Below are 71,741 nucleotides of genomic sequence, written 5' to 3'. Positions count from 1 at the left end.
TACAATTACAGTTACATTCAAGTCTAAACTTACCTCGTAGTATTTCAAACCCTCAACCAACTGATCATAGCAGCTCTGTCGTTGGATGAGGACATTGAAAAGTATTGCATTCTGCACAAATGCATATTTGTTGTCCATGCTGACTGGGTTCGGAAGACCTTCGATTTGGTATCTCCATGAGTCACAGCATTCCACTGCTTGCTCCAGCTCATCTGTGGTTAATGCTTGATCAACCTTAAGGTGCAATTGAAAAATAAGGATATGATAGATGCATTCAGAATTCAAATAAACGTCTCAGAAGCTGGGATTGAAGCGAATACAATTTGATCACACTCATATCATACCTTCTTCAGGGCTTCTCTCAGGTCCATGTCAGCTACATCATCTGGAGTGACCTTCAACTGAAAGATGCATTCTGTCAGTAGGTAGTCCATGACCAGAGGAGAAAGGAAGGCTGGAGGTTCACCACCCTGGACGATGATGGTAGATATCATCTGGCCAATAGTGCGGTACACTCCATTCTGCACATGAGAAATGTTCATTCTTGGAGTGAAGCCATTTAGAGACTCTAGGACAAAAGGACAAAAAAACAATTGTGTTTATACAGTAAATACAAATATAATCACTCAAGATATCATACAATAATCTGAATACCATTAACCTATAAACAGAAATACTGTATATGGAATAGAATTTTAGAATAGGCGAAAACACATTTATACTGCATGCAAAAACTGCAAGGTATTGGCATAAAGTTACATGTTACAATGTTTATTGAAGATGTGTTGGGTTTTAAGTTTTTGAGTACCCATAGAACCCATTTTCATTCAGATATCTTAAGGTGAGAAGTCGAACGCCAAAATGTAGCCTGAATTATTATTTGTTATTGCTATTTAGCCACTTTCCAACAAGCTAGCATGACATGGTTGATAGCAGTGGATACCTTATGTGGTCTAATTTCATATGATACCAGTCTTCCACTATAGCCTCTAAAAGACAGTAATGTCGACAGAGAAAGCCAGTACTGTATCCTTGTGGAGTTTAATCGGCTAATAAATTACTTAATTATGTATGTATGTTACCCAAACTTTTAGAGGGCAGTTTACCCAGTATTTAAGAAAATAATTTTAACCCCACAGCACAGAAATCCATTTGATATGAAGTTCATATCAAAGATTACCTTCAAATGCTCCACTCTCTTTGAAGATGGCTTTCACAAGCAGACGGAAGAATTCTCGCCTTGGCCCTCCGAGGTCTTCTCCATCTTCGTTGGTGCCTTCGTCACTGGCAAAGGTGACATACAGCAGATCGGTGCTCTCCGTGAATTTCCGTCTTCTAAACTGTCGGAGAGCAGTTGTCCACACGTTCCCTCTGCTGATGTAGATCGGTCTGTATGCTTCTGTGACAACCCTCTCACTGTGAGCTTTCACAATTCCTATAACTTCTTCTTTGCTCAAAATTTCTGCAAACCTTCCGAACAAAAAGGATAATGGTTATTACCAACAAACATGTCTTATTTTGACTGGTGCAACACTGAAAGTAAAAAATTAGCTAAGCAAGTATACCTTGAATCCTGTAAGGACTGCACAGACTCTTCTAAAAGACTGCATCTGATTGCCTCCTCAAAGGCTTCATCTTCCTCAATATCAATAGGACTGTTAATAAGACACAAGAGGATAAAAGAGGATACATTCCCTAACAAAATGGACCAACATAAAATGTAACAGATATTATATGAGAAAACCTTAAGTTAATACATATAACTGTACATGAAATCTGCAAAGTGATTCATAGCTTCATTTGGCCCTCGCTGTCCCTGTAGTTCCATCCCATCATCGGATGGAGCACTGGCTTCCACCCTCTCTTGCCTCTCACAGTGTTCCCTCTGGGCTCTGGACGGTGCATCTCTCTGACTCACTACATAAAGAGAATCTACTCAGTAACTCTTAATAATAAGCTAAACAATACTTGTTTCAATAAGTTCAATAATGCAATAAGTCACCAATTCATCACAAAAATCAAGTCAGATCAGCAATTAACCTCTTTTTACTCACCTCTCCGTTGTACAACCGGGATTTCAAAGTCACTGTCATCATCCATTGCCACACACCAGCTCTGCACAAAAGAAAAGGTGTGAACTCCTATGTAAAAACAGGCAAGTTTCAAGGTGAAATCTTTACAGTGTGACAGAGATAATTGTATCTGATTGAAAAATTACATATTTTCGAAGTGTGGGGAGTATATAACATCTAGCTAGTAGATGGAGATAGAGGTAGCTATGTGTTGGAATAGGATGTGGGGGATGATTCTGTCCTTGAGTACAGGTGTGCTGATCACTGGATCACCAGGTTATGGGTGTGTTCTGTCCCATGTGCAGTAACAGATCAAGGCCCAAGATCTGTGGAAATGTAGGGGCCAAAAATCTGTGGACTAGTGTGGGCTGAAAGCAAAGATGGGCATCCTTGGTTGCAAATGATTATGATTTTTTTCTGAGTTCAATAAATGGGCAGCAACCCATTTTGACTGAGCTTTTTGTTCTCCGAGTTACCACACAAATGTTTTCAATAACATGCTCACCTGCGCAGGAACTTCCATTTCTGGCATGATATACAGACAAGTGCCGGAACACACGGAGGCAACTTCTTTACCACCCCAGGGGAAATTGGAGGTGACCTTTGGTTTCATCAGTTTTTTACACCCCTTGATGGTGCTCAAAAACTGAAATGGAAGTGACTGGTGCTCTGATAACCCAAATGCTCCACTGAAGATGGCTGTTATTTCAGCTCTCACTTGGTCTTCAGACCATTCTGTGGAAAATGAAATTTTTCCAACAAGGCCAGCCGTAGCTAACCTGGTCCGAGTTTCTCCTCTGGGTATAACGAAGACCGATAACCCTGGTGAAAAAGGTAAACATACAACATCCTTTGTGTATGTTTTGACATGCCTTCGTCTCAAGTATCCCGATTGAGCCCCATTACGTCGAGGGAATGATGGAAGAGGAGCCTATTGAAAACAAGCAGACCAAGAGACTTTTCTTAATAGAGCTGATAGTGACCAAGTTCAACAGTAAAGTTGTAAAGAACTGCATACAGGCCTCCATGCTGACATTTAGTGTTGTGGAGCAATTAATGTCATTTTGCCATGCACAGGATGTAATCATTATATGCCAATCAAGTTAGTACATTTCACATTAAAGGTACGCTATGCACCGTTTGTTCACGTCGCTTCTCTTGACATTCGACTGTGTTGTCAAACTAAATGTAGAGCTCCCTCCAGTGCGTCTTGATATTTGTCATGGAAAATATTGGCTAAACTGCTTACGCTAACGAAGATGTCTACTTCTTTGTTGAAGTTTATATCCCAAAAAAATCAACTATAGTACTGTAGGTTAACAGTTACGCATTACAGATATCTACACCGTTGAATTGCGTCACCAATGTAAATATTTGCTAGGGAGAGCCCCCCTGCCACAATGTTATTGTACTGTATTGTTGCGGTTTTTGGAGCCTGGACTGACCACAGACATCAAATTTTTTTCACAGCATACTCAGTGGACAGGCAGCTAGAGGACTGTGAGGAGATGTTAACTAAATGTTTTTGCTTAGAAACGGCTCAAGATCGCATATACTGTAGCACCTTTAACACTTACATAAGCCTACTATGACCAGTGTTGAACTTAAATTCTAACCAAAATAGTTGGAGCTGTATTGTGACCCTTTACAATTGGCATAATATAAGTAGAACAAAGCTGGCAGTTCCATTTCTATAATAATTCGTTTCATAATTGGTAAAGATTAACTGATAAAATAGCACCAAAAAGAGTTTAAATATCCTCTTCAACTTTTTTGGTTCAGATTGTATTGCATGTGCTGTATGTAAGATAGAGCAGTTTGCCTTTTCACAGTCATAACCTTGCACCAGAAATAACTACAGTGAGTGACACCAATGGATATCACAAACAACATAATCAATGTACGTAGGACAAGCTGGGAATGACAAGGGGTTGGACTGATATGCAATTATGTTTTAGTAACACAACCAACTTTTGATGATGAAATGAAACTATCAAAACAGGCAACAGCAGAACAACAAGCATTTAAGTAAATTGCAGCTCATTCATTGCACTACAATCAGCGCAATGTATCAGCATAACGTTCAGGAACACTGCTTTGCTCGAAGATCTGCGTCATTTATTTTCATCGCAAAATGTGGATCACAGTAAACATGAACAGCTACATTCACACTGCTAACTGCTAACCCAGCTCTAGAACCTACAGCGATCGACACATATGTCCGACCCGCCACACCGCTGCACCCTCACTCCATCTCTTTATAAATCCCTGCAGTCCACTGTTAGCCAGTTAGCTGTCAGCTTGCACACCTCAAATGACCAATGTTGAACTTCAATATTAACCAAGCAACCTATTTTATATCAATAGTTTTATTCTTCTTATTTTTCTCAGGGTAACATAAACGTTATCCAGCTATATCACAACTTACTGATCTCCGTGATGAGAAGGTGGAGGCAAAGTTTGAAGTGCGTGTGGCACTGGGCACCGCTGGTGTTGAAACCTGAAACAAGAGCCCGCATTTTAGAAAGTACAATAATATTACACATGTTGACCACAGCACAGGCTTCATAGAGAAAGTTGTCAGTTTTGTCACTGGTAACCACTAAGTCAACTAGGTTATGGGTAACTTAAGTTACCTTTCTCAGTCACATTAACTAGGCTACAGAAAGTCCTTACAGTGGATAACAAAACTCTAGCTAGCATCCGTCACACAGCTAACTGTCTGGGTTAGCTAATAGTGGCTAGTTCTAACCCCCTCGTCCAGTATGCATAAAGAACTAAAATTAAAACAGCTTAACTTACCGTTGATGTTGTGGTCTGGACCGGGGGAGCAACACCATTGAGTGCAGCCAGCACACCCGCAGTAACCGCCCGTTCAATGTCTCCTAAGGCCATGCCTGCCATGCCTGCCATGCCTGCCTTTCAAAGTCCTCTTCTTTTTTCGATTTTTTTTGGCAGTTGGCTTCTCCTTGACCTTTCTCAGCATCTTCGTGTTGGGTGGGGGCGGTGCCGTGCGATCTGTGCCGCTGCAGTGGGCGTGGTTTCCTTTGGAATTTGAATATTTTCTAAATATTTAGTTTTACACTTGGCGACACATTTAGATATAACATTTAGATATAAATTTAACATTCATTTAGATTTAGATATAACATTTAGATTTAGATATAACATTTAGATATAAATTTAACATTTAGATATAACATTTAGATATAAATTCAACATTTAGATATAAATTCAACATTTAGATATAACATTTAACATTTAGATTTAGATATAACATTTAGATATAAATTCAACATTTAGATATACATTTAACATTTAGATATAAATATAACATTTAGATTTAGATATAACATTTAGATTTAGATATAACATTTAGATATAAAATGTAACGTGTATTTTTTACATTTGAACATATTGTTGACAATTACATAACCTGTTGTTTAACATGAATTTCTGTCTCAAATGTGAGGAAAATGCGCTAAATGCGAGGAAAAGGAGCTAAATGTTGAAAATGTATCAGCAAAAAAATTGTAACCAAGTTTTTACAATCGGCACCCCATACTACAGCGGTGATTTGGAGACGCTGTGCGCAGAGGTTCAGGAGCAGAAGTCCCATTAACCAGGTAAAATAAATATTTATGCAGACATTTAGAAAATATTTATTTTTATGTGAAATAGTTTAATAGTTCATGTTTAAATTCAAGTCAAGGCTCCGATACACGCCCCAAAAGCCCAATGGCGATATGATGACGGCTCACGACATTTTTTGTTTGTATTATAATATAATGCCATATATGCTGTATTATTTAAGTTCAACCTTTCATTTCATTTGAAAGAGACCCTTAACTTGTTGTGTTTTTTTATTAGTGTTTAAGAAATCAAAATGTGTTCATTACATGAATAAAATTCTTTTTTCTCTGCGGCACTTCAGCGATTTCATAAGCAACACACTATACTTGTTTATACAAAGCGGAAAGGTAAAATAATAATAGTAATAATAATTATAATAATAACAAACTATATACAGTCTTATCTTCATTTTAGATGTCAAAAAGTATTTGCGGCTCTCAGTGTTTTTTTTTCTGTGAAAACCGGGTCCAAGTGGCTCTTTGAGTGTTAAAGGTTGCCGACCCCTGATCTAGTGAAACACAAGCATCTGAAAATGAGTGAAAGGATTTAACGGGTAAAGATTGAATCCAAAGAAAAAGGTTGATAATAAAAAACAAAAAGCTGATCAAACTAAAGAACAGCTGAAATAAAGAAAACAATTAAAGAAGAAATGAGACAAAAACAAAGACATGTTTAGAATAAAGAGACGGCAGGAGGTCAGGAGCAGATTCAGAGGTCAGAGTGATGCCCTCTGAGAGATAAAGCTCATAGATATAATGATCCTGTTCATCTCTAGCTGCTCTGACCCACTGTCACACACACCTCCACTGGTGATACCTTCACTTCCTCCTCAGTGTTAATGTATGGAAACATCCTCTCAGTGAAAGTGTGTGTGAAGGTGTGTATGTGTGTGTTAGTGTCAGGATCAGAGAACGACAGCTTTCCTCTGTTCCAGTCCAGATTCACTCTGACCCTCTGGAGCTTCTTCTGCAGGAGGAGAGAGTGGGTGGATCTGATGGAGAACATGCTGAGTATTCACCTTCATAGAAACATATCCTCCATAATCCAGACCATATGACTCCCTTCCTCTGACCAGACTCTGCTAACACACCCAGTAACCCAGACTGTACAGTCTGTAACCTGGACATCCCAGCTGTGAGTCCCTGAGGTAAAGCCCTCAGAGCCCAGGAGACTGCGGGAATTATCTATCCTCTCTGGATTATCAGGAAGTTCCTGTCTCTCTCCTGCTCTCACTCTGGTCAGATCTTCAGACAGGATGAGTTTTGGATGAGCAGTGTTTGGGTCCAGGATGAGAGGAGAGTAGGACACCATGTCCTTCATCTTGCTCCAGATGTTGAAGCTGAGGTTGCCCAGGTGTTTGGCCTGGTCTATCAGAGTCCCTGAGGACAGCTGTGGATCCTCCAGCAGGGGGCGCTGCAGCCTCTCCACTGCAGCCTTGTAGTTGTGCAGGAAGGAGACGTCTTCAGCTCTCAGCTCCTCCTCTGTGGCTCTGACTGTGTGTGAAAGAGCTGCTATCTCTCTGCTCACAGCCTCTATCTTCTCCTCCATCATCTCCTCTTCTGCTCCTCTTCCTCCCTCAGTGCAGTCATCCTGGCCTCCTCTTCCTCTTCCAGAAACTGGTGAAGCTTCTTAAACTGCTCCTTAATCTGCAGCTCTGTGCGTCGGGCCTGGGCCTCCATGTGTCCTGCTGTCTGATCAAACTTCACTTTAACTTCTTCAAAGAGCTTCAGTTTCTCCTGTAAGGGCTGCAGAGACTTCTGGAGCTCCTCTTTGAGATCCTGAGCAGCTTCATCCACGGGTCTGAATCTGTGGTTGGTGTGTGTTCTTGAATCTCTGCAGACGAGACACACTGGCTGCTGATGGTCCAGACAGAAGAGTCTGAGTCTCTCAGAGTGCAGACTGCAGAGAGCCTCTGAAGACCTCTGACCTCTCTCCTGTAAGAAGGTCTCACACAGGTTCCTTAAAGCACAGGTTTGAGGGAGTTATTCCTTTGAATGTCTTCTCTTACAGACTGGACACTCTCGTGTTGGTTTCTCTCTCCACCAGTTCTGCAGACAGGCTCTACAGAAGCTGTGGCAGCAGGACAGGATGACAGGATCTCTGAAGACTTCCTGACAGACCGGACAGCAGAGGTCTTCCTCTAACCTGGAAGCCATGTTGTCTCTGAGTGGAGCTGAAACACAGCAGACAGGAAGTACAGTCAGTCATGGCTCCCCCCTCCTCTCCTGACTTCACTGAAATCACTTTGAGTGGTGTTTAGAGTCAGACTCACCTTCAGGGTGGGGGGGTCAGCAGGTTGAAGCAGCAGTGTTGTAGCTCCCTCTTTTCTCTCCTGTAGCTGAACTCAGAGGAAGGTGTTAGTTTGGTCTGAAGGTGAATCTGATCGTCTGTCTTTCAGTCCGTGTGTCTCTCTACAGGGAGGAACAACACCAAACCGGTTACTGGTTTCACTTTCACTTTGAGTCTGTTGGGGGAGGAGCCCTGTCAGCCCTCCTCTGCTGAACGCTGCTTCCTCTGATGTGACTCAGGGAGAGTCTCAGTCCAAAGTGCAGATTCATTGCTGGATAAAGGTTGTTGTGGAGGAGAATATTATCTGAGGGGTAAAGCTGTTTCAAACGAATAGCCTACCACACTGAATCATAAACTGAGGAGTTATTGGTCACGGTTTGACTTCTTTTCTTGTCCGGTTTTAATCTCAGATACCTGGAGTTCCCTAACTTTAGAACCATTCTGCCAACCTCAAACTCCACATGGAAATAATTTAAGAACCTGTAGTTTGTACTGGTATGTGTTTATTCCCCTTCAGAATATTCATTCAGCAGATATTTTAGGTTGTACTTCACTCAGTGTAACATTCAGTCACATTGCATTCTAGTCCCGTGTTCGACGCTTTAACCCCAAGCGACTTGAAGCGTCTCGCCCAGGGAAACAACGACATGCTGACAGCAGTGGGGATTGAACCAGCGCTCCCCTGATCCGAAGACCAGCACACTATCCCACTGAGCCACATCCTCCCTTTCACTTCATAAAACACATTTTATAAAATGAATAAAAGAGAGACAGGATAATCCAGTCTGAAGATGGAGGGGGGGGTTACATTTCATAACTAACTAACTATATTCCATTAGTGAATGAATGTGAAGCTTTGATGAACAACCATTACACCAACATTGGATATAAAGTGGACGGGTGTAACATGACTTCTGGTTCAAACCTTCTGTTGTCCTCAGTGAAGACAGGCACAGACCATTTGATCATGAATCAGATGCAGATAATGATCTCTCTGTACATCTTCCTGAACTTCAGCGATTGCTCAGTTTGTTTTTCCGTGGCTCGGTGGAAGTCCAATGCTTTCATTAAGCAGTTGCTCCCGGACCAGTTTAGTACCAGTTGGTGCACGAGATCATGAAACACATGTTGTCCACCTTCCTGTTTCCCATCTGGCACTGGGGCAGCTCTCCCGGGGAGTCTGTAGGATTAAAACACATTACTTTAAATGATCTCTTTTATAATGTGTACAGTGGTATTTCATTCTTAGAATCGGAGGATGAAAGATAGAAGATAGAATCGGAGGATGAAACCCTCTTTATTTGTCACATGCATGCACACAGCAGAGCACACACAGTGAAATTAGTCCTCTGCATTTAACCCATCCTAGTACTAGGAGCAGTGGGCAGCTATCGTGCAGCGCCCGGGGAGCAATGGGGAGGGGGGATTGGAGGTGTCCGGTGCCTTGCTCAAGGGCACCACAGCAGGGCCTAGGAGGTGAACTGGGACCTCTCCAAGTAGCAGTCCACTTTCCATATTTCAAGTCTGTTCGGGGACTTGAACCGGCGACCCTACGATTCCCAGTCCAAGCCCCTACTGACTGAGCCACTGCTGGACAATTCTTGCCATGTTCTCTAGGATCTTAAAGAGTTGTGGTAAATGGACTGTACTCATATAGCGCTATCCAGTCTTCATCCAGCTAGCTAATGTTAGCTGTCTATCTAATAACGTACCTAGCTAACATTATCTAGCTAGCTTGTTAGATAATAGCTAATGTTAGGGTAATGTTGGATAACCAGCACTGACAGGTTAACTGAGTGGGTGTCTGGTTAACGTCTATAAATACATATATATATATACAGTATATATGTATTACAATATAATGTTGGTTATGATAATATGGACCTTTAGTTTTGCCTGTGGGGAAATTGAGGAGTTAAAGCAGCAACAGTGAGGTAAAATAATAATACAAACATTTAAAATACAATTAAATAGTAGCTGTTAGGACATGTACATATTTCGGTTGGGATTTTTAGATATACATGTAAGTGTGCAGATGTGAGTGCAGGTCAGAGTATCTAAAAGTTTAAGTACTGTCTATTTGGCAAGTAAAGGTTATAGCAAGTAATAGCAAAATAAGGCAACGTGAAAAACACCTCGGGTGCCTCCAGCAGCAGCAGGTCCCGAGCTGTCAGTGTGGGCAGGTGGTTTCTGTTGGTCAGCCTCCTCTTGGCTCTCCTCTGCCTTCTCCTCATTGCTCTGCTCACCTCCCATCGTCACCGTCACACCTGAGCAATAATACACAGATATAGCTTTTAGCTTAGCTGTGGTGAGGTGAAGTCATGTGACCGTGCTGTAGTTCCTTTATAGCCCAACATTAGCCTCCTTTAGCTTAGCGGTGGAGACGTGAAGTCATGTGACCGTGCTGTAGTTCCTTTATAGCCCAACATTAGCCTCCTTTAGCTTAGCGGTGGAGACGTGAATTCATGTGACCGTGCTGTAGTTCCTTTATAGCCCAACATTAGCCTCCTTTAGCTTAGCGGTGGTGACGTGAAGTCATGTGACCGTGCTGTAGTTCCTTTATAGCCCAACATTAGCCTCCTTTAGCTTAGCGGTGGAGACGTGAAGTCATGTGACCGTGCTGTAGTTCCTTTATAGCCCAACATTAGCCTCCTTTAGCTTAGCGGTGGAGACGTGAAGTCATGTGACCGTGCTGTAGTTCCTTTATAGCCCAACATTAGCCTCCTTTAGCTTAGCGGTGGTGACCTGAAGTCATGTGACCGTGCTGTAGTTCCTTTATAGCCCAACATTAGCCTCCTTTAGCTTAGCGGTGGAGACGTGAATTCATGTGACCGTGCTGTAGTTCCTTTATAGCCCAACATTAGCCTCCTTTAGCTTAGCGGTGGTGACGTGAAGTCATGTGACCGTGCTGTAGTTCCTTTATAGCCCAACATTAGCCTCCTTTAGCTTAGCGGTGGAGACGTGAAGTCATGTGACCGTGCTGTAGTTCCTTTATAGCCCAACATTAGCCTCCTTTAGCTTAGCGGTGGAGACGTGAAGTCATGTGACCGTGCTGTAGTTCCTTTATAGCCCAACATTAGCCTCCTTTAGCTTAGCAGTGGAGACGTGAAGTCATGTGTTTGTAAGTTATAAATGAATTAATCATCCAAACCCTTTTTTGTGTAGAAGTCACATGAGCAACATGCTGGCCGGCAAACAGGAACAAAATGCTTCTGAATATTTTCACACTTCTAGAGCAGATTTGATTCAGAGCACGGAGACAAACGGAGATTGTAACCAGTGTGTCAACAGAGATTGGAGTAAATGTGGAAAGTGAAATGAGGTGCGTGTCTTTTATAAATGAGAGATTAACGGCCTCACAGGTGTGTTACAGCTCTGGGTTTCTGACCCAACAGCAGAGCAATAACTTGCGATCATTTTCACATAAACGTTGATCATGGATCTGAACTTTACTCGACCTAAATATAACTTGCGAGGGGGAGCGACTGCTGGATGGGTGTTCAAATTTAACCACAGCTGAGCGAGGCAGCGAGCCAATAAAGGACATAAACTGAGATTGACTGGAGACATGGAGCACAACTGATATTCCTGTTATATAATGTTCCTTTTTACTTTTGTATTTTATATTTGTATTGCACATATAAATTAGCTTCTGTGTGTAGATAAATATTTGTATTATATTTATTTTATTTCATCCTTTATTGCCAAATTTTATTTTCTATTTAACTGTATTTTTATGCCAAATCTTTGCTTTGACTTATTATGCTTATATAAATATAGATTTTTACATTTGTATTGCAATTTCTTTATTTAGACTTCTTACACACACACACACACACACACACACACACACACACACACACACACACACACACACACACACACACACACACACACACACACACACACACACACAGATAGCCCTTATTTTTATGTTCATGCAAATGTTTTATTCTTTTTATTAGATTTTATATTTTTAGTGCACATTTTTATTTTGACTTCTTGAATCTAGATAAATATTTGATGTTTTTTTGCACATCACAAAACACATTGCAAAACATGTATTTAAAGTAAATGGGTGTCATTTTCTGCATCTACAGGACTGTTTTGATGTAAATCGGAAGGTTGCTTTTATCCTGTTTTGCAGTTTAAGTAGTGTAAGGTTAATCTGAGCTACACATGCTTCATTCATGAATCTGGCTGCGTCTCCATCAGCCTGCAGTGCTGTGGCCTCACCTCCCCTCAGCTGTCTGCACACAGACGGGCTAAATATAGATCCCTCTCTATCTCTGAGATGTGGATTTCTGTTTCCACTTTTGCATCGTAACGCTGCCCTTCAGATGCAAAGAATATGAGTCTCAACAAAAAACCTAATGTGATATAGGTGGAGAGAAACTGGGTTCATGTAAGAATTGAGATTTTTATCTCCTGAAAATCTGAAATTATGTACAACTTTCCTAAATGTAAAGCTAAAGGAGGCTAATGTTGGGCTATAAAGGAACTACAGCACGGTCACATGACTTCACGTCTCCACCGCTAAGCTAAAGGAGGCTAATGTTGGGCTATAAAGGAACTACAGCACGGTCACATGACTTCACGTCTCCACCGCTAAGCTAAAGGAGGCTAATGTTGGGCTATAAAGGAACTACAGCACGGTCACATGACTTCACGTCTCCACCGCTAAGCTAAAGGAGGCTAATGTTGGGCTATAAAGGAACTACAGCACGGTCACATGACTTCACGTCTCCACCGCTAAGCTAAAGGAGGCTAATGTTGGGCTATAAAGGAACTACAGCACGGTCACATGACTTCACGTCTCCACCGCTAAGCTAAAGGAGGCTAATGTTGGGCTATAAAGGAACTACAGCACGGTCACATGACTTCACGTCTCCACCGCTAAGCTAAAGACGGCTAATGTTGGGCTATAAAGGAACTACAGCACGGTCACATGACTTCACGTCTCCACCGCTAAGCTAAAGGAGGCTAATGTTGGGCTATAAAGGAACTACAGCACGGTCACATGACCTCACATGTCCACCGCTAAGCTAAAGGTGGCTAATGTTGGGCTATATAATACCAGTTCTACAAGCTGTTTTGTGTAGAATTGATTCCAGTGTGTGGCAAAGAAACTCCCTCTGGAGGGAACACAGGGATTTTAGCCTCTGCAGAACATTTACATACACTAAAACCTATAGAACACTTCAGGAGAGGGAACACAAAGAAAAGCATGATAAGGCCTCTTCACGTACACACTGTTACGTTTTTATTGTTATATTAAAGAACATTTCCTGCATTATCACTTATTAACTCATACATACCGTCCTTTCTTTATTATTTAATTCTATCTTTGTATTTTTCTGTGTCACAAACCCGGAACAATGTGTATATTATGCCTTTACGTCTGTTTCTTTAAGTATATATCTTATTTTATCTTATTTAATTAAAACATATTTACTTTATCTTATCCTATCGTAGAATGGAGCAACTGTGAGGAACCCCTATTTCTGAGTGGGCTGCTTTCTTGTGCTACTGTGAAGGGGAGCGCTGAAGCTCCTCCTCCGGAGAGATCTATAAAACACTGCGAGGTGTGAGAAGACAAATGAATTTCATCCCACCTCTCGACCCCTCAGATCCGCAGAGACCCGTCCGTCTCCTCCAGTACCGATCACTGTTTCTAGGCAGAATCCCGAGCGACGTGGAGAGGAGCCTCCGAAGATCCTTCACATCCGAGAAGAGGCATCACTCTGAGCTGTAGAGCAAAACACCCAAACTGTGAGTGGACTTTTTAAAACGACAGCTAAAGACCACATCGATTCAGAGGAGCTTTAATTAGCAATAGAGGTGGGGAGTAACTAAGTACATTACAACTACTATTTCTCAAGTACAAGATCTGAATACTTCTACTATTACTCAAGATCTGAGTATTTCTACTTTTACTCAAGTACAAGACCTGAGTACTTCTACTTTTCCTCAAGATCTGAGTACTTCTTCTTTTACTCAAGTACAAGATCTGAATACTTCTACTATTACTCAAGATCTGAGTATTTCTACTTTTACTCAAGTACAAGATCTGAGTACTTCTACTTTTACTCAAGTACAAGATCTGAGTACTTCTACTTTTACTCAAGTACAAGATCTGAGTACTTCTACTTTACTCAAGTACAAGATCTGAGTACTTCTACTTTTACTCAAGTACAAGATCTGAGTATTTCTACTTTTACTCAAGTACAAGATCTGAGTACTTCTTCTTTTACTCAAGTACAAGATCTGAATACTTCTACTATTACTCAAGATCTGAGTACTTCTACTTTTCCTCAAGTACAAGACCTGAGTACTTCTACTTTTCCTCAAGTACAAGATCTGAGTACTTCTACTTTTACTCAAGTACAAGATCTGAATACTTCTACTATTACTCAAGATCTGAGTACTTCTACTTTTCCTCAAGTACAAGATCTGAGTACTTCTACTTTTACTCAAGTACAAGATCTGAGTACTTCTACTTTACTCAAGTACAATATCTGAGTACTTCTACTTTACTCAAGTACAAGACCTGAGTACTTCTACTTTTACTCAAGTACTCAGATCCTATAACAAACACACACTATAACCTAGGAAAATACGTGGTTTGAGTTGCAGGAATAATCATAATTATTGTAGATAGAGATACAACAATGTAAAACCTAGTAAGGCCAGATGTTGAGTGTGAGAAAAACTGGGAGGAGTGAGATCTCGGTTGGCTCAGACCATCTTGTCTCCCCCCAACCTGCTGCAGAGACGTCACACAGGTGGCGAGCTAATGGAAGTGTCAACAAACAAGACGTCACACTGAGCGGCCGACCGTGATTGGCTCACAGCCCCGGGCCCGCAGTTGCTATGCAGGTTTATATTCTTTAAGTCCTTTTGAATGGCACTCGCACGGGCATACACACACACACACACACACACACACACACACACACACACACACACACACACACACACACACACACACACACACACACACACACACACACACACACACACACACTGTTTGCATCTGGGTTGAAAAGTGAGCAGCAGGAGCATATGGAGTCAGAGGTTACATGATATATGTATATCTAGTATATATATTACAATAAATGAACATCAGATCAGATATCATATCAACATTAAACTGTTTACACCAGGGGTACATAAAGTGAAGCAAAAGAAAGGATAGCTAAATACTTTATATAGGGACTTGGGGAACCAGAAGGTCACCGGTTCAAGTCCCCGAAAAACCAAGTGCTACCGAGGTGTCCCTGAGCAAGGCACCGTTCCCTCCACTGCTCCTCGGGCGCCATCCATATGGCAGCCCACTGCTCCTAACACTAAGGATGGGTCAAATGCAGAACGTATGTTTCCCCTCTGTGGGACCAGTAAGGGATCCTTCTTCTAAGTAAAATGAACAGCAGTAGGAGTGGAGGCAGGGGGACTGTGAGTGGTTAGGGGTCAAAGGTCACGGTGAACAGGTGAGTGTTTGGAGCAAAATGTCTAATAAAACATTGACAAAAATTGAAAATATTTCTATAAACAAAGTTATACTCAAAATGTTACTACACTATATAAACTATATATTACAATACAAGCAAACTTCTTATGCGTGTAAGATTGTATTGAAATAAATAAAAAAGTCTTATTTGTATTTATTTTAATGTATATATAGTACACTATGTTCATATGTTCAACAGATCAGTATATTACAGAGTATTTTATTTTATTCTATATATTTTATAATGTTGAGATACTCCTCTGAATATAAGTATTATTTACAGAGAATATGTTTATGTATTCTTTATTTTATTTTACATTTTTAATGTTGACTGTATTTCATTCTATTTTTTTAAAAAGTTATTTACAATTCTTGTTGATTGTCTGTCTGTCTGTCTGTCTGTCTGTCTGTCTGTCTGTCTGTCTGTCTGTCTGTCTGTCTGTCTGTCTGTCTGTCTGTCTGTCTGTCTGTATCCTGAGGTTGTATTGTTTTTGTTGATATAACGCATGTCACGTCATACGTCATCACGTTGACCCGGAAACGGAATTGAAACACGTGTGTTTTCTGAAGGGAAGCACCACGCATGTTGAGAGAGCCGAACTCAGGTAACATTTATCTCTTTATTCCAGCAGATATGGTCAAACAAACCCCTCTGTGTAGTGATCTGAAGCTGTTAGTTCACGGAACTATGAGCTAACCTCTCACGTGTTCCTCTCCGACTGTTAAAAAACAAACTACATAAACGTGGCTAGCATTAGCCGGCTAGCTTTGTGCTAATCTGTCACTACTTTTATCACTTAATTTCAGTAGTTATTGAAAAGATAAATACCTTTCTGTAGCACGTAGAATCTGTTTGTTGACATGACTATGAGCTAACCTCACACCTGTTCCTTTCTGACTGTTTAAAACTAAAACTACTTAAACGAGGCTAGCTTTAGCCGGCTAGCTTTGGCACAAACTGTCTTTTAAGGTAAGATGGAAATTCAGGTGTGATGACAGCAACACAAAGGAGAATTGTACGCTGGGAACATGTCCCAATCACTTTTTGAAATGCCAATTTTGTCCCCACCACTTTTAAAAAGAATAACTTAGTATAAATGTTCTGAAAAACCGCGTGCACGAAGATATGTAATAAAGAAACGCAGTTTATTTTCCACGTGACAACATGTGAGAGAACCGTTTGGCTGTGTTTCTGGGGACCCAAGATATCAGTAAACTTTAAATGGAAAATGTAAAACCAGCCATTGCTCCCTCTCTCAGCAGCAGGGTGAGATCTGAACACAAGTCAACTCAAAATAATTCCTCCCTACTCTGCTGACTCTGCAAGGACCCAGAAACATGCAGAAATGTTGTTTTGGTTGAAGTAAATGTTGAACCCTTGCTTTATTTTGTTTCTCAGAGTATCAGAATGTGTAGTTTACATTTAAAATAAAATAAAATCTACAGGGGTCGGTTTAGCAGGTGTGTGTCTCCTGAAATCAGACAGAGATGATTGGCTTCCTCAATAATTTCCCACACGCCAAACGCATACCTGTGTTGCTGAAACAAAACAAAAAAAGGTGGCGTGCAATACAGTTGTGTTTAACGCCAGGTGTTCTTAACTCTGGTGTTTCAGGACATAAAGCGAACCCTTCTGTGCGTCACCATGGCTGTGAGAGCGTCTTTTGAGAAGAACAACGAGATCGGCTGCTTCGCTAAACTCACCAACACGTACTGTCTGGTGGCCGTCGGCGGCTCGGAGAACTTCTACAGGTAGGACGCTCCAATACACCTGACATGTTAGGGTGTGCCAGCTCGTACTTTTACTAAAGTACTAAATATCCGCTAATTTTAAAGTATTTTCCAATGATTTGCGTATAATCGATATGGCTACAGTTTGTCGTGTTTATTTGTTGCTTTAAAAATGAAAATCCGATCTGAAATCACTCTGTCATTGTCTGTGATGCAGTGTGTTCGAGGGGGAACTGTCGGAAACCATCCCAGTGTTTCACGCTTCCATCGCAGGCTGTCGCATCATCGGGAGGATGTGTGTGGGTGAGTAACAAACACACACACACACACACACACGGAACACTCTACAGTGTTAGAGAGGGCCCGTGTGGATGAATCGGTCTCTTCGGGGTTGTGGTCCTTCAGCCCCTCTGTGTTCCTGACGGTTTTCTGTCTGTGGTGGTCAGGGAACCGTCACGGCCTCCTGGTGCCCAGCAGTACGACAGACCAGGAGCTGCAGCACATCAGGAACAGTCTGCCGGATGCCGTGCGGGTGCAGCGGGTCGAGGAGCGGCTGTCAGGCGCTGGGAAACGTCATCGCCTGCAACGACTACGTGGCGCTGGTTCATCCGGACCTGGACCGGGTGAGTCACTGTGCCGAGAGACCGGATCTCCTTCTCAACGTGTTATAACTTATTCCGCAGCAATCAAAACGGGTTCAGAGGAAGTCGCTGGAGGCCGACAGAGTACGATGGATAATAACTTTACTACGTCAGAGGCAGAACACACAGTCGGGTACTCCTACTGGAACTAGTTGTCAGGGTCAGATTGTTTTTGGGTAACTCCTGTCTTGAAAATGTTCCTGTGTAATACACAAGCCCTCTCCAGCTGTGGACACGTTACTGAGAACCTTTAAAGACTGTCTTATGGTTCTGTTTGTCCTCTGTGTGTCCAGGAGACGGAGGAGATCCTGGCGGACACGCTGAAGGTGGAGGTCTTCCGTCAGACGGTGGCGGAGCAGGTTCTGGTCGGATCGTACTGTGCCTTCAGTAACCAGGGAGGCCTGGTCCACCCCAAGACGTCCATCGAGGACCAGGACGAGCTGTCCTCACTGCTGCAGGTCCCGCTGGTGGTGAGTGGACGTCACGCCACACAGGTGGAGTAAGAGAGTGTTCATGCGAGTCTAACGCTCCTCCCTGTGCAGGCGGGCACCGTGAACCGGGGCAGCGAGGTGATCGCGGGCGGGATGGTGGTCAACGACTGGTGTGCGTTCTGCGGACTGGACACCACGAGCACCGAGTTGTCCGTCATCGAGAGCGTCTTCAGACTCAGCGACTCGGCACAGCCCTCCGCCATCGCCACCAGCATGAGGGACTCGCTCATCGACAGGTGAGGACGCTTAATTCCTCTTCCTCTCTGCAGCGGGTACCGGGGGACGCAGCTCCAAAACATTCAGGATTAAAAAAAAACACAACGTAGTAAAACCCCCGAACACAAACAGCAGCAGGAACCTGGGGCGGCTTTTATTCAAGGACTTGTCTTCAGTTCAAGATTCAGATACTTCATAAACAAATAATGGATGTTTGTCTTTGGAAGTGAAGATGTATATTCACTTCAAACAAGTCATTCCTTAGAGCTGGTGGATTAGTTTCAGGGCAGACATTAGACATCTTTAATGTGGAATTGAAAGGAAACGGATACGTTCATACAGAGAAAAGGGGGATATTGCGTCCTAAAGTGGCAGTCATAATAAAAGTGCAAATTCAAAGGCTTTATTGTCTCTTGCACGATATTCAGAGAGTCACTTTGGGAATAAAATCTGAAGTGTCGGCCTCCTAAACATAGAAAATGTAAAATAATTTATGCATAAAAAATAGGCTTAGATAACAGAAGGTAAATATGCATATCTTAACTCTCCTTTCTCTTCACACATGGATCAAACCAAGACTTGAAGTGTCAGTGCACGCCTTCAACCCAGAGCAGCTTCTCTTTTACGTAAATAAAGGAGTCATTTTTAGTTTGGCCTCCAGAATGAAGATGTGACGCACTGACTCATTTACACTGGAACATCACACACTCCTCCTCACACACCGGTTAATATTACCATGTGTGAGGCACACACACACACACACACACACACACACACACACACACCCCTGTTCATGTAATAGCTTTGTAAGAATTATTCAAATTAAAGATAAGATGTTATTTAAAAAAACAACCACAACAGATTGTACCTGATAGGCTAAGGGGGCGGGACATTTCTAAACTGGTTGACCAATCACAACGGAGCCGGCCAGCTAGCCAATCAGAGCAGACCTAGATCATTTTTTGGTGTAGTTTCCTTTTAAGGTGCTTTATTTGTCCCTCTCTGTGGTTTTAACCTCTCCTCCGCTCTGTTCCCCTCAGCATGGCGTGAGCAGCTCAAACGAGAACACCGACAAGCTGCTGGACCTCATTTCTCCTCTCCTGCAGACATATTACACACATCCTCTGATCCAATGTTTCTAAAACCCTTCCTCTGGCCCTTCACACCTCCTCTCTGGAGGAGATCCTGATTGCGGGGGTTGTGTATGTCTGATGTCTCGTTCACGTGCAATTTGAGGGGTCAGACATTTAATCTTTTGGGGGGATTGATGGGAATCCAAACAAGTGGGAATGCTTTGTGTAGTTTCCTCCCAGTTTGGACGGACAGACTGGTGCTCAAACATATTAGAAGTCAGTTATTTCTGTGCCTGTTTCATAAAGAAGTCTAAAAAGAAGCAATGAGATGAGACCGTAGTATCTTTAAGAGTCTGAAATATGATGTAGTTATCAAGCAAACTGTTATGAGCATGCAGTATGACACACACATGTACAGCAAGATGTGTGTGTGTGTTTTCTGTATGAAAAGAGACCGATTCCTCCTTCAGGGACAAATCCAAGTCCTGAAGTTTATTTTTAGCTAACAGTACGTCTCGTCTGTCTTGTAAAATAAAAATAAACCCTCTTTTTATCTGTGTGTGGTTCTTGTGGAAAGTCAATACTTTAATTAAAATACTGGAGGTTTATGGCTGCATTCATTCGTCAGCTGTAAAGTTTAAGGGCTGCACACTTAAATTGAGATGCACATCTACAACATGTACAGTTAAAAAAAAAGTCCCCTCCCATCGACCGTGCCCCTTTAATACGGGGGAGGAAGATGTGCCACAGTCCGGGATGTTATTTAAACCACTCTGTAAACTCTGGGCTCTTCCAGTTGTGCAGGATCAGTCTTCAGCTACAATAAAACCTGCCAGTCAGTCCCCGTTCTGCTTCAGTAAGGCCTGGTGGCGCAGGAGATGTGTCCCCTAGCAAACAGAGCTGTGGTGTACCATAGAGCAGGGGTGTCCCAACTTTCTGATTGGCCCTCCGCTAATTTTAAAAGTATAACGGAATCTGGCCCACACCTGAACCTGTGCTTCTTCTTGATGCGTTAAGCCTTTTTTCCAATCAATCCTGACAATTGAAGTTGAAAACATTTCTAACAAATCTAAAAGACTTATTTACACCATCTTGAAATATACCCTTCATATGTCCCCTCATTTTATCAAGCTGAAGCTCCTGCTTTAAGGACAGAGCTGAACTTATGAGGCAATATAGCTCAACTCTGGAGAGGGCCCATCCCTTCGTATGTTTTTCTGTATGTGACCCTCGGAGAAAAAGGTGTGGACCCCCCTGCCTAAGAGCGTGAAGACGTGTGCTCACCCCTTCGTCACCTTTCCAACACGTATCGTCCTGAGTTAAACCCGTTTGAGGTACAGATCCTCTATTTGAATACTTTTTACAATTCCTATTTATTGTAGTTGCAAAATCAGTCAAAATAATGGAACATGTGTAGGTGTGTTTTTCACATCTGGCAGCCCTGACTGTCTTTCATCGTATTTTAAATCTCTAATCTACTTCCAGTGATTATGACATGCAGGACACCAGAAAATCCCAGAATGTTTTTAATATATAGGGTCACATGTTGCTCGTATGTTCTGGCTTTTATGACCCATAATAATATACTAGAGGCTTTGAGTACTTCTTTGTGACGTCAATCATCCTGCTGGTCTGTAGTGTCCTCTACTGGGGAACATGGGGTATTTCTTCTATATGTTCTACTGTATTTAATGAAGCAGACAATGTGCATTAACATAGATTAATTGAAAAAATGAATGAAAAGACATTTTTTAAAGGCAACTTTTTTTATTTATTGGCAAATGCTTTGAATAAGGTTGCAGCAATGCGTCTATGTACACCCCTCCGAACAGTGACATGTCAGAAAGCCTAAAGACAAACACGCAGCTCGATTATATGATCGTTTCTACGCACACAGTTTGTTTGTTTTCCTTCAAAACTTTCACTCATTTTCAGTTTTTGGTTCGGGAAACACCTAGAAATGTCTAAATTAAACAACACTGCGTAAAACCAATGTACATTGATCTAAAAAAAAACAAGGTTAAAACATGCAGGGCCTGTAGTGCAGCACAACCTCCTGTTCTATAAAGTAATTTAAAGAAAGGCAGACGGACGAACACACGGACAGAGAGGTGATAATAATCGATATATAGATATACAGTCATTTCCTAAAAAAACCCTATGCCAACTCTCTTATATTGGTATTAATTTATGTGCAAAAGAAGCTCATTCATGACCAACGTTAAATACATTTTGTTATGCTAATGCTACCGTGACACGCGTGTGAAGGGGGGGAGGTCTTATTTCCTCTGCTCGATATACAACTTGTGAGAATAAATAACACACTTCCTGTCCTCACGCTCCTGACCCTTCACTCTCCTGTGCTGCTAACGCTAACCGAGCTAATCGAGTGGTGCAGGAATGACCTATTTTTTTTAACCCGACCCTGAAGGCAGCATCTCCCTGGTCCTCTGTTCACAGCCAATGGGATTCCTCCACTGGGTTATTGAACAATGATAAGCCAACGTTAAGCTATAGAGGAACATCAGGGTCACATGACTTCACGCTAAGCTAACAGCGGCTAATGTTGTTCATGTTTAGACGCTTGTGAGCAACCGCGTTTTTAAATTGGGGTTTTTATTGATGTGATTTATGTCGTAGAACAAAAAGCTTGTGTCAACCACAGACCGTATTTCAGTCGAACAACGAAAAACACATTCAGACAACCATTGACTTCCAAACAGGAAGTGATAAAATGCTGAGTCATTCCCGTTTTTTTTTTGCAGGACTCATTCCTGCACCACTCTTCAAAATGTTTCCTTTTTTAAAACCCCTTGTGTTATTTTCGGCGACCTAAAATCTACTGAACCGGCTTTTGAATCCGCGTCCCCTGATTGGACATTAAATGAAGCGTCATGAGGGGCGTCCTTGTGCGGGAAAACAGGCGCACCAACGTGATGCCAACGGGTGTGTTGTGCTTCAGTCTGTTGTCTGGTTGTAGCAGCGTCTGTTTAGTGATGCTAATGCTAATGCTAACTTCCCTCCTGTGACATTAAGCTCTACAGGAAGTGGTAGTGTTGCGTTACCCTGCGAGGGCGTGGCGGGGTTAAATATTGCACATGTAGAATGAATTATTAGAGTAATTAAATGTCCCAGGATTACAGTCGTCGTTAGCCTGACCGTTAGCTACTCGGTAGCCATTGGCGAGGTGGCGAGCGGAGCCTCAGGCCGACGGAAAAATGTACGATTAAAAACAAATGACACAAAGAGAAACTACGCCTAATGTCTCAAACTAAAGATTAAAAAACGAAAACGAGTTAAAAAAAGGTTAAAGTAGAGTCCCCCCGTCGATCTGCTAGCCTGTTGCTAAGAGGAGGTCGTAGAGCGATGACTCGGGGTAAAGAAGGATGTCAAAACCACTTCCTGACTGGCTTAGCGTTTCTGAAACACTTCCTGTTTAGTTTTGAGGTTGAAAATCAATTTCAAAAATTGCCCAAACGTGATTGGCCGGTTTGTCCCGCCTTTTTCAAAATAAGAGTCTGTGCAGGACTGAGGGAAGGAAACTAGAAACACACAGGATGTCCTCAGCTAGTGTAGTACTGACCGATATGGGGGGGGGGGGTGGTGTTCACTACAGAGAGAGGGGAAGGGGGGGTCACATGCACGCTGACCGGGGGGGTGCTACACCGTCAGATTTTTTCTTGACCTTTTATATGCCTCCTCCCCGCCCTCCCCCCAGCACCTGAAGATGTCCCGCTCTCCCCTCCCCTGGCCCCCTCCCTAGCAGCCGAAGGTCTCCTGCGAGGCGTAGACCATGTAGAGGAAGCCGTCCTCGTCCCGCTCCTGCTCGTAGATCTCAGAGATGGCCGTGGAGACTGACACCATGCTGTGCTGGTTCACCAGTAGGAAGAAGGCCTGGGTCGGGTTCAGCTGCAGCCGGCGCCTTTGGTGGGGGGGGTAGAGGTTTGGTTTCAAGATGATGCATTTCTGTAGACCCTGAAGGCAGCATCTCCATGGACCAATGGGATGTGTCCGTGTGTGTCGTGTGTGTGTGTGTGTGTGTGTGGTGTACCTGATGATCTTGACCAGCTCGCTCATGTTGACATGGTCTGGCACCAGGAACTTGGTCTTGTCCAGAACAGGAAGCTGCTTCTCCCCCTTATACCTCTCAATGATCACCTTCAGCACACACACACACACACACACACACACACACACACACACACACACACACACACACACACACACACACACACACACACACACACACACACACACACACACACACACACAGTAAAGTGTATAGTAAATGTACTTAGTGACATTACACTGCTGTTGGTAGACGGGGGAGGGGGGAGGGGGGAGGGGGGGTTGTAGCGATAAATAAAGGCTTTCCTCGAGGAAGGCTCCTTGCTTGATTTGGAGTTGTGTTTCCGTTGTTTTATTGGCTTTTTTGTCATCACTGCAAATGAACTCTGAAAGCAACGTAACGATGCTTGCTGATATGAAAGCCAGATAGGACGACATATAACGCTCATCAACCACGATCAACATTCACTGCTTCGACACACGTGGTGTTCTGCGTCCTGAGCTTCCGTCTCCACAGCTACGTCACGTTCAAAAAGGAGCGTACGGGCACGTGTGTGCACAGAAACCTCGCTCCGCATCGGTGGAGCGTTGGAGTGTATGAGGTTGAAATGAGAGGCGCTTACGGGGATCTTGTTGGGGTGCTGGTCCCGGATCTGCTGGACCTCTTTGCACCGGTCAGCTGTGGAGAACAAAACACAGACTCAGTAAGTTGCATATTCTGATTCCTGCAGCCTCTCCCTCTTTCTTTAGGCGGCATTTTCACCTCCTCGCTGCTCTCTGTGATGTGAGGAGGATCTCTATTCGAGGAAACAGAGCAGCAGCACTGGCTGGCTCTGAAGCTCAGAGGAGCGACTGTGAATGGGTTCTTTGTTTTGATGTCTGCGGATGTTTGACTAGGGACAGGGTCACTGCTTTTATCAAGAATAAAGGTCTATCTTTCAGGAGATACTGCGGGTTCAGACAGGATCTAATTTAAAGCTCACAAAGGAGGCAATCCAATATGACTGTCTTGTATTGGATATCCAGTTCCCTTCCTGGCTTTACATCCCAAGTCAATATCCCACTCATTCAATATCACATTACCCTCAGGACCCTCTGGTCCCTGATATCAAAAAGAAGGTTTACACTTTGACTCTCACAGGGCCTCAAGGGTCCTGCTGCACCTTTACCAGCTCTGAGAACACTTTGATGATCAATCATTATAAAACATATCAGAGATATTATTCTGAAATGGACCAATCAGACAATGACTACTTTTACTGTCGCTACTTTAAGTACATTTAGAGGAGAGTACTTTCTACTTTCACTGGAGGAACATTTAGAATACTTTCACTGTGACAGAGTATTCCTACACTCTGGTACTTCTACTTTACTCAAGTACAAGACCTGAGTACTTCTACTTTACTCAAGTACAAGACCTGAGTACTTCTACTTTACTCAAGTACAAGACCTGAGTACTTCTACTTTACTCAAGTACAAGACCTGAGTACTTCTACTTTACTCAAGTACAAGACCTGAGTACTTCTACTTTACTCAAGTACAAGATCTGAGTACTTCTACTTTACTCAAGTACAAGACCTGAGTACTTCTACTTTACTCAAGTATAAGACCTGAGTACTTCTACTTTACACAAGTACAAGACCTGAGTACTTCTACTTTACTCAAGTACAAGATCTGAGTACTTCTACTTTACTCAAGTACAAGACCTGAGTACTTCTACTTTACTCAAGAACAAGACCTGAGTACTTCTACTTTACTCAAGTACAAGACCTGAGTACTTCTACTTTACTCAAGTACAAGACCTGAGTACTTCTACTTTACTCAAGTACAAGATCTGAGTACTTCTACTTTACTCAAGTGCAAGATCTGAGTACTTCTACTTTACTCAAGAACAACATCTGAGTACTTCTACTTTACTCAAGTACAACATCTGAGTACTTCTACTTTTACTCAAGTACAAGACCTGAGTACTTCTACTTTACTCAAGTACAGGATCTGAGTACTTCTACTTTACTCAAGTACAAGATCTGAGTACTTCTACTTTACTCAAGTACAAGACCTGAGTACTTCTACTTTACTCAAGTACAAGACCTGAGTACTTCTACTTTACTCAAGTACCAGACCTGAGTACTTCTACTTTACTCAAGTACCAGACCTGAGTACTCCCCCCCCCCCCCCCCCCAGCCTCTGGTTTAGCCTCAGATGCTAGTCCTTGATTTCTCTGTTTACCAGGATTATGCAATGCAGGCTCCTCCTCTCCAAATGTAGGGGCCTGGTTTGGTGTCACATTACACCATGAATCAGTGAACACGTGCACAGGGATAACGTGTCAGCACAAGTTGTTTTCCTTTAGCTCAAGCACGTTGTGTTTACTGCTAGCTTAGCCTAGCTAGCTTACCCAGTAGTAGCTGGTGATAGCCTTCCACGCTAACAGGATCGCCGAGCTAATGGCACCCAGACGGGCTTTTAGCACCAGAAGCCAGAGGAGATACCGGCTGTCTGTTGTCACTGAGTTAGATTTAATCTTTTGCATCACTCTTGATTAGCACTTTAAAAGAGCTGTCAAAAAGAAGTGTTCTCTTGACCCTTAAATGGTTTCTGTATCCTGGGGGATAAAGTGTAATAAAGGGGAAAACAATAGTATATAGGTGCATCAATGTGTAATATGTGTGTATTAATGAGTAATATGTGTGTATTATTGTGTAAAATGTGTGTATTATTGTGTAAAATGTGTGTATTATTGTGTAAAATGTGTGTATTATTGTGTAAAATGTGTGTATTATTGTGTATTATTGTGTAAAATGTGTGTATTAATGTGTAAAATGTGTGTATTATTGTGTAATATGTGTGTATTATTGTGTAAAATGTGTGTATTATTGTGTATTATTGTGTAAAATGTGTGTATTATTGTGTATTATTGTGTAAAATGTGTGTATTATTGTGTAAAATGTGTGTATTATTGTGTAAAATGTATTATTGTGTAAAATGTGTGTATTATTGTGTAAAATGTGTGTATTATTGTGTAAAATGTGTGTATTATTGTGTAAAATGTATTATTGTGTAAAATGTGTGTATTATTGTGTAATATGTGTGTATTAATGTGTAAAATGTGTGTATTAATGTGTAAAATGTGTGTATTAATGTGTAAAATGTGTGTATTATTGTGTAAAATGTGTGTATTATTGTGTAAAATGTGTGTATTATTGTGTAAAATGTGTGTATTAATGTGTAGTTTGGGTGTATAAACATGTCATTGATGTGTAATATGGCTGCATTGAAGAAAGAATCTAATTATGTAATTGATAAATATGTATATGTTCTTATTTAACAGTTAACTTGACATCCACAAGCTTCTGAGATGGTGTCATAAACCTGAGTTTGAAGCAGCTGCAGCAACACAGGCTACCAACATGTAGCAGGCCGGCTAACGAGGGACACATACTGGCTGCTATCGTCATTCAGTTAAGACACATTGCGATTATTCCCTCCTGATTTGGAGTTAAACATCATTGAAATATAACAGTTATCAGGACGAGACAAACAGCGGTGTGTTTTAAACAGCTAACATAACACAACATAGAAGCTAATATGAAATGACAATATTCATTTCTATGTGACATAATACATCATCTGTATAGTATTTCAAACCTTAATGATTAACCTACCTGTTTACATGTTGCTGGTCTCCTCTCTATCTGTATGTATTTTAAACAGTTCGTTATGATGTTATTTTTCACTCTTGGTAAGCATTAAAGAAGCTTTCAAAAATATTAGCTGACACCCAGAGGCTTATAAAGGCTAATACAATAAGAGCCGTGTTTGTATGTTAAGCAGATTGGTATATTAGAGTATTCTTATGTATTCTGTATATTAGATCATGTTGAGAAACTCCTTGAGAATATTTACACATTAGATTTTAAGAAGCTGTGAAACCTCGAAGGTCGGCTGTCAAAATGCCACTGTGGCAAAACAGTTACCCAACTTAGGTAAAATAAAGTATCCATCTATCTATGGTTATTTATCAAACAGAACAAAGAAGACAACAACATAAACCTTCACTTGTCAACAGATACGTTTTACTTTGTCAACAGATTAGCTCGGTAGCTAGCTAGCAGGCCAGCTAACAGGCTATCAGCGCCTTGGTGTGCTTTTCTTACCGAATGTCCTCCTCTGTTTGAAGGGTCTGTCGGACGGCATCTCTCTCGTTGTGATCGCAGAGTTATAAAAGATAGAAATATATAGAAATATGATACGATGAGAGCAGGAGAAAGGAGAAAGAGGACGTGTTTTTCTCTCGGTCTGATGCTCTCTGCTCGTCGCTCAGTCTGAAAACAGATCCAGACAAACAAAGCGAGTAAACCGAGGCGGTGACGTCACCCCCTGGATTTAAAGGGGACGTACAGCATTAAAGGGCCAGTCTTAATAAGGCTGCGCTTAACTTACACATGTCTGTCTTCCTTAATTGGATTGTATCACTGCAACTTCTAATATGTTGATTGTATTTGATTTCATATTTTATAAGATATTTTTAATCTACTTGGATTATTTATATAGTTTAAACATTTTAACAACGTGTGTTGATACACTATTTGAATCTCAGTGTTATTTATTTATCTTTTATTTTGTATTTCAATTTAAAAAATGTAGTTACTGTCACTAAAACCAATTTTTTCGTGTCAAATCTAAAAATAGATAAAAAAACACAACAAAAAACATCTTTGACTTTTTTTAATTTGATAAAAATAACCATCAGAAACTTGCCATGGCCGAGCAGAGAGGGGTGTAGTGTTGTTCGCCGCTCTCCAGTGAAATACTGCACATCTTTTCAGCCAACAAAACAATAAATAACAATCCGAGTTTGTTGTTTTTGACAAAGGTGGAATTGTAAACCCTCCTCAAACCCAAAGATGTGCTGCCGTCTGTCTCCTCCACACTTTGCAGGCTTCAATGAACTGCTCCCTATCTGCATTTCTTTCTCCTGACAGACGGATTTTAGCATGTGTGCACTTCTCACCATGCGCTAAAATACCTTCAAAATAAACACAGTTGAAAAACATACAGTATGCATAGAGAACAGAGCTGGAATGGATTGAACATGGAAGAAGTAATTTGCCTGCAGAGTGATTTCATTAACCTTCAAATCGTAACTGCCTGGTACAGCAAGTGCATGAAAAGCTTCTGGTTCTTTTCATATAGCGGGACAAAGAAAATGTTTGGCTGTATTAAATATAAGAGAGGGAAATGAGTCTGGAAGCAGCTCCGTCTTCTTCAGTCCGAGGGGTTCTGGATCACGATCAAGAAATAGTCCTTATCTGTGAAGAAAAAATAAAACCATTTAAATATAAAGTGAAGGATCTTCACTGCAGATAGCGCTGGGTATTATAACGATGCCTCATTCATATCACTTAGTCGATCCGTGTGATTATAAACACAAAGCACCCAAACAAGACTCTTAGATAAAACCCTTAAATTAAATCAGATTCAGAAAACATCTTATCAGAGACTAAAGTGTCCGACCAAAACATCAACAACTTTGAAGCTCGAGCTGCAGCTTTAAAGAGAGCCTATTCTGCTTTTAGAGGTGTTCCGTCTCCTGTGGTGTGTTCTATAGGTGTATGTAAATGGTCTGCAAAGGCTAGAATCCCTGTGTTAGTATCCTCACTATATCATCAGATTATTAAACACACAAGCTGCTCAGAAAAGCTTTACCCCAAGCTGCATAATAAACACCCTCAGGAGGCTGTAACCTGAGGTCTCACTGCAAATACAACTGAATTATTTTTAATGCCAACAGCTGATGCTAGAAAATACTCCCCTTGTTATGATTTTCACTTATGCAACCCTCTGACCAGGATTCACCATCTAAGAATGACTTCAGCTTTAAGCTCTACAAAAAACCACCACGCAAAACAGATGCGAAGCTCCATCACGACGAGGCTTTTCTTGAAAGATTATGATTTAATTTCTCCCACTAGTTTCTTAAAGCAGTGCTGAAATGTGTATATGTTCATTTAAATGGTTATAGGAATCTCTTCATGAAGTATTTTGAATTGGGATTCGCTGATTGTTAATTTCTACGCCGATACTGACCAACTATGAAGGAGCACAAATTCCTATAAATACCTTCGAAAAAACCCTGTTAAGCTGCAACACAATGACCTAGTGCTAACGTGAAAAGTACCTACAGTCAGAGGTCAGACTTTCCCGTCTGTTATAATCCATTGATTCTGAAGTCGGCCAATGTATCTGTGCATCCCTAATACGGTAGGTCAATTCTGCAGTCCCGGGGTTCAGTTTCCTGTCTACATGCTGATGCGTATTCCCGTCTCACCTGGAGCGATCATGATCTCGTTCTTCTTTGAGCGGATGCGCAGGAAGGTGAGGTCGTTCTGGGGGTCGATGTCTCGCACGGTGCTCCGGGCCTTCATCACCAGCTGGTGGATCAGTCCTGCGTACTGCACCGTGCTCGCGTTGTCCAGAGTCGTCTTCACGGGGATTCCTGAGGGGAAAGGGTTCATTCACACATACGCAAACAATTTAATTAGTAAACTAATTCATCATTGTGGACGGATGATCAACACAAATGGGTGGCGTTATAGCCAAAAAGCAACGAATGACATTGGGTAATCTGCAAGACACAAACAATATATTAAAAAATGTTGAATGTAACCCTAAAGGTTTTGTCCATCCTGGGGGATACAGTCATTTGAACAGACCTAAAAATGGGTCTAATAGCAATGTAATTAGGGTGTAATACGTGTCTAAATACAGAGCAATATAGGCGCAATAAAAGTCTAACTGGGCTGTAACACTGGTATAATATGGGTGCAATATTGCTGTTACATGGCTGTAATATGGGTCTCATACCAGTGTAAAATGGGTCTAATAAGGGTGTATTAATGCACCTATTGTTATTCCAACGTATAATGTGTCCGATATAAGGTTGATGGTTTTTACCTTCTGAGTTTACGATGATAATCCCCTGCACTCCTTTCTGGCTCTGGATCCTCTTCAGAGTTTCCTCCACTTCAGCCTGGGGACATGAGATAGCATCTCTTAATACAGGTGCAGGACTTATTAAAAGCCCCGGTAATATCAGAAACAATACGAAGAGTCTGGCTGCTATCAAAACAACCAAGAAGCTAGCAGTTTGCATCAAGCTAAACGACAACGCCCGGCTAGCATAAAGAAGCTAGCTAGTTAGCATTTTGTTAGAATCCCTCTTATTAAACTATGATTTCACAACAGTTACAGCACTAATATATACAAGAGTATGTTATACAAGTCGAGGCAGTGTTAGCTACTTACCATTTTCAGTATTTGAGCAGAGATCTGCGTGAGAAATGAGTCTCGATCTGACCAACAGCTAACACTGTTGTTGCTATGAGAAGCCACGTGACGTCACTGCCGGACAGGTGACGTCAGGCTGCGTTCGCGGTCCAGGGAACAACATTGGGAGAACGGGAAATACTAAAACTTAGACAATAAACATGTTTTTTACGGAAGAGGATTAGGGCCACATGAGAACACATTTGTGGGGATGTGACCAAAAGCACAAAACAAATGTAAATTCTGAGTTTTTTTTCAACGGAATTCCTTTTTTTGATTTCAGATTTCCCCCCCCCCCCATGAAAATCTCATAAATTTGAGACAAAAGTGATTTTTTGTTCTGAACCTTTGGTCACATAGCAAACATGTATTTTACTTGTGGCCCTAAAACCTCGTATAACGGGGTCCAATACATTCCTGCTGGTTCAACACCAAAATATGTCTTCTGTAAAAAACATTTTCTTTCTTTCTTAAACCAGTAAACGGAAAAGCGATTGCAATGCTTTTATTTTATTTTTACCTTTTACTTAATTGACAGAGGATCTTTGGAGCGTGGGGCAGAGTTAAACACCCATAACGTAAACGTCCATAATAATAATAATAAATCAGATTTATATAGCGCTCTTTACGGTACTCAAAGACGCTTTACATATTGCCCTATCAGAACTATGCGAACAGATCCGTTATTAATGTATACTAGGGTTCAAAAACAAAACCGGACCTGAGGGATCGGGAGGGGGCATGGTGATGGAGGAGGTCAGCAAGGTAGTGGGGGGGGGGGGGGGGCTAAGTTGATGAGGGCCTGGTAGGTGGTGAGTAAGATTTTGAAGTTGATTCGGTGTTTTATATATATATATATATATTATTGTTATTATTATTATTATTATTATTATTATTATTATTATTATTATTATTATTATTATTATTATTATTATATATATTGACTGCTGCTACGGTTGCTATGGGTGCTATCCTCCAAAGCTGGCCGCCACGCCCTAGAATGCACCACAGTTCCCATTCCCTATAGAAAGTCAGGGAGCTATTGGCAGAGGATCGATTTAGAAATTCTAAATAAATCTGGTTTCAAGCACTTCTGTGTTTTTGCGTTAATTGGAGGATCAGCGGTTCAATTACTCTGTTATGAAGCTATGTTTCTACTCTTACTAATGAAATAGATTATGTGAAATGGGTTAGGGTTAGAGTCAAGGCTTTCTGAGGCAGCTGCTCGGTTTACAGATATGTTGTGTTCATAAGGAGTGAATGTAAAGTGTGTGGGCGCGGCCACTGGGCTGGGTCAGGTCCGACATACTAACGCAGGCAAGACCGGAAGTCCAGAGGTAATACCTCCAGAATAAAACTAGGGAACTATCTGTAACATTACAAAAGTAACTTTTGAAATGCTGTTTATTATAACAGGATATTTTTATAATATAGTATTCTACTTTAGGAAAAAGTTTGTTTGTACAATATTTTAAGATACTAAGGTTTAATATTAAGACACTAATATATATTTTGAGATACCAAGTCTATTTTAAAATAGTTATTATTATTGTTGTTGCTGTTATTATTATTATTATTATTATGTAATTATGATCATTTTCAAGTTATTATTTTATTACAAATTGTATAGTTTTTAAGAAGCTAGTTTGAGAGACTAACGAATTATGTAAGGATACCAAGTCATTATTTAAAAATACTCCGTCATTATTTACAGATATTATGTTATTATTTTTATATACTCATGTATTATTTTGAGATACAAAATCACTATTGAGATACTAAGCTATTAATTTAAACACAAAGTCATTGTTCCAAGAAACTACGGTATTGTTGTTCCGCACTAATGAATTATTGTGAGACACCAAGTCATTAAGAACAAGTGGAAGACATGTTTAGATAATTTCCCGGGGTATCGGTACACCTACAGCGCTTTATGACAGCATGCTTTTATTGTTAAAAACAGAACCGGAAGTGGTCACTGCCTCGCGCTGACACACAGTAACTTGCTTTCCTCACGTTTACATTTGAGGTTTTCACCGAAACGAGTAAAAAGCAGAGGAGAAATGAACGGACAGGAGGAAGACCTCGGTGAGCAATCAGCTTGTTTTTAATGAATACTTTTACTCATCGAGAACTAACTTCAAACCGCTCCTCTTTCTGAGTTCACCAGTGTTCTGCAGTGGGGAGTTTAACTGGGAGTTAACACGGGAGAGGGTTCGACTGGCTTAGAAAAAGCGCCTTTTTTAATCCTGGTTACTCCCATGTACACATGAACTGTGCACCAGAGTCAGAGAGTCTGCTGGGGGAAAACCAGTTTAATCTCTGTATGGACTTCAGTCCAGTCCCCAGACACTGGTTTCAGGCTACCGTGGAGAACCAGGAATGTGCAGAGGTGGAGAAGTACTCAGGTCTTGTACTTGAGTAAAGTAGAAGTACTCAGGTCTTGTACTTGAGTAAAGTAGAAGTACTCAGATCTTGTACTTGAGTAAAGTAGAAGTACTCTGATCTTGTACTTGAGTAAAGTAGAAGTACTCAGGTCTTGTACTTGAGTAAAGTAGAAGTACTCAGGTCTTGTACTTGAGTAAAGTAGAAGTACCAGAGTGTAGGAATACTCTGTCACAGTAAAAGTATTCTAAATGTTCCTCCAGTGAAAGTAGAAAGTACTCTCCTCTAAATGTACTTAAAGTAGCGACAGTAAAAGTAGTCATTGTCTGATTGGTCCATTTCAGAATAATATCTCTGATATGTTTTATAATGATTGATCATTAAAGTGTTCTCAGAGCTGGTAAAGGTGCAGCTACTTTGAATGGCTTTGTATACTGCAGGGTAGCTGCTGGATTTACTGCAGGTGAACTAAAGTGTGTGTGTGTGTGTGTGTGTGTGTGTGTGTGTGTGTGTGTGTGTGTGTGTGTGTGTGTGTGTGTGTGTGTGTGTGTGTGTGTGTGTGTGTGTGTGTGAGTCGGTGATGTCCCCACACACACCTTCTGCTGCAGAAACCATGACAATGTGAGAAACAAGGACCAGTCACATCCATGACTAAGACTTATTACATGGGTTAAGAAATGGAAACAGCCATTACTAAATGTTCTTCTTGAAAAAGGAAGAAATTGCAAATAGTATTTGGACTGATATTTCAAAAATAAAAACAGGGTTTCTACTTTAAAGGTAGAAGAACGTTTGAGCTCCAAAGCACTTCGAGGTATTTCACTTTAACAACCTGCACTGAATATGGCTCTCACAGCGATGTGGATACTGCTCTGGTCTGTATTGCCATTTCGATAGGATTTCCATTAATTGTGCAGCTCTTCTTCAGATTCAGAATCAGAATCATCTACACCGGGGAAGCATTGAGATGATTACGACAGCAGAAGTGTGGGAAGAAGTAAACACATGTCTCAGTATGCACTCGTTAATAACACAATAAGTAAAAGAAACAGCAGGTAGGTAGAGTCTGACCGCTGCAGGAAGGAATCATGTGAATCTGTGTTTAATCATGAGCTGAATTACATTTCCTGTCGTGCATTCGTCCCGTCTAGCCTCCACGTCTCAGTGCATGTGATCCATCTGGGTTAAAGTGATAACTGCGCTCACTCAGAGTCGGAGAGCAGGAGTGCTGTGGGTGCATTGTGCAATGAGAGCCTCAGTCATTGCTCGGCTTTATTGTCCTCATTTGTTTTTAACTTGCATTCCTCCTCCCCCCTCTCTCCCTCTCTCCTTTAATAAATCCCTCTCTCCTTCCTTTCCCTCGTGTTGTTCTCACATCCATCTCAAACTGCAGGGAAACACCTTCTCGCTGCTATTTATTCCCTCAGACGGAGGTATTGTGTACTCCACTCGGACTCTGCTGTATTTATATCTGCCGCAGCCCGATGAAAACATGACGCACGCTCAGAGAGCTGCACGGAGCCCCGGAAGTCTCCAATCAGAGGCTATTGTGGTTATTTATGTCACGTTACATTGATGTGTATTACCCCAGAGGGGGGGGGGGGACTCAGGTCCTGTACCAGGGAAAAGTAGAAGTACTCAGATCTTGTACTTGAGTAAAGTAGAAGTACTCAGATCTTGTTCTTGCGTAAAAGTAGAAGTACTCAGATCTTGTACTTGAGTAAAGTAGAAGTACTCAGATCTTGTACTTAAGTAAAAGTAGAAGTACTCAGATCTTGTTCTTGCGTAAAGTAGAAGTACTCAGATCTTGTACTTAAGTAAAGTAGAAGTACTCAGATCTTGTACTTGAGTAAAAGTAGAAGTACTCAGATCTTGTTCTTGCGTAAAGTAGAAGTACTCAGATCTTGTACTTGAGTAAAGTAGAAGTACTCAGATCTTGTACTTAAGTAAAAGTAGAAGTACTCAGATCTTGTACTTGAGTAAAAGTAGAAGTACTCAGATCTTGTACTTAAGTAAAAGTAGAAGTACTCAGATCTTGTTCTTGCATAAAGTAGAAGTACTCAGGTCTTGTACTTGAGTAAAAGTAGAAGTACTCAGATCTTGTACTTAAGTAAAAGTAGAAGTACTCAGATCTTGTTCTTGCGTAAAAGTAGAAGTACTCAGATCTTGTACTTGAGTAAAAGTAGAAGTACTCAGATCTTGTACTTGAGTAAAAGTAGAAGTACTCAGATCTTGTACTTGAGTAAAGTAGAAGTACTCAGATCTTGTACTTGAGTAAAAGTAGAAGTACTCAGATCTTGTACTTGAGTAAAGTAGAAGTACTCAGATCTTGTACTTGAGTAAAGTAGAAGTACTCAGGTCTTGTACTTGAGTAAAGTAGAAGTACTCAGATCTTGTACTTGAGTAAAGTAGAAGTACTCAGATCTTGTACTTGAGTAAAGTAGAAGTACTCAGATCTTGAGTAAAAGTAGAAGTACTCAGATCTTGTACTTGAGTAAAGTAGAAGTACTCAGATCTGGTACTTGAGTAAAGTAGAAGTACTCAGATCTTGTACTTGAGTAAAGTAGAAGTACTCAGGTCTTGTACTTGAGTAAAGTAGAAGTACTCAGATCTTGTACTTGAGTAAAAGTAGAAGTACTCAGATCTTGAGTAAAAGTAGAAGTACTCAGATCTTGTACTTGAGTAAAGTAGAAGTACTCAGATCTGGTACTTGAGTAAAGTAGAAGTACTCAGATCTTGTACTTGAGTAAAGTAGAAGTACTCAGGTCTTGTACTTGAGTAAAGTAGAAGTACTCAGGTCTTGTACTTGAGTAAAGTAGAAGTACTCAGATCTTGTACTTGAGTAAAGTAGAAGTACTCAGATCTTGTACTTGAGTAAAGTAGAAGTACTCAGATCTTGTACTTGTACAGCAACTGAGAAGGCCCGATCACCCCAGGTCCGGCGCGCTGTCCGGGGGACTTGCAGTAGGTTGGCAGAGACGGACCTGAGGGATCGGGAGGGGGCATGGTGATGGAGGAGGTCAGCAAGGTAGGGGGGGGGGGGCTAAGTTGATGAGGGCCTGGTAGGTGGTGAGTAAGATTTTGAAGTTGATTCGGTGTTTTATTGGAAGCCAATGAAGTTCACGGAGGACAGGGGTGATGTGTTCTCTGGGGCGGGTAGCGGTGAGGAGGCGTGCAGCAGAGTTCTGGACATGTTGGAGTTTATTGAGGACTTTGGTGGTGCCGTAGAGAAGACTGTTGCAATAGTCGAGCCTGGATGTAATGAATGTATGGATGAGTGTCTCTGCAGCGGTAGTGGACAGGTTGGGGCGGAGGCGGGCGATATTTCGGAGGTGGTGAAAGGCATAATAGATAATAACTAAGCATGTGGCTTCAAAGCTCGGTCCTTGAAGCCTTTGTTTCCTTCTCCCTGATATGTTTTATAGACAGTCATGTTCTAACAATGGGAATGCACTGTTCTGAAGAGGGGTGGACCGAGGGGCAGGAAGAGACGGTGCATTCTTTAGGAAACGGGTTTCAGCCCGGAGTCACAGACGAGACAAGGGTGGTTCTTTACACATTTCAAGAGAGAGGACTCTTTAAAGTAGAGACTCTACATACTGATATACACCTGAACATCAGCAGGAGAGGACTCTTTAAAGTAGAGACACTACATACTGATATACACCTGAACATCAGCAGGAGAGGACTCTTTAAAGTAGAGACACTACATACTGATATACACCTGAACATCAGCAGGAGAGGACTCTTTAAAGTAGAGACATCTACATACTGATATACACCTGAACATCAGCAGGAGAGGACTCTTTAAAGTAGAGACTCTACATACTGATATACACCTGAACATCAGCAGGAGAGGACTCTTTAAAGTAGAGACACTACATACTGATATACACCTGAACATCAGCAGGAGAGGACTCTTTAAAGTAGAGACACTACATACTGATATACACCTGAACATCAGCAGGAGAGGACTCTTTAAAGTAGAGACTCTACATACTGATATACACCTGAACATCAGCAGGAGAGGACTCTTTAAAGTAGAGACTCTACATACTGATATACACCTGAACATCAGCAGGAGAGGACTCTTTAAAGTAGAGACTCTACATACTGATATACACCTGAACATCAGCAGGAGAGGACTCTTTAAAGTAGAGACACTACATACTGATATACACCTGAACATCAGCAGGAGAGGACTCTTTAAAGTAGAGACTCTACATACTGATATACACCTGAACATCAGCAGGAGAGGACTCTTTAAAGTAGAGACACTACATACTGATATACACCTGAACATCAGCAGGAGAGGACTCTTTAAAGTAGAGACTCTACATACTGATATACACCTGAACATCAGCAGGAGAGGACTCTTTAAAGTAGAGACGCTACATACTGATATACACCTGAACATCAGCAGGAGAGGACTCTTTAAAGTAGAGCCTCTACATACTGATATACACCTGAACATCAGCAGGAGAGGACTCTTTAAAGTAGAGACACTACATACTGATATACACCTGAACATCAGCAGGAGAGGACTCTTTAAAGTAGAGACTCTACATACTGATATACACCTGAACATCAGCAGGAGAGGACTCTTTAAAGTAGAGACACTACATACTGATATACACCTGAACATCAGCAGGAGAGGACTCTTTAAAGTAGAGACACTACATACTGATATACACCTGAACATCAGCAGGAGAGGACTCTTTAAAGTAGAGACTCTACATACTGATATACACCTGAACATCAGCAGGAGAGGACTCTTTAAAGTAGAGACACTACATACTGATATACACCTGAACATCAGCAGGAGAGGACTCTTTAAAGTAGAGACACTACATACTGATATACACCTGAACATCAGCAGGAGAGGACTCTTTAAAGTAGAGACTCTACATACTGATATACACCTGAACATCAGCAGGAGAGGACTCTTTAAAGTAGAGACTCTACATACTGATATACACCTGAACATCAGCAGGAGAGGACTCTTTAAAGTAGAGGCTCTACATACTGATATACACCTGAACATCAGCAGGAGAGGACTCTTTAAAGTAGAGACACTACATACTGATATACACCTGAACATCAGCAGGAGAGGACTCTTTAAAGTAGAGACTCTACATACTGATATACACCTGAACATCAGCAGGAGAGGACTCTTTAAAGTAGAGACACTACATACTGATATACACCTGAACATCAGCAGGAGAGGACTCTTTAAAGTAGAGACTCTACATACTGATATACACCTGAACATCAGCAGGAGAGGACTCTTTAAAGTAGAGGCTCTACATACTGAAACGACCTGAACATCAGCAGAGAGGACTCTTTAAAGTAGAGACACTCCTTCTCTCCTCAGGTGCGTTTGATCCAAACATCCCGGAGGAAGGGGCCCTCAGCGCCCCCCCCTGGCTTCCTGGATGATGTGCACGGATACCTGGGCCACAAAGGAGGTGAGTCTTTCATGTCTATCCTCTTTTTACATTTTCCTTTACACGTTTCCCCAACAATCACCTCCTATACTTTGTGTTTCTAGAGGGGGACAACCCGTTGTACCCGCCCCCGCCTGCCTACGTCCCGCAGCCTGAACTCAACAAGAACACGCTGGTGCCCGACGTCAAGTAACAGCCGTTCATACATCTTTCTTTTGCTGATGATTCTGGGCTTTACTTTCCAGAGATGTCTGTGGATCTGATGGGCTTTTTTGTTTTGCTCCTGCAGGGTCCCCACCGTGTCGGAGGACGTTGCCAGAGAAGCCCTGCTGAAGTTTGTGGAGTCAAAGTGGCGCTACAGCTCCAAACCAGCCAGGAACTTGGTCTTCAAAGAGCTCAAACCCATCACGGTGTACAGGGTAGGAGCACATGTCTCACACTAGGGGCCGTCGTGGTGGGGACACTTTTTATCAGAGAGAGAACAAACAAGAACTATTGTTTTGCCCCCCTCACACCATGCACTGACACCTGAACACACCTGAGGACCGTGAGATACAGCCACAAGTGTGAAGCTAGCTGCTCGAGATGCATTTCATACATATTCTCTTACGCTCACACATCTTTATCTTTAAGTGGAGCTGTAGCTAGCTCTCTCAGGGCTCCGCTAGTTATGGTGACCACCGACCAATTTAGGAAGTCATGTGACCTTAGCATTTTGCACGTAGTCTCTCAATCTTGACGCGATTATTTCCCGACTCTCTTCCTTCTGCAGTATCGACTGGAGACGTACACAGAGACCAGAACCAGCGCCTGGGAGTTTGAACCCTTCACTGGTAAAACTTCCGTCACGTTACTGAAACATGAGGTCTTGGCTCTGTTCTGCTTTCGGGGGTTCCCTCTGCTGCAGTGTTTTGTAAATCACATCATAGCATCATAGAACAGCACACTCCCTCGAAATGTTTGAAAGGTCATTAAAGGTCTTTTAGTATGGCTGGTATTATTGTCCATGTTTCATTTTTTCAGCTTTGCTTTTGTTTTACATTTGAATTTGTTGTCTCCACAGGGCAGGTGGTGGACGGTCCTCAGTACGGAGTGAGTCCTCCTCCCTGGGACATCCCCGTGATGCTGCCTCAGAGATACAGCGACCGGGTGGACAAGATCCGCGTGCCGCACTCGTCCTTCGTGAAGGTAACGCTCTGTTTCTAGATGCATACCTGAAAGACATTAACCGACCATAAAAGCTTAAAGACCACAGAAGAGTGCAGAAAGACTACAAATCCACAACAACTTGAAATGCTGAAAGACTACAGAGTGATGAAAAAAGATTACGAGTTGAACCAAAACAACCAAAAAGCGATTCTTAAAGACTAGTGATCGACCGATTTCTAAGCTGTTTAGCTTAGCTGAAATGTTGCCATACACTTTGAAATTGGAAACAGGAATGCTAAATGCATGCCGTGCTCTATATGTGATTGCAACTACTAAGCAAGTGTGTGGGTCCGAATGGAAAATGAGAATGCCGAATGCCTCGTCTATAAAACTGCTTGCCGGTATATTTAGGGAGCTGCAGACGCAGTTGTAGGCAATGTATGCGTAGCTGTTACAGGAACACTGGTCATAGGATTAAGTAATGCCGATTGCGGACGTGGTTCCTTAGCGTTTGTGGGAGTTTCATTCAGCGACCACCTGGCTGAGGGATGGACGCGTGTCGTGTTCCCCCTGAAAGACGAGAGAGATGTAATAAAAGAAAAATAAAGGTTCCTTTTCTAAATTGAGACATTTGTAATAATGATTTGTCATTTTTATTATGTTAAATTGAGGGAGCAAAAACAGACATCGGTTACAAATATCGGCCACATAAAATCGGCAGCCCGTATCGGTCATCGGCTAAAGCTGGTGGGGGAAAAAAAGGAAATCCATATCGGTCGATCGTTATTAAAGACTACAAAGTGATGAAAAATGACTACTCAAAGACTTCAAATAACCAAAAAGCGACGCTTGAAGACTACATAAGGGTGCATAAAGACCACAACGTATAAAAAATACCTCAAAACGACCTGAAAGACTCAAAACGACCTGAAAGACTCAAAACGACCTGAAAGACTCAAAACGACCTGAAAGACTCTGAAAGACTCAAAACGACCTGAAAGACTCAAACGACCTGAAAGACTCAAAACGCCCTGAAAGACTCTGAAAGACTCAAACCGACCTGAAAGACTCAAAACGACCTGAAAGACTCAAACGACCTGAAAGACTCAAAACGACCTGAAAGCGGCTCTTAAAGACTACAAAGTGATGAAAAATGACCCGGAACAACCTTTCTAGAGATGCTGAAAGTCTTCAAAGGGAGTGAAGAACTCTACACGGCGTCTATGAGTTTCCTTTTTAGTGTGTCAGAGTGATGGTGACTGTGTGTGTGTTCTAGATGTGTCACAAGTGCAACGGCTGTGGGAGAACCCGCTGTGTCGGCTGCCACGGAAGAGGCCAGGTGAGTCTTATGAGGGCTGGGTAACATGAGCCGGACAAAAGCCTCACAATCTAGAAGTTATATATATATTATATCGGGATATAGGTCATGCTCTGAGCTCCTTATATCCACATTGCTGGTGTTTCTAAACTAAAGACCCTACAAGAAAGGCTCAATATTTGGCATATTTCCCCCGAAAATGGAAAGAGGAATCAGTCAGTGTTTTCAGAAAGTGTCGGGAGTGAAATACTGTATCATTCACAGTCCTGACTTTGTTTTATATGGAAAGTAAGAGATCTTTTAACTTCTCTCCGACTGCAGAAGCGCTGTCCGTTCTGCCACGGTCACGGTCGCTCCAGAAACAAACGCTGCACCTCCTGCCACGGCCGAGGACGCAAGAGGTGAGAGTCTGAGTCTGCAAAAAAAGACTACTGAGAGTTTTGAAAAATCTAAACGGGAGTAAAAGAGTTAAGGAAGATCTGATTGGACAGAAAGGCAGAACATTTAGAGACTAGATCTGTTGTGTATCTGCAGGTTGACGGCATTATAGAAAACTGAGAGCTGTGGAAACGCTGTACACTTCCCCCACAAAAGGATGTCCTATTCTGAGTTTTAGTGAGAGTATAATACTATCACATCTGTTGCTTTGGTCTGTTTCCCCCCCTCAGGTGCTTCTCCTGCAGCGGGATGGGCTATAAGACCTGCTCTGTATGTCAGGGCAGCCAGAACATGCTGCACTTCATCCAGCTCACCGTTACATGGTAGGTCCAGAATCCTGAGCGACTCTTCCTTGTGATGGCATGTTTAATAGTATGTGTTTTTGTGTTTGCAGGAAGAACAACGTAACCAATTTTATTCCCGACCGCCAGCCGGATTTCCCAGACAAGAACTTTGAGAACGTTTCAGGAGATCCCTTCTTCATCGATGAGTGTAACCTGGTAGAAACCCCCGCTGCTCACTGCCTGCTCAGCATCGAACAGCAGGGAGTTCAGTCGGGTTGATCCTCTGTGTTTCCTCTTCCTCCAGGTTTACCCCATCCAGGGTTTCCCCGATCAGGAGATCTGCGATGTTTCTAGAAAGATGATTGGCGAAGACTACAGTCGCTTCAGTTCCACCAGCCGCATCCTGCAGCAGGTACGAAGAAACATGGACTGTGAAAGGACTGAAAGGACTATGAAAGGACTGAAAGGACTATGAAAGGACTATGAAAGTACTGAAAGGACTATGAAAGGACTGTGAAAGGACTGTGAAAGGACTGAAAGGACTGAAAGGACTGTGAAAGGACTGAAAGGACTGAAAGGACTGTGAAAGGACTGAAAGGACTATGAAAGGACTGTGAAAGGACTGAAAGGACTATGAAAGGACTGTGAAAGGACTGAAAGGACTGTGAAAGGACTGAAAGGACTACGAAAGGACTATGAAAGGACTACGAAAGGACTGTGAAAGGACTATGAAAGGACTATGTAAGGACTGAAAGGACTATGAAAGGACTCTGTAAGGACTGAAAGGACTGAAAGGACTATGAAAGGACTGTGAAAGGACTGAAAGGACTGTGAAAGGACTGAAAGGACTACGAAAGGACTATGAAAGGACTACGAAAGGACTGTGAAAGGACTTGAAAGGACTATGTAAGGACTGAAAGGACTATGAAAGGACTGCAAGGACTATGAAAGGACTATGAAAGGACTGGAAAGGACTGTGAAAGGACTGAAAGGACTATGAAAGGACTGAAAGGACTGTGAAAGGACTGTGAAAGGACTATGAAAGGACTGAAAGGACTGTGAAAGGACTGAAAGGACTGTGAAAGGACTATGAAAGGACTGAAAGGACTGAAAGGACTGTGAAAGGACTATGAAAGGACTGAAAGGACTATGAAAGGACTGTGAAAGGACTATGAAAGGACTACGAAAGGACTATGAAAGGACTATGAAAGGACTATGAAAGGACTGAAAGGACTGTGAAAGGACTGAAAGGACTATGAAAGGACTATGAAAGGACTATGAAAGGACTATGAAAGGACTGAAAGGACTGTGAAAGGACTGAAAGGACTGTGAAAGGACTGAAAGGACTGAAAGGACTATGAAAGGACTATGAAAGGACTGAAAGGACTATGAAAGGACTGAAAGGACTGTGAAAGGACTATGAAAGGACTGAAAGGACTGTGAAAGGACTATGAAAGGACTATGAAAGGACTGTGAAAGGACTATGAAAGGACTATGAAAGGACTGAAAGGACTATGAAAGGACTGAAAGGACTGTGAAAGGACTGAAAGGACTGAAAGGACTATGAAAGGACTATGAAAGGACTGAAAGGACTATGAAAGGACTGAAAGGACTGTGAAAGGACTATGAAAGGACTGAAAGGACTGTGAAAGGACTATGAAAGGACTATGAAAGGACTGTGAAAGGACTATGAAAGGACTATGAAAGGACTGAAAGGACTATGAAAGGACTATGAAAGGACTGAAAGGACTGAAAAGACTGAAAGGACTGTGAAAGGACTGAAAGGACTATGAAAGGACTGAAAGGACTGTGAAAGGACTGAAAGGACTATGAAAGGACTATGAAAGGACTGAAAGGACTATGAAAGGACTGTGAAAGGACTATGAAAGGACTGAAAGGACTATGAAAGGACTATGAAAGGACTGAAAGGACTATGAAAGGACTGAAAGGACTGTGAAAGGACTATGAAAGGACTGAAAGGACTATGAAAGGACTGAAAGGACTATGAAAGGACTATGAAAGGACTGAAAGGACTGTGAAAGGACTATGAAAGGACTGAAAGGACTGAAAGGACTGTGAAAGGACTGAAAGGACTGAAAGAACTGTGAAAGGACTGTGAAAGGACTGTGAAAGGACTATGAAAGGACTGAAAGGACTATGAAAGGACTGAAAGGACTATGAAAGGACTGAAAGGACTATGAAAGGACTATGAAAGGACTGAAAGGACTATGAAAGGACTGTGAAAGGACTATGAAAGGACTGAAAGGACTATGAAAGGACTGAAAGGACTGTGAAAGGACTGTGAAAGGACTATGAAAGGACTGAAAGGACTATGAAAGGACTGAAAGGACTATGAAAGGACTATGAAAGGACTGAAAGAACTGTGAAAGGACTATGAAAGGACTGAAAGGACTATGAAAGGACTATGAAAGGACTACGAAAGGACTGAAAGGACTGTGAAAGGACTATGAAAGGACTGGGAAAGGACTATGAAAGGACTATGAAAGGACTGAAAGGACTACGAAAGGACTGAAAGGACTGTGAAAGGACTATGAAAGGACTGAAAGGACTGTGAAAGGACTATGAAAGGACTATGAAAGGACTGAAAGGACTACGAAAGGACTGAAAGGACTATGAAAGGACTGAAAGGACTATGAAAGGACTATGAAAGGACTGAAAGGACTGTGAAAGGACTATGAAAGGACTGAAAGGACTACGAAAGGACTGAAAGGACTACGAAAGGACTGAAAGGACTATGAAAGGACTATGAAAGGACTGTGAAAGGACTGAAAGGACTATGAAAGGACTGTGAAAGGACTATGAAAGGACTATGAAAGGACTATGAAAGGACTGTGAAAGGACTGAAAGGACTATGAAAGGACTGTGAAAGGACTATGAAAGGACTATGAAAGGACTGAAAGGACTATGAAAGGACTGTGAAAGGACTATGAAAGGACTATGAAAGGACTGTGAAAGGACTGAAAGGACTATGAAAGGACTGAAAGGACTATGAAAGGACTGAAAGGACTATGAAAGGACTATGATCCCATGCAGGAAGAGTAGAACAAGTGTTGAATCTGCAGAGTGATGCATGATGGAGGAGAGAGAGGACACTCACACCCCGTGTTTCCCTCTCTGCAGCGGCAGACCATCGAGCTGGTTCCTCTCACCCACGCTCTCTACACCTACAGCGGGAAGGACTACAGCTTCTACGTGTACGGGATGGAGAACCAGGTGTTCGCTGCCAAATATCCCTCCGCCTGCTCCATCTTATAAACACGTATGCTAACATGTTTAACCCCAAAGTCATGTGGAGCTTCACCGTCGTCCATCACCAAAGACCTGTAGATGAATCGTACTGTCTGTTTGATACGGTGCGTTCAAAGACCCAACAAAGCGTTCACGTTATCCGGAAACATGTCAAATTAAGACTAAATGTTGTTCTTATGCATGTTTCACAGAAACACGCACCCTATCTTCAGGAAGAGAAGTGCCATCAGGGTTTCACAGATGGTCTAAATTCTGAAGCAGGAATCTTTAATTGTTATTGAAGAGTCGCCAAATAAAGGCTCTAAAATGACTTATTAGTGAGAACCAACATTTACCTTTGACAATATGTTACATTAACATCATATTTACTGTGTATATATATATATATATATTACGCCTTCATTTATCACAGTGGACATGGCTTGTGTATCTCCACATTCCCAATTAAAGAAGCAGGCATTACAGGACGAGTGCAGAGCAACTAATCAAACGATTTCAAAATAAGAGGAGATATTCGTCTGTACCGAGGCCCCAGCATTTCCTACTCATTTTACAGCCTGTTGATTATAAATATATGTAGAATTCTTTATTTAGTGGGTGTTTGATCTTCTTTCTATGTTAGAGTTTGCAGGACGTTGCTTTTGTAAGGATTTTACCACTGTAACATGTTAAGAACATACAAGTTTAAAGACATACAACAACTGTACATTTGATTTGAAATGTTCTTAATGCTCTTTGTACTGCAGAGTGACGCCCAACACAGACTACTCATGACCTGGGGCGGTTTAGGATGGCGTTTAGTATGTTCTTGGTATGACAGAAGCGTGTGTCCTGACTGGATTTAGGAAGAAGAATCATATTTTAGGATAAAAAGCCTCTTCCTGGGTCAGTGATCAGAATTTGATACTCATTTTTACAGCCTTTTTATTATACAGAAGTATGATCATGTAGATTAGGTTTTTTTATGTGGGTTTTATCCCCTTTGTATGTTAGATGTCTTCATGTCTCTCAGGTTTCTGTGTAAAATCCATCCACATGTGAGGTCAGTTTGCAGGACGTTGTCTTTGTATGTCTCTGTGTTTGAAGGAGTTTACCACCTTTAACTGTAAAGGAAATACATGATTAAAGATACAGTACGTAAAGCTGGAGAGTACTTCCCTCCTTTACGCCACACCTCCATAAGTATATGACTTTATAACACGTCTCATAACCATTCATAATAAAAGGATGTCGTGGTGTCAGTGTCTGAGTCGCTGTCCTTTCTCTAAAGCTGGGAAAACATTCTGAAAGCATTGAGCAACCAAGGAAGCGTTGAACTTTGTGGTCACTGTTTTTGTCCCTAATCCTCTTCCGTAGATAATAATACTCAGATATTATGCGGAAAAATAAATACGAGACTCAGAAAGTAAAGCTTCTAATGGAGCACGTTTTACTTCCTCCATCTATCATCCATCCATCCATCCATCTATCATCCATCCATCCATCTATCATCCATCCATCTATCATCCATCCATCTATCATCCATCCATCCATCTATCATCCATCTATCCATCATCCATCCATCTATCATCCATCCATCCATCCATCTATCATCCATCCATCTATCATCCATCCATCTATCATCCATCCATCCATCTATCATCCATCCATCTATCATCCATCCATCCATCTATCATCCATCCATCCATCTATCATCCATCTATCCATCCATCCATCCATCTATCATCCATCCATCCATCCATCATCCATCCATCCATCTATCATCCATCCATCCATCCATCCATCATCCATCCATCCATCATCCATCCATCCATCTATCCATCCATCCATCCATCCATCCATCCATCTATCATCCATCCATCCATCCATCCATCATCCATCCATCTATCATCCATCCATCCATCTATCATCCATCTATCATCCATCCATCCATCTATCATCCATCCATCTATCATCCATCCATCCATCTATCATCCATCTATCCATCCATCTATCATCCATCCATCCATCTATCATCCATCTATCCATCCATCTATCATCCATCCATCCATCTATCATCCATCTATCATCCATCCATCCATCTATCATCCATCCATCTATCATCCATCTATCCATCCATCTATCATCCATCCATCCATCTATCATCCATCCATCCATCCATCCATCCATCCATCCATCTATCATCCATCCATCCATCATCCATCCATCCATCTATCATCCATCCATCCATCCATCCATCCATCCATCCATCCATCCATCATCCATCCATCCATCTATCATCCATCCATCCATCATCCATCCATCCATCCATCATCCATCCATCCATCAAAGTGTATTTATAATGTCCAATATCTCAAACTCTGGACCACAGCAACATCCAGAACTCAGGATCCAGGACTCAGGATCCAGGACTCAGGATCCAGGACTCAGGATCAAGGACTCAGGATCCAGGACTCAGGATCCAGGACTCAGGATCAAGGACTCAGGATCCAGGACTCAGGATCCAGGACTCAGGATCCAGGACTCAGGATCCATCACTGCGTTTTTGGAGGATATTCATTAAAAATGTATGACTGTCCCTGACTGAAATGTTTTGTGATTATAAACGAGTTTCCAGAAGTTCTGGGTCCATATTTTGTGAATTTTGATAAGCTTTCAGGAGACTTTGTCGTTGATGTTTGGAATATGAAGGAGTTATGGAGTCTTTTGGTCGGACGTTTTGTAATTATTGAGTTACAATTTTGCCACTATAAACACGTTTCCAGGAGTTTCTGTGTGATATTTCAGAGTTTCAACGAGTTTTTAGATGATATGTTTTGACTATAATTACGTTTCTGTGAGTATTTCTGGTAAGGAAGGATTTTCCAGGAGTTTGGGTTAGTATTTCTGAGGTGAGCGAGTAAATGTGAAATATTTTTATCCAAATTCTCCTCTCAATAATTATCAGGACATACATTTTGAACTCCTACAAAGACCCTTAATTAACATATTAGTCACGGGGCAGGATGTGTGTGTGTGTGTGTGTGTGTGTGTGTGTGTGTGTGTGTGTGTGTGTGTGTGTGTGTGTGTGTGTGTGTGTGTGTGTGTGTGTGTGTGTGTGTGGACAGGTCACTTTAATAAGGTCGGAATACAGTACCACAGAACGTTGGATTGGCTTTAGGAACCTGCACGCAGTGACCACACGGTGGCGCTCTGGTTGCAGTTCTGAAGGCATGTTTACGGACATCATGTACTGTGGGAAATATGGCAATTCAAGATGTAGCGTCGTCATCTTTTCCCTGAAAGTTGAGAAGTGTGTTTGTTTTGATAAACATGCAGGAACAATTGGGGACAATAAGAACATCAGAGGAAAGTGTTGAAAGACTAAAAGATTTATTTCAGGAAGTTTATATTTATACTTTAAATTGCATCATTTTTTTTTAGGCCAAATATTATTTAATCCATTGAAATGTCTTTGGAATAATTAATATTACTAATTATAATTACAACAATCATAGGATATAAACAACAATACCTATATTATTATATTAATACATCTTTTAGTCTGTTCTAAAAACCTTCCAACAATGAATATAATAAAACTAATAATAATAACTATATTTTAAATTATCATGCAGAAATACCTCCTGACAACATGAAAATAAAATGAATTATAATACATATAATACACAAATGAATAATAATAATAATAATAATAATAATAATAATAATAATAATAATAATAATGATAATAATACTAATAATTATAATAATAATTATAATAATAATTATAATGATAATAATACTAATAATAATAATAATAATAATAATTATAATAATAATTATAATAATTATAATAATAATAATACTAATAATAATAATAATAATAATAATAATAATAATAATAATAATAATAATGATAATAATACTACTACTACTAATAATAATAATAATAATAATAATAATTATAATAATAATTATAATAATAATTATAATAATAATAATGAATTAAAGAGTAAATACTACGGATGGTATTTTGTTTAATGATTAAACAGGATACATCAGAATCCTGTGTGTCCTTATTCGTCCCACAGATGGGAAATGTACATTGTCACAGCAGTACAGATAGAGAGGAAACATAACACCCTATGATATAAAAAGGGATGTATAAAGTATTTACAATTAAGTGTCTTAACTTTGGGATTTGACAGTTATTTCTGAGGATGGATTTTCCGAGCGGTCCCTGAAGGCGGCCTGAGTTGCCTCTCCTCCCACATGTCTCCGCTTTAAACTGCAGGTAGACTCAGTCCGGTAAACACTGACCGGCAGACTCAGTCCGGTAAACACTGACCAGGTCACTCTGACGGTGCATCATCACGGAATATCAGACGGATTTCTGCTCGGTGAGTGAAAGCCTTTATTCTGCAGTCTTAATTAAAGTCTGAGGAGCTGGTGTTTAGTGAGAGGAGAAACAGAAAGAGTTTAATTTCTCTCAACTTGTCTTTAAATTCCCCCAAAATGTCTGATGTTCAGCTTCACTGCTCAATCAACTTCCCGTCTTAGAATTCAAGGGTTTCTTGTAGTCTGAGTTTTCGCTCATTGAAGAAGATCCAGGATTTCCTGTGAAATATTTTGTGGATTTAAAATAAGCGACTAAAAATCAGTTTCCAGGAGGTCTTGTAGTTCTTCGGGGGATTCTTCATGAGTTCCCAGGAGTTTCTGGAGGATATTTTGTGATGTTTAATTCATTTTCGAGTAGAAATGGGTTACCAGGAGATGCAGTAAGATATTTGGTGAATTTTAATGAGTGAATTTGACATTTCTGATGATATTTTGGTTCTAAAAAGATACAGTTTTTGTACACGTTGTAATAAACAGTAGAGTCTCTGATGATATTTCAAAGTAGTAATGAGTTTCCAGGAGTTTTTGGATGAAATGTGGGGATTCAAAATCAGTTTCCAGGAGTTTGAGAATATTTAGTGATTTTAAAAAAATACTCTTTGACTACAAATGAGTTTCCAGAAGATGCAGTGAGATGTTTGGTGAGTTTTAATGAGTTTATTTGACTTTTTTGTTGTATTTTGGGACTAAAAGAGGTAGGAGTTTGGGGATAGTAGAGCTTCCAAGAGTTTGTATGTTTTGTGATATATGTTGAGTTTCCAGGAGTTTTTGGATTAGTTTTGGAGGATATTTAGAGATAATGAATTACTTTCCATGATTTTGTAGACTTTTTTTGTGAATTTGAATAAGCTCCCATGTGTCCTGGAGTTTCCAGGGCTTTTTGGACTACAATTTGGCAAACATAAAAGAGTTTCCATGAGTTTCTATCTGATATTGTGGATTTTCAAGCAGTTGTTAGATGATATGTTGTGACTATCTATGACATTCCAGTAGTTTTGTGTGAGTATTTTAGGTAGGTAATGAGTTTCCAGGAGTGTGTGTTGAATATTTTGGGGTTATTTATTAGCTTCCAGGAGTTAGAGTAAGTGTTTGTGAGGTGAGTGAATGCCATGCCTTTTTTAAGAGGTGTGTGTGGTTTGTTTGTCAGTGAAATGTTTCCAGGGGTGTGTGAGGAGGTGCAGGAACACGAGGAATACTTCTGTACTCCATTCAGAATCACTTTGGTCCACCTGAGTGTCCCTGAGTCAGAGAGAGACACTTTGGTCCACCTGAGTGTCCCTGAGTCAGACAGAGATCCTTTGGTCCACCTGAGTGTCCCTGAGTCAGACAGAGATCCCTTTGGTCCACCTGAGTGTCCCTAAGTCAGACAGAGATCCCTTTGGTCCACCTGAGTGTCCCTGAGTCAGACAGAGATCCCTTGGTCCACCTGAGTGTCCCTAAGTCAGACAGAGATCACTTTGGTCCACCTGAGTGTCCCTGAGTCAGAGAGAGACCACTTTGGTCCACCTGAGTGTCCCTGAGTCAGACAGAGATCCCTTTGGTCCACCTGAGTGTCCCTGAGTCAGAGCGAGATCCCTTTGGTCCACCTGAGTGTCCCTGAGTCAGACAGAGATCCCTTTGGTCCACCTGAGTGTCCCTGAGTCAGAGAGAGATCCCTTTGGTCCACCTGAGTGTCCCTGAGTCTGAGAGAGATCCCTTTGGTCCACCTGAGTGTCCCTGAGTCTGAGAGAGATCCCTTTGGTCCTGCTGAGTGTCCCTGAGTCAGAGAGCCCAGTGTAAAGGGCGGGCTGAATGAATTGAAGCGGCTGAAAGGAAAACGAAACACTTCTAAGATTCCCAAACTCTCCGCTGATTTACTGAAGACAGAAACGTCTCTCTGTCTGTGACTACCCCCCCCCCCCCCCCATTGTCCCTGCCTTTTCTGTTATGGAGTTCAACACACCCTCTGCTGTACAATCTGACAGTGGGACTGCTGTTTCCTGTGTGTGTGTGTGTGTGTGTGTGTGTGTGTGTGTGTGTGTGTGTGTGTGTGTGTGTGTGTGTGTGTGTGTGTGTGTGTGTGTGTGTGTGTGTGTGTGTGTGTGTGTGTGTGTGTGTGTGTGTGTGTGTGTGTGTGTGTGTGTGATCTCCTCAGTAATCATTTTCCTGAGGAGCTTCTCGTCTCAATCTGTAGTTTCAAGTCTTCTTCAACCAGCATGAGTTCACTCACTTGTTCTGATTGCAGGACTTCTATATTTCACTAACTTTATGGATCTGAAAACTCATTCTCCACATGCTCTGGAGTCTGAAGTGGAGGTTTACCAGAAAATGTCAAAAACGGAACTGTTTTTTAACTTGTCTTTGTCAGGAAGTGTGAATAAATTAGCTCATTAAACCCTCAGCAGTGAACCTGTAGAGTAAATCCTGTCAGAGACACTTGACTCGCTCTCAGTCAGAGCTCTTTAGTGGAGGTCACATTACACCAGCTTTATCTGCAGGCTGCCGAGTGAAAGCCAGTGGAAACTTAACTTCAACTCAAGGTGAGCAGCCGGAGGAAGTGAGCACTTGAGCGACTGAGCGAGAGGTGATGTAAAGAGAAAGTGACAGAAAGAGGTTTCAGCAGATAGAGATCGCGCAGCACGCTGCAGGCTTTCAGAAACTCAATCCAGTCAGTAAAGTCAACACAGATTAAGTCTTATCTGATAGGCTGCCGGCCGGGGGGGGAGGGGCGTTCAAAGCGGACCGCTTCCTCTCCTGATCTGGGTTTGGAAGTTTGGGTTTTCTAAAGGAATATCTTGCATCGTTGCTTGATGTTAAACACGTTGGAAGAAGATGGTTCTCCGTTTGGGGCATGATGTTTAGTTTGGAAGGGTTCCTTATAGGCGTCTGCACTGGTTGTTAAAACAGGTCAGATTGCATAGAAGACTACCAGAAAAAAGTCCTTAATTCTCACTTGATGCCACAGTAATCGTTTTCCTGATGTGTTTAAGGTCTCAATCCCAGGTGTTCATTTAGTCAATTATGGTTCCTTTTGGGTGTTACAAAAAGTAAGATTGCATAGAAGTCTACGAGAAATGTTTCTTGATTCTCACCTTGATGAGTTTATCTTAGTCTGTAGTTCAAAGTCTTCTTTAATACAGCATGATGTTCATTCTGTATATGTCGGTTCCTCATAGGCAAATCCTCTGGTTGATAAAAGAACATATTGCCTAGAAGTCTATGATCATTTTTTCTTGCTTCTCACTTGATTTATTACGTTTCTTGATGAGTTTACAGTCCTAATCTTTAGTTTCAAGTCTTCTGTCAAACAGCATAATGTCTATTCAGTAAATTACGGGCGACTCCTCTGGTTGTTAAAGGAGGTCATATTGTATAGAAGCCTATGAGGAAATGATTCACTTTGAATTGTTGAAATGTGCTTTATAAATAAACCTGCCTTGCCTCTGAAGACATCCTGCGGGTTGGCTGTTATGGGATTGGAACCTCCAGACACAGGAAGGTTTCTCTGAAGCCTGTATTACATTAAACAGTATAAAGCAAAGTGTACATCGCCTGCGGTCAGACCAGACCCTGTCTCTCTTCCTCTCTTTGATCGTGTCTCTCATATGCCTCTCTGAAATGTGCTTCTGATTCTCCATGGTTTGGAGGCGTCTCTGTCCTCCATCCTTCTTCTGACCTCTCCATATGTGTTTCTGCGGCCGGACAGGGAGAGGCTGTTTCCCCGAGGCAGAAACTCCTCAGATCAACGTTGGCTTTCTTGTTGAACCGGAAGCATTAAATCAATTTCCAACCTGTCAGAATGTAATTGCTGCAAAGGGCATTGAGGGAATACTGTATGTGCACTCCTGAAACCAGTATAGGTCAGACGCACAGAGACGTAGGAGCCTATTTTTTATGGGTTAATCGAAGAAAAGGGAAAAAACATTCCGTCCATAATGTTCCCAAATCCCAGTGTGACACCTTCAAAAGTCAGAATCCTGGATATTGAAGTTGGATGATATAAAGGATATTAAACAGAACACGTACAGGGCTGCAACGATAGGTCACATGGTGCTAGTCTCTAGATTTGAGTCTTCTTCAGTACAGCATGATGTCCATTTAGTAAATTAAGGTCAAATTCCCTATTTACAAACAGTTGTTGTCAGATTGGATAGAAGACTATCTCAATCTCTAGTTTGAAGTGTTGTTCAATACAGTACGATGTCCATTTAGTAAAGTATGGTCCCATTTTAAACCAGACGATAAAGCAGCATAAGTCAAAATTGCATAGAAGTCTATGAGAGAAAATGAGCCTTGCTTAAGTTATAATTTTCCTGATGAGTTTGTTGTCTCGATCTCTAGTTTTAAGTCTTATTCAACACAACATGATGGTAATTTATAGCCCTTCTTTAAAAACAGATGAAAAGGCAAAGAAAGCCGGGTAACTCAGATTGTATAGAAGTCTACGAGAAAGATTAACCTCCTTCTCTTGATTTAATACCTCAGTAAACATTTTCCTGATGAGTTTGTGGTCTCAGTCTGTAGATTTAAGTCTTCTTCAGTGCAGCATGTTGTCCATTGAGTTAATTAAGGTCCAATTTAAAACAGAGGACCATAAATCAGCGTGAGTGGAGCAAGTCTTATTGTGTGAAGTCTGTGAGAAATGAGCCTTGCTTAAGTTATAATTTTCCTGATGAATTTGTGGTCTCGATCCCTCGGGTGAAGTCTTGTTCAGTACAGCATGATGTTCATTGAGCCAATTAAGGTCAATTAAGAGAACAATGCACAATAAAAGCAGCTTATGGCAGCAGATCCTTACTCTGGAAATACACCATTTTGTGTTTCTTCAAAACAAAGAGTAAATATTTATCAAAATGGTTTCAGATCACTTATTTATAGTCTACTAATGTCTTCAGCTCCCACTGGATGCCTCGGTGTGTTTCCATATATATATATGGTGTGTGTGTGTGTGTGTGTGTGTGTGTGTGTGTGTGTGTGTGTGTGTGTGTGTGTGTGTGTGTGTGCAACTGCGGCTGTGCGATAACAGAATACAAATCTGTGTGAAGCTTTTATGTGACCCCGGACCGTCTGTATTCATAAACATGTCGTCGGCTGCGTGTCCCCGCTGTGTGATAAACACTAAGGTGAGCCGTGAGACCGAGCGAACACCCTCCGAGACTCTTCATCACTTTTAATGCAGGAGCAGACGGCGTGCACGGTGTCAGGGACGTGGCCAAAGAGTCACCTGTGCACGGTTTATATCTCCGTAGGGAAGCTGGAGGAAATTCCCGAACAAATTCTTTGGATAACTTTCGATAAATCAGGTTTTTATTAGATGGTCCAACCATTGAACTGTAGTGTGTGTTTGCAGGTCTTTCCTTTATCCAACCCTAACCCTAAAACATCAGGCTTTAAAGGACGACATATACATCATCATCAAAGAACAATTTGGAGAGATGAGAACTCCGCCAAGTCACATGCTGCATTCAGGTGTGTCGGGGTTAGTATTTAGAGTGTCACCATGAATGCATCAGAAATGCCCTCCCTATCTTGCAGTGTTAATTAAACTCACGTATTTGCCCTGTGATTTGGATCCTCTTCAGGCCAGCAGTTTGTCTGTAAAGCTTCTGATGGAAAACCAGAAACCGAGCAAAGCACCTGAGGTTCTTGGTGGGGGTCCTAACAATTGAATAAAAGACCCCCAAACAATTGTAATTCACTTTATGCATGATGTACCTTTCTCCAAACATAGTTCCTTTAGTTTAATCACAAGTCGTGTTTTCCTCGTTTCATTTCCCGTAGCTTCTCTTTGTAACTGAAATTGTTCTCGATTTTACACCATTTAAATTCTTTCTGTACATTTTTCACATCTCATTAAAGCCGACCAATCACAGGAAAGGCTGGAGTACTTTTCCTGGGAATAATCAGCTGGAAGTGTTGATTTTCAGTCCGTCAGAGTTGATTTCCAGCAGTGGCTCAGTCAGTGGGGGCTTGACTGGGAATCGTAGGGTCGCCGGTTCAAGTCCCCGAACAGACCTAATATATGGAAAGTGGACTGCTACTTGGAGAGGTCCCAGTTCACCTCCTAGGCCCTGCTGTGGTGCCCTTGAGTAAGGCACCGGACACCTCCAATCCCCCCTCCCCATTGCTCCCCGGGCGCTGCACAATAGCTGCCCACTGCTCCTAGCACTAGGATGGGTTAAATGCAGAGGACTAATTTCACTGTGTGTGCTCTGCTGTGTGCATGTGTGTGAGTAATATAGAGGGTTTCATCCTCCGACTCTATCTGTCTCTATTGCGGTTAAAGAAAAAGGACAGATGCTAGAGGAAGGGAGTACTGAGTACATTAGTCTGAGGTAATATTGCATTTTCTTTTCCTTTGGTGCCTTTATTTGAAAAAGTATGCTTTCACCCTCCAATACAAATCGAAGCAAGGTATGGGGTCTATGGTCCAGATGCCCCCCTCCCTGTTTCCTGCAGCCCCTCCTGCAGGATCCAGAGGCCTCCCCCCGCCCCTCCCCGATGGGATAATGAATCTGTGCAGCGTACTATGGGTTGACCCCGGGGTCTCGTTCCAGTTGGACATACCTGAAATGCCTCAGAGTCCAGGAGGCATCCCGGTCAGATGCCGGAGGTGTGTGTGCTCAGTGCCGATACCTCGGTCAGCTCCTTCTACCCCCCCAGATCCATCTAAAGGCCAATGTGTTGTGGATCTGTGACCCAAGCACTCAGGAACATTGGGATATAACTCATGCAGTCAACGCTCTCAGGTAACCTGAAGTAGTTGTTGTCCTTTGCCGTATGCACGCTAAGCTGAAAGGCCCCAGCATGCTCCTGTTCTGATGCTGTAGTCCAGCTGCACCTCCAGCTGTTTTCCAGAGAACCAGAGAAAGATAACGGCCTGAATGATGGTTTTTGGGACGGGTTGTGTGGGATTTGTTAACCCCAACATGAATATGATCGGCCTTTAAAGGAAAACAAAGACAGCCAATCAGCGTTGAATCAAGACGTGGTCCTTCAGATCTAACCGCTTCAGCTTGGGCTGCAGCCAGACGTTTATCTCTCAAAACCAAGATACGAGTCAGTGATCGGTCCCAGACTTTTCCCTAGAGAAAAGAAAGAAGCCTGAACATCAAACGATTCCCTCATGGTAATATGGAATCCGATCGACCAATATATATCTGCCAATTTCACACAGGACGATCTCCACGGTGAAACTGAATCACATGGGCACCGAACCCATCACCACGATGCAATGTGAGCCATTACTAAATTGCAAATACCCAAACGATTTTAGGGCATTTGTTGGTGTCATCCGCACTGCCCACCTTCAGTTGGACCCACAATGTCCACCACAGTCGTTCCTCTGTGAGGCTGAAGTGAAGCGTCCACAGAGACCCTGTACATCCCGACCCCTCCCTCCTGAGGAGTTTAATCTGAAGTCTTGCACAGTTGACTTCTTCTTCTTCTTCCCTGCTAGAAGTAATGATTTACGCAGCTTCTCTTCTTCCTCCGAGCGTTTGTTTCTAAAGTGCTTATTTTACAGCCTCACCTGGTGTATGAGTCCTGGGGTGATGGATGTGCACAGACCCCTCTCCTCCCTGCAGAGCTTTGCTGCTCCGCCTGGGGAAAGTGGAGGTTAAGCGCTTTCCTCAGTAGCTGCTGAGGGAGGGGAGGCGGTCGGACCCTCCCTTATTCTCCCGGCTCAGAGTCAAGCTGAGAAACCACAAATGAATCCCCCTCTCGCCGTCCAGCAGCCGGCCCCCCCCCTGCACCCCGCGCTGAGTGAACGATAGCAGGTGACTGCACCAGTTACTCAGAGTTTCATCATCACAGAATAACCACACACACACACACACACACACACACACACACACACACACACACACACACACACACACACACACACACCAAATATGCAGACATCACATCGATGAAGAGCCCAGAATAACATCCTCTTCATCTTCTCGTGTTATTAAAAAAATCCCCTCCTCTTCTTCTTCCTCCTCCAACCCACAGTTATCCGGCTGTGGTAGCCTCTTGTGTTTAGAGACCTGGAAACACACACACACACACACACACACCCTGAAGAGAGAGAGCCAGAGCTCATTCATTGTGTAAAAAAGTAAGTGTGTGTGTGTGTGTGTGTGTGTGTGTGTGTGTGTGTGTGTGTGTGTGTGTGTGTGTGTGTGTGTGTGTGTGTGTGTGTGTGTGTGTGTGTGTGTGTGTGTGTGTGTGTGTGTGTGTGTGTGTGTGTGTGTGTGTGTGTGTGTGTGTGTGTGTGTGTGTGTGTGTGTGTGTGTGTGTGTGTGTGTGTTGTTTTTCCTTCCTGCTCTGCTGTTTCCTGAGTGTGTGATAGTGAGCGAGGGACACACTGCTTGTCTAGCCTCTGCAGACCCTTTACATGCACTCAAACCTATAGAGACGCAGTAGGGCGTCTCTAAATGTTGCTGAGTATAAAATCTTTCATGTCATTCTCAAGGAGTGACAGTGTTGAGGATAGAGTATTTAAACTCCTTCTGACTGCAGACCACCCGGGCTAGCCTCAGGACAGGGTTTATCTGTCAGCTGACAGAGGATGTTCAGCCCGAGGTCGGGGCCCAGTGGGTCAGCGGCCGGAGATGATGGGGGGAGGGGGGGGGGCCTGCAGGGTAACAAAGGAGGAGATTAACTCTGAGGTGCCGGGGTCATCAAGAGAAGAGGAGTCGGACCGAGCTCTGCAGGATAAGAGCTTTGAGACTGGGCTGGAGCTAAGCGAAGGTTTATTGCAATACGGACAAAATCCAAAGAGCAGTATTTAGAGGCTGGATGTGTCAAAAGTATTGGTGAGAGTTAGACGTCAAAATCCCACTCTCATATCAGTTCGAAGCAACAGATGGTTAGCTTAGCTTAGCACAAAGACTGGAAACGGATGGAAACAGCTAGCGTGCCTCGGTGCAAAGTTATAAAAACATGCCTAGAGATTGGTAGTTATATCTTAGGGTCAGACTGTGGGGTCAAATATGTCTGTCTGCTTGCTGCTGAGTTTTGAAGTTCTTCACAGAACCACGTTGTAAGGTTTCCCCTGATATCAACATGCAGTCTAGACATGACCTCATCCGTGTTAATACCGTGTTGACATGTTACTGGACGCTCACTCTGCATCACAGCCAGACCTGAGCTGCACACACAGGAATCAAGATCTGTTTCAATCAATTCTCATGGTTTCAACCAGTGAAGAGCATCACAGGTTGATGGGTGGGCGGGCGGGCAGGCAGGCAGGCAGGCAGGCAGGCAGGCAGGCAGGCAGGCAGGCAGGCAGGTCACACACACACACACACACACACACACACACACACACACACACACACACACACACACACACACACACACACACACACACACACAGCGCCTTCAGACTCTATCATTGTGTTCGTCCTACAGACTAATTAATAAGCTGTTATCAGGAGGGAGGCAACAATAAAACATCTCTGCCAAGACAAACACTTCCTTCCTCTCAGAAACATCTGAACCAAGCGCACAGCTGGCGCCAAGCAACACACACACACACACACACACACACACACACACACACACACACACACACACACACACACACACACACACACACACACACACACCATCTTTCTGCATGGTTTTCCCAGCTACCTTTCCCTTTGAATACCTGTTGATAAAGCATGAATTAGATTAGCAGCTGTACGAGTTGCCCTGCACACACCCTGCCCTCACCACCATACCCAGTACCACCGTTCCAGTTCCCAGCTGTGGTACACATGTGTGTAAATAACTCAATTGCAGTGCTAAAACTATCCAACAAATACCAGATCAATGAGCTGTACACTGGATCATGTGTTGCATTTTAAAACAAGACACACACACACGCACACGCATACACACACACACACACACACACACATACATATTTAGACTTCACATTCTGCTTACAGTACAGCGTGTTTGTGTCCTTCTGCACACACCGTACATCACTGTCTGCTCCCTGCTGGCCTGTGTTTTGTCTACACACACACACACACACACACACACACATACACACACACACACACACACACACACACACACACACACACACACACACACACACACACACACACACACACTGTACATCTTAGCACGCTCACACGGGGAAATGAGGAAGAGAAGTTTATTTGACTTTCTGCGAGACAATGTAGTTGACATAAAGGATTTTATTTTGGAGGCCATTGTTGCAGCTGAAAAGGTGTGTGTGTGTGTGTATTTCACTCTCTCTCGCTTACACACAAACACACACACACACACACACACTCAGTTACAGTACATTATATTTAACGTTCATGAATCTAAAGATAAGGAAGGAAATTCTTTTTAACAGATTTTGTTTTTGTTGGATATTGTGTTGTGTTCAAGGACAAGTTTTAAACCTGGGACTTTCCCACGTTGGCCGTTGCGCTCACATTAATTTGGTTGATAAATGACAGATTGGACATGGATTACATTACATCAGGCTCAGTGGTGGGATCCCCCTGGAGAGATTTCTGGCTCTTGGACTCGTTGGTATGACTCAATAAAACACATCTCTGGCTTTAACTCAAGAACTCCTAGCTAATTAGGTCAATTTCACACTCATAGGATAATATGATAGAGTCATGAGATTTTGGACAAATGTGGATGTAAACCCGTGTTTAGGGATACAACCGTTCAGTGGATCCCTCACTGAAAGGTGTCCTTAGCTTTCCGTGCTTTCTCCTGCAGATTTCGAACAAAACGTGTCATTTCTGGACGATAACGAATCTCGCTGACCTCCTCCATCACAGCCTCGCTACAGATGTTCACTGTGACGACACATCTGCGTGAGTGTGTGTGTGTGTGTGTGTGTGTGTGTGTGTGTGTGACAGACTCCAGCGTAATATTTGTCTCCTCTCTGGCAATAGAGACAGGAAGAGAAAGGAAGGAGTCTGGAGGCTCTTCAAAGACAGAGACAAGATCAAGGAAGCAGTTCAGAGTGTGTGTGTGTGTGTGTGTATGTGTGTGTCTGTGTGTCTGTGTGTGTGTGTGTGTGTGTGTGTGTGTGTGTGTGTGTGTGTTTAAAGAGCGTCTCCCTCAGCTGCTGTCTTCTCTCAAACATCGACCGGATTCCAGCTGATCTCACATCTATTGTCAAACTGTGTGTGTGTGTGTGTGTGTGTGTGTGTGTGTGTGTGTGTGTGTGTGTGTGTGTGTGTGTGTGTGTGTGTGTGTGTGTGTGTGTGTGTGTGTGTGTGTGTGTGTGTGTGTGTGTGTGTGTGTGTGTGTGTGTGTGTGTGTGTGTGTGTGTGTGGGGATCTCCCTCACTGAAGCTAAACACACAGTTGTTTGTTTACCAACTAAAAGGATAAAAACTCTCCTTTTGTTTTCCTAATTTTCACATGTCCCAGAGCTCGGCCTCCCGTCCCTCACTGGGACAAAGGAAACGTGGTTCAAATAATTGATGTTAAAAACTGTTTATCTGCGTTTGTTTCCAAAGCACAGAGAAGCCCTCAGACACAGAGGAGCGTTAGGAGGTCATTGAGAATCAACAGAAGGATTTCCAGATGACGGCTGAGTGTGTGTCATTAGTGTGTGTCATTAGTGTGTGTCATTAGTGTGTGTCATTAGTGTGTGTTGCAATGTCTTTATTTTTACTGTTTTATAAAACATTTTGTCTTAGTCTCGCTATAACTGTGCTACTGTTACAACACATTTCCAAGAAAACAGGACGAGTTTAAACATATTTCTGCCGAGTAAACTCAGTTATCTGAAGAAGCACAGTGACATTGAAGTGTCCTCATCACACACACACACACACACACACACACACACACACACACACACACACACACACACACACACACACACACACACTCACACTTCCTGTCTTTAACCACTTGAACTTGCACTTTAAAGACAGACGCAGAATGCTTTGGGTTTCCAGAGAAACGTTGTTTGCTTCCCGCTCCTTAAATCAAAGACCCAACCCGACCCGCCGGCTGGAGTTTAACGTCAGGCAGTAAAAACACACAAAAGCTTCAGAGTTTGAGACACTTGTTCTCGCTTCAACGTGAAATAAAGGTGGCTTTTTTATTACAGCTGTTTAAAGAGCGTCTCCCTCAGCTGCTGTCTTCTCTCAAACATCGACCGGATTCCAGCTGATCTCACATCTATTGTCAAACTGTGTGTGTGTGTGTGTGTGTGTGTGTGTGTGTGTGTGTGTGTGTGTGTGTGTGTGTGTGTGTGTGTGTGTGTGTGTGTGTGTGTGTGTGTGTGTGTGTGTGTGTGTGTGTGTGTGTGTGTGTGTGTGTGTGTGTGTGTGTGTGTGTGTGTGTGTGTGTGTGTGTGTTCCTGCTCATGAAATTGTTGTTTTCCTGCTAGCAGTACTTAGCATAGCGTACAGTAAACAGTGTTTTTGTGACAGCTCAGTGTGTATTTCCAAATTCCTTGGAAATAAATTCCCAATATAAAAGTCGAGATGAGAAAAAGAGAAGACTGAGAACAAATTCTGAAAAAGTTTACATTCTGAGAAAAGAAATAACTCCTTCCAAATTTCGTAAGAAAAGCAACAATTCTGGGAAATCTGATCTTGGGGAAAAAAGAAGGCGAGGGAAAAAGCCAAAATTCTGAGAAGAAAATAAATGACGGGCAAAAGTTTAAATGTCAAAATTCTAATAAAATTGTCACGATTTTTGGAAAAAGTCAGAATTCCAAGAAAGAAAGTCAAATTTTGAAAAAAAAGGACGTCTGAAAAAAAGTGAAAATTCTCAACAAAGTAAAATTTCAGAAAAAAGTCCAAAGTCTGAGAGAACAGTCACGTGACCGTGCTGCAGCTCCTTTAAAGCCTAACGCTTGCTACTTCAGGGATCGTACAGTGGGGTTAATGTGTGGAGATCATCCTGCTGAACTACACTGTCCCAAACGTTTGATTGACACATGGATTATTGTCTGTGATAATCAGGGAGATGCTGCCTTCAGGGACAGCCTGCAAAAATGAACTTCACATTTGGTTTCTGCCATGAAGATGTCAGTGATTCCTCCTAAAGGAAGGGGGACAGTTTCCTGCTTCTCGTTGAGCTGCTGGTTTTCTGCGTCTCTAAGTGAAGTGTGTGTTTTCTGATGGGTCCCCCCCCCCCCCCCGAGTGACAGCTGTCAGGAGGACTTAAGCCTCTCTTTCAGAGAAGAGGCAGAGGAGGGGGATGAAGATGAGGACGGAGAAAAGCGAGGGGATACAAGTTTGAGATGTAAGCTTCACACGCTTTCACGTCTTTGTGTGTCTGTGAGAATTCGGGGGGGTCCGCTCCCTGGCTGGTGGGTTGTTTTTTAGCTCGGCTGCTCCCAGTGTTCCCAGCAGATCCAGTGAATAGATGCTGCTTTCACTGCGCTGAGACGCCTAATGAGGGGGGACTACTTTCTGTCTCGTGTGTGTGTGTGTGTGTGTGTGTGTGTGTGTGTGTGTGTGTGTGTGTGTGTGTGTGTGTGTGTGTGTGTGTGTGTGTGTGTGTGTGTGTGTGTGTGTGTGTGTGTGTGTGTGTGTGTGTGTGTGTGTGTGTGTGTGTGTGTGTGTGTGTGTGTGTGTGTGTGTGTGTGTGTGTGTGTGTGTGTGTGTGTGTGTGTCGTTAAGGCAGGAATTATTGCAGCTCTCAAATATGGAATATGCCTCTGCTTTAAATCACCCAGATCACAGCCTTATCTCCTGCAGCTGTAAATTCAAATGTGTTCCTCCTCACCTTCGCTGCCTTTAGAGCCCCCTCCAGACTGACTGGAATTCCAACATGTGGACCTGTGTGTTTGTGCAATATCTCAGCTCTGACTTATCTCTCAGCTATTCACGGTGTGGGCTTGAAAGGAGAATTCCCCTCAGTCTCTAAGTGTCTCTGTGCAGCTTGAAAGACACGAATCCTTCAGACATTACGGGAATCATTTCAAACCTGGCTGCAGATGAGATGAGACTCATCTTTCAAATATGTCAAATGGACTTTTTGGGAAGTAGTTAGAGAGTTAATAACTTCAATGCAATTGTGATCAAAAACTTTCCTCAGAAGTTCTTTTGAATTTATTCTCAGAGTTCTTAAATTGTTCTGACCTTGTTTAAAGTAATGCACGGTGCAAGTATTGACCGATTCAGAATCCGTAGAATCCGCTATGCTCCCCAATCCATCTTTTCATTTCATTTTATAATAATACTAAACAACGAAGCACAGGAGTCTGGATTTATAGGAAAAAGTGATCATTTAGAAAAGATAATCGAAGTTTGGAAAAGATAATCAAAAGGACAAAGAATTGGGAGACAAGAAGTCTTTTGTTGATATTTTTAATTAATTAATAAATTCATCTTTTTAGTTTTGATAATTTAAAATATGACATTTTATTTATATTTTTATTTGCTCTTTTCTTATTACTTCTTTAACTGATTAACTGATTTATGTTTTTCTTATTTATTTATTTTTATTTGCTCTTTTCTTATTGAGTAAACCATCAAACCCCCCGTCCCTGTTCGTCACTAATAAATCCCTGATGCAGAAAATTGTGTCTTCAGATGTGGAGCTGCGACAAACATCTGCATTTAATGATGAAGTCTAAAGAAGGCGACAGTAAACAAACACACACACACACACACACACACACACACACACACACACACACACACACACACACACACACATACACACACACACACACACACACACACACACACACACACAGACTGCAGTTTGTTAGGTCTCCTGCTGCTCCACCCTTCCCCAAAGCCCAAAGGCAGCAGACACATGAAAGCTGCCATCCATCACTGCAGACAGTGACCATAACACACACACACACACACACACACACACACACACACACACACACACACACACACACACACACACACACACACCTCTCCAACAATGAGCTGTCTCTGCCGTCCGACCATACATCTGACCCATCTCCATATCTCTGGCCTCACTGAACCCTCTCAGAGTGATTGTTTTCTGGCAGCACTTTAACATGTGACGGGGAAAACCCTGGTATTGCGTCATCTCTTACGTCCCAAAAGGAGTTTCTCAGTAACATTCACTGAGGCCGAATGTACGCCTTGACTTCCTCAGGTATCGTGTAAAGCAGTGTAGGCGGTGGTGGTAAAGTGGTTAGGGGCTTGGCCTGGGAACTGGAAGCTCACCAGTTCAAGGCACCGTTCCTTACACTGCTCCCCGGGTGCCGCACATATGGCAGCCCACTGCTCCTAACACCAGGATGGGTCAAATGCAGAATTCTTGAATTTCCCCACGGGGATTAATAAAAGAACTTCTTTTTTCAGTCCAGCAGGGGCTCAGTCAGTAGGGGCTGGGACTGGGAATCAAAGGGTTGCCGGTTCAAGTCCCCAAACAGACTTGAAATATGGAAGGTGGACTGCTACCTGGAGAGGTCCCAGTTCACCTCCTAGGCCCTGCTGTGGTGCCCTTGAGCAAGGCACCGGACACCTCCAATCCCCCCTCCCCATTGCTCCCCGGGCGCTGCACAATAGCTGCCCACTGCTCCCAGCACTAGGATGGGTTAAATGCAGAGGACACATTTCACTGTGTGTGCTCTGCTGTGTGCATGTATGTGAGTAATATTTCATCCTCCGATTCTACTAACAGGCTGCAGGTGCTTGTTTTTACACAGCGTAAGAGTATGACTAAGTTAAAGGAAATGTGAGTTGTGTAAGACTCCAGAGGCCCGTTTCCTCTTCTTCTCTTTCCATCTGGAAGTGTCTGATGACGGCTTCCTCTTCCCAGAATCCCCCAGAGAGAGAGAGGAGATGTTTCCTCCAGAAACAGATAGACAGAGAGAGAGAGAAATGCTGGGAAGATACTCTCTTCTTGTGCTCATTTCCCAAATCGCTGTTTGTTTATCTTGACTCTGGTCTTCTCTGGAAAAACCAGAGCTTCTCTTCGGTGCGGCTCTCACTGAACCGGGAAGTCTTTCATCTGGAAATAAAAGCAGCGTCAGACGCTTTTATGAACTGTGGAATAATGAAGCTGAACGTGTTTCTGCAGATCAGTGGTGTGTGACGAGGTGAAGGGTTGATGTTCGGACATGAACATGTGCTGCAGGGACGTCCTGTTTCTGTGTTGGAACCTGAAGGCAGCATCTCCCTGGTCCAATGGGATTTTCCACTGGTTATGTAATAATATAATCTCCAAATATTAACAACAATTTCTGAAATAAAAAGCAAACATTAGGCTATAAAGGAACTACAGCACGGTCACATGACTTCACCTCACCACCGCTAAGCTAAAGGAGGCTAATGTTGGGCTATAAAGGAACTACAGCACGGTCACATGACTTCACCTCACCACCGCTAAGCTAAAGGAGGCTAATGTTGGGCTATAAAGGAACTACAGCACGGTCACATGACTTCACCTCACCACCGCTAAGCTAAAGGTGGCTAATGTTTGGCGTGATGACGTTTAGTCGTCTCATTTAGCTTGTTAGCAACCGCAGTATTTAAATTTACCAGTGAGGTATTTACTGACGTATTTTATGTCAACATATCCCCGCACATCATCTGCTGTTACAGATCTCTCCCTCCTCAATTCATGACCAACAGAAGTAGTTAATACTTCACGCTAAAGGCAAACCTGGTATCCGAACTCCTGAAGACGTGAGCCAAAATGCAATTGGATCCAGACGGAGAGTTTTTCTGATCTCTTGAAACAGAATCCATGTTCTGGTTTTACTCTGGCTCACATTAATCACCTTAGCATGTACAGTAGTTATTACTCCATGTGGGATTAATATGTTTGTGATTGGCAGCCAAAAGATAAAACAGAAAGAGGCCTCAGGATGGAGCTTTGTATTATCAGAAAACTAAAGTTAGATTCAACACTGAACCTGAAACATGAGTAATCCTCACACATCATCCATGTGGATCTACATCTGCTTTTGCACCGAAACAAAGAATGAAAAGCAGACAGTCTTTAATCATGACTGGAAACAGTACTCTTTAAAGTAGAGACACTACATACTGATATACACCTGAACATCAGCAGGAGAGGACTCTTTAAAGTAGAGACTCTACATACTGATATACACCTGAACATCAGCAGGAGAGGACTCTTTAAAGTAGAGACACTACATACTGATATACACCTGAACATCAGCAGGAGAGGACTCTTTAAAGTAGAGACTCTACATACTGATATACACCTGAACACCAGCAGGAGAGGACTCTTTAAAGTAGAGACACTACATACTGATATACACCTGAACATCAGCAGGAGAGGACTCTTTAAAGTAGAGACACTACATACTGATATACACCTGAACATCAGCAGGAGAGGACTCTTTAAAGTAGAGACTCTACATACTGATATACACCTGAACATCAGCAGGAGAGGACTCTTTAAAGTAGAGACACTACATACTGATACACACCTGAACATCAGCAGGAGAGGACTCTTTAAAGTAGAGACTCTACATACTGATATACACCTGAACATCAGCAGGAGAGGACTCTTTAAAGTAGAGACTCTACATACTGATATACACCTGAACATCAGCAGGAGAGGACTCTTTAAAGTAGAGACTCTACATACTGATATACACCTGAACATCAGCAGGAGAGGACTCTTTAAAGTAGAGACTCTACATACTGATATACACCTGAACATCAGCAGGAGAGGACTCTTTAAAGTAGAGACACTACATACTGATACACACCTGAACATCAGCAGGAGAGGACTCTTTAAAGTAGAGACTCTACATACTGATATACACCTGAACATCAGCAGGAGAGGACTCTTTAAAGTAGAGACACTACATACTGATATACACCTGAACATCAGCAGGAGAGGACTCTTTAAAGTAGAGACACTACATACTGATATACACCTGAACATCAGCAGGAGAGGACTCTTTAAAGTAGAGACTCTACATACTGATATACACCTGAACATCAGCAGGAGAGGACTCTTTAAAGTAGAGACTCTACATACTGATATACACCTGAACATCAGCAGGAGAGGACTCTTTAAAGTAGAGACACTACATACTGATATACACCTGAACATCAGCAGGAGAGGACTCTTTAAAGTAGAGACTCTACATACTGATATACACCTGAACATCAGCAGGAGAGGACTCTTTAAAGTAGAGACGCTACATACTGATATACACCTGAACATCAGCAGGAGAGGACTCTTTAAAGATGTCTGAAAAACAGAGGAACATGTCTCAATGTTTTCCTTCCTGGATGAAACTTTGGAAAATGTCTCCATCACTCAGACTTTTGTCCTGGATTCAAGAATGTGGTTTTCCTGTGGAGAGTCTGAAGTCACGTTTTGTGGAATGAACCGGAGGATCGACTCCCGTAACCTCGGGAAGCAACGGGAATACAGTGAAGATTACGGATACACAGAAAAGTTGAGCATAGTTTCATATTCATGCAACAAATGGTCTCTTTTGTGTTGGATGTTTTCCAGTGGATAATTTAAATCTAATAATATCCTGTATCATTCACCCCCCCGCCCCCCCCCCCCCCAGACTCCATTGTAATAAAGGGAGATTTTGGAGTTTCATTTCCTCCCTAGATAAGCAAAAGCTCCATGATGAATTGAACAGTAACAACGGTGAGCTTTGTCACATGGCTAAGTTGTATACTTGGTTGTGATTGGCCAGTTTGGCAGGGTGGTGGTGACAAAATCTGTAAGGACTTGGCTTGGGAACCGGAAGGTCACCAGTTCAAGTCCCGGAAAGACCAAGTGCCCTGAGGTGTCCCTGAGCAATATTTCTATTCCTGCCGCAGATTTCCATCCAAATGACCTTTTTATGCGTTTGAATCTGAATCAGGAATGCAGTATTACTTCCCCCCCAGAGAAAGAAAAGCTAGGTAGTTCATATTTACGATGACTGACGCAGGTTGCACTCACTGCAGATAGCGCTGGGTTTATAGGCGTCCCAGCGCTCCTCCAGTTTCACACGGTCTCCGCACCGGAGCCAAATGTGTCCATATGTTCGGGAAACACTGTTACCTGAAGCACTTCACTGCTCCCTGTGAGGACATGAGGTCACTTCCTGCTTCAGGTACACTCTGCAGGGCTTTGGTTGCGTCATCTCTCTGGAGGAATCCACACGTATACATCAAGACGGAGGAGATAAAGGACACTTTAACAATGTTTTAGAACATAAAATGGACGTCATGCTTTAGTTTAAAATAGGTTTTATTTTACTTTGTTTATTTTTGTTTGTCCTTGTGCTCATTTGTAGTACCTGTTTTTGTGTCGAGAGGAAATGTGTAGTTGTTTTGGTCAGTTTATGTTGACGTCTGTTTGGGTCTCTTACTGGTCAGCACGAGTCTTTTAAAGTGACCTCTTGTAGGTAAAGTCCAGGGGGGAAACAGAGACCTATTAAAAATGAATGAAGCAGGAAATCTTGGTCATTTGTTTTCAAGTAGTTTACTTTGTGATAATCCGGATAATGCCAGCAAACTGTACGGAGAACAGGAAGATGTGTGATTCCTACAGACTGTTGGTGAGCTGCACATCTGTGTTTCGCCTCGACTCGTCACTGGAGTTTGGCAACAAGAACGGTTGCATAGGAGAACAAACGTCTCGAGATTTACTGCCTCTTTTATCGTTTACATCCAGCTGAACACTTCAGTGTGTATCCCTCCTCCTGAAGAAGCAGGTCCGAGAATATCCAACGTGTTTTAATGTTGCCAAAGGTTTTACGTGGAAAGACTGATGAGTTATCATCCCGTGAACCAACAATAATGTTCAACATCTGCAGATTATTCTCCAGATTAATCCTTACTCAAAGTATTCGCATCCACATATACTTAAAGTACCAAAAGTAAAAAGTACTCATTGTGCAGAAAAATTGGGTTTTATTTATGGAATGCCTTTTAAGCCAAAATACATAAATACATATGGTTATGAAATAAATTCTGAAATGAATAAAGATCCAATAAATATAAATGCAAATTTAAATACCCATTTATTTATTTCAAGGGACTTTTATTTCATAACCCCACATTTATTTCACAGCTCTTTCCATTTCTTATTTTCAAATGAACGGGGCGGGGTTAGCTCACAGATCCAGACCAAAGCAACAGCATCACAACACAGATTCAGTCTCAATGGGTCTTGTTCCACACTCCAGTACTCTAAAGTAAAATAAACACTTAACAGAGAAGAAGAAGAGAAAGAAAGGAGAAGGACTGCTGAATACAAATAAAGCAAACTGAGTGGATAATTGTATTTGTATATGTGACATTTCTACAGTTTTACTGTTGAAAGTTCTGATTGAGTCTTTGTGAAATATTTTGTGACTTATATGGCAGGTGAAGAAAGGCCTGGGAAAACGTGGACGTTTGGTCTCGTTGAGTAATTTAATAAGCATCTGAAGACGGGATGAAATGATTCGATCAGGGACTAGATGAATATTTAACTTTAGGGTTGAAGTAATAAGATGACAGGCGGGATCAGAGGAGTTAATCAATCATGCCGAGGATTAAAGAGCTGCCAGAGAGAAGTTGTAAAGCTGTCATTTCCTCACAGAGAAATGTTATATATCACAGAGATACGGGAGGGAGGGGGAGAAGATTAAATAAAACAAATATAGAGTGGAGAGGAGGAGAAAGATGAGGGAAGGCTAAAACATGAAGGTATGATAAGAGAGGAAAGGTAGAAGAAGGATCACAGATATAAGTCAACCGGCAGTTTAATGAGCTTTCTGCCTCTCCTCCTGTAAACCCAGTCTAACCAGTGAGAGACGCTGGGTTTGATTCTCCACGGAGACGGGGGTCAGAGAAAACATCTCAACTATTCAGAGTTTCTGATTCAACAAGGCGGGTCAAAAGTGTACAGGAAGGTGGAGAGGAAACAAAGACAATGAATAGTGAAGAGCTTTAGCTTAGCGGGGGTGATGTGAAGTCATGTGACCGTGCTATAGTTCCTTTATAGCCCAACATTAGCCTCCTTTAGCTTAGCGGGGGTGATGTGAAGTCATGTGACCGTGCTGTAGTTCCTTTATAGCCCAACATTAGCCTCCTTTAGCTTAGCGGTGGTGAAGTCATGTGACCGTGCTGTAGTTCCTTTATAGCCCAACATTAGCCTCCTTTAGCTTAGCGGTGGTGAAGTCATGTGACCGTGCTGTAGTTCCTTTATAGCCCAACAATAGCCTCCTTTAGCTTAGCGGTGGTGACGTGAAGTCATGTGACCGTGCTGTAGTTCCTTTATAGCCCAACATTAGCCTCCTTTAGCTTAGCGGTGGAGACGTGAAGTCATGTGACCGTGCTGTAGTTCCTTATAGCCCAACAATAGCCTCCTTTAGCTTAGCGGTGGTGACCTGAAGTCATGTGACCGTGCTGTAGTTCCTTTATAGCCCAACAATAGCCTCCTTTAGCTTAGCGGTGGAGACGTGAAGTCATGTGACCGTGCTGTAGTTCCTTTATAGCCCAACAATAGCCTCCTTTAGCTTAGCGGTGGTGACCTGAAGTCATGTGACCGTGCTGTAGTTCCTTTATAGCCCAACATTAGCCTCCTTTAGCTTAGCGGTGGTGACGTGAAGTCATGTGACCGTGCTGTAGTTCCTCTATAGCCCAACATTAGCCTCCTTTAGCTTAGCGGTGGTGAGGTGAAGTCATGTGACCGTGCTGTAGTTCCTTTATAGCCCAACATTAGCCTCCTTTAGCTTAGCGGGGGTGACGTGAAGTCATGTGACCGTGCTGTAGTTCCTCTATAGCCCAACATTAGCCTCCTTTAGCTTAGCGGGGGTGACGTGAAGTCATGTGACCGTGCTGTAGTTCCTCTATAGCCCAACATTAGCCTCCTTTAGCTTAGCGGTGGAGACGTGAAGTCATGTGACCGTGCTGTAGTTCCTTTATAGCCCAATATTAGCCTCCTTTAGCTTAGCGGTGGTGAAGTCATGTGACCGTGCTGTAGTTCCACGGTTCCCCCAACCCTTCCCTTGTCGTTGAAGCTTGTAATGTCAATATTTTCCATATTTAGAAAGTCCATTTTAGACTTCTAATTCATTCCTATTTTAAACAATGGTTCCTCTTCACTAACACAGGAAGCTCTGCACTAAGAG

At 42.3% G+C, this 71,741-nt stretch overlaps 6 protein-coding genes and 1 pseudogene across 7 annotated transcripts in view; 3 read left to right on the top strand and 4 right to left on the bottom strand.

The window, feature by feature from the left end:
- The window catches only part of LOC134882910 (G2/M phase-specific E3 ubiquitin-protein ligase-like), a 7,609-nt gene extending 2,426 nt beyond the window's left edge, over positions 1-5,183 (bottom strand). Inside the window, exons 1-9 of the mRNA XM_063910923.1 lie at positions 4,875-5,183; positions 4,501-4,572; positions 2,578-3,003; positions 2,055-2,115; positions 1,770-1,917; positions 1,566-1,655; positions 1,181-1,470; positions 345-568; positions 34-234 (exon numbers count right to left, since the gene is read on the bottom strand). Of these exons, the coding sequence (XP_063766993.1) occupies positions 34-234; positions 345-568; positions 1,181-1,470; positions 1,566-1,655; positions 1,770-1,917; positions 2,055-2,115; positions 2,578-3,003; positions 4,501-4,572; positions 4,875-4,985 (1,623 nt within the window). The 5' untranslated portion in view covers positions 4,986-5,183. The remainder of the gene's footprint in view (positions 1-33; positions 235-344; positions 569-1,180; positions 1,471-1,565; positions 1,656-1,769; positions 1,918-2,054; positions 2,116-2,577; positions 3,004-4,500; positions 4,573-4,874) is intronic.
- A 608-nt stretch (positions 5,184-5,791) lies between these two features.
- On the bottom strand, positions 5,792-7,874 carry LOC134882915 (E3 ubiquitin-protein ligase TRIM35-like; annotated as a pseudogene).
- Positions 7,875-15,974: 8,100 nt separating this feature from the next.
- eif6 (eukaryotic translation initiation factor 6) lies at positions 15,975-20,209 on the top strand. The gene is given in 8 exon segments (XM_063910318.1): positions 15,975-16,109; positions 17,120-17,256; positions 17,453-17,538; positions 17,682-17,794; positions 17,796-17,858; positions 18,170-18,346; positions 18,419-18,603; positions 19,624-20,209. Coding segments are annotated over 7 exon segments (741 nt in total). The 5' UTR covers positions 15,975-16,109; positions 17,120-17,149; the 3' UTR covers positions 19,634-20,209.
- Positions 20,210-21,403: 1,194 nt separating this feature from the next.
- Positions 21,404-28,096, bottom strand: map1lc3a (microtubule-associated protein 1 light chain 3 alpha). The gene is made up of 4 exons (XM_063910319.1): positions 27,882-28,096; positions 24,348-24,403; positions 23,708-23,814; positions 21,404-23,578 (listed from the first exon to the last, which is right to left on the bottom strand). Exons 1-4 carry the CDS (start codon positions 27,919-27,921, stop codon positions 23,416-23,418), a joined length of 366 nt encoding a protein of 121 aa, XP_063766389.1. The 5' UTR covers positions 27,922-28,096; the 3' UTR covers positions 21,404-23,415.
- A 341-nt stretch (positions 28,097-28,437) lies between these two features.
- dynlrb1 (dynein, light chain, roadblock-type 1) lies at positions 28,438-31,174 on the bottom strand. Its single transcript, XM_063912079.1, has 4 exons — positions 31,033-31,174; positions 30,682-30,757; positions 30,056-30,223; positions 28,438-29,036 (listed from the first exon to the last, which is right to left on the bottom strand). Exons 1-4 carry the CDS (start codon positions 31,033-31,035, stop codon positions 28,993-28,995), a joined length of 291 nt encoding a protein of 96 aa, XP_063768149.1. The 5' UTR covers positions 31,036-31,174; the 3' UTR covers positions 28,438-28,992.
- A 1,942-nt stretch (positions 31,175-33,116) lies between these two features.
- On the top strand, positions 33,117-46,585 carry ssuh2.1 (ssu-2 homolog, tandem duplicate 1). The gene is given in 13 exon segments (XM_063909923.1): positions 33,117-33,141; positions 38,813-38,841; positions 38,843-38,906; positions 38,990-39,074; positions 39,175-39,304; positions 39,658-39,718; positions 39,949-40,073; positions 41,311-41,373; positions 41,674-41,753; positions 42,021-42,113; positions 42,185-42,290; positions 42,379-42,486; positions 45,216-46,585. Coding segments are annotated over 13 exon segments (1,104 nt in total). The 3' UTR covers positions 45,351-46,585.
- A 3,024-nt stretch (positions 46,586-49,609) lies between these two features.
- The window catches only part of si:dkey-49n23.1 (semaphorin-3D), a 61,946-nt gene continuing 39,814 nt past the window's right edge, over positions 49,610-71,741 (top strand). For both annotated transcript variants that reach the window (XM_063911025.1, XM_063911024.1), the window contains exon 1: positions 49,610-49,726. The gene's annotated coding sequence lies outside the window, so the exon portion shown is untranslated. The remainder of the gene's footprint in view (positions 49,727-71,741) is intronic.

The sequence above is a fragment of the Eleginops maclovinus genome, chromosome 20 (assembly GCF_036324505.1).
Source record: "Eleginops maclovinus isolate JMC-PN-2008 ecotype Puerto Natales chromosome 20, JC_Emac_rtc_rv5, whole genome shotgun sequence".
NCBI classification, from domain to species: Eukaryota; Metazoa; Chordata; class Actinopteri; order Perciformes; family Eleginopidae; genus Eleginops; species Eleginops maclovinus.
Note: the sequence above shows the minus strand (reverse complement) of the source record. Positions and strands in the feature narration are given on the sequence as shown.

Coding starts and splice junctions, on each gene's coding strand:
- map1lc3a (XM_063910319.1), bottom strand. CDS start 27,921: ATGCCGTCCGACAGACCCTTCAAACAGAGGAGGACATTCG. Junction 24,404..27,881: donor CAAACAGAGGAGGACATTCG/GTAAGAAAAGCA, acceptor TGTTCTCCACAG/CTGACCGGTGCAAAGAGGTC. Junction 23,815..24,347: donor AGCACCCCAACAAGATCCCC/GTAAGCGCCTCT, acceptor TGTGTGCTGAAG/GTGATCATTGAGAGGTATAA.
- dynlrb1 (XM_063912079.1), bottom strand. Junction 30,224..30,681: donor TATCATCGTAAACTCAGAAG/GTAAAAACCATC, acceptor CTTTCCCCTCAG/GAATCCCCGTGAAGACGACT. Junction 29,037..30,055: donor CGAGATCATGATCGCTCCAG/GTGAGACGGGAA, acceptor TTTTCTTCACAG/ATAAGGACTATTTCTTGATC.